Source organism: Mercenaria mercenaria, chromosome 9 (assembly GCF_021730395.1).
Source record: "Mercenaria mercenaria strain notata chromosome 9, MADL_Memer_1, whole genome shotgun sequence".
NCBI classification, from domain to species: Eukaryota; Metazoa; Mollusca; class Bivalvia; order Venerida; family Veneridae; genus Mercenaria; species Mercenaria mercenaria.
Genome location: NC_069369.1, coordinates 53,246,584 through 53,318,672, shown reverse-complemented (window position 1 = coordinate 53,318,672; position 72,089 = coordinate 53,246,584). Strand labels below are relative to the sequence as shown.

The 72,089-nt window shown below is 34.7% G+C and overlaps 5 protein-coding genes across 10 annotated transcripts in view; 3 read left to right on the top strand and 2 right to left on the bottom strand.

Annotated features, from left to right (window-relative positions):
• The window catches only part of LOC123547169 (perlucin-like), an 18,265-nt gene extending 8,505 nt beyond the window's left edge, over positions 1–9,760 (top strand). Inside the window, exons 3-6 of the mRNA XM_045334066.2 lie at positions 3,321–3,414; positions 5,740–5,868; positions 8,342–8,438; positions 9,576–9,760. Of these exons, the coding sequence (XP_045190001.2) occupies positions 3,321–3,414; positions 5,740–5,868; positions 8,342–8,438; positions 9,576–9,603 (348 nt within the window). The 3' untranslated portion in view covers positions 9,604–9,760. The remainder of the gene's footprint in view (positions 1–3,320; positions 3,415–5,739; positions 5,869–8,341; positions 8,439–9,575) is intronic.
• A 443-nt stretch (positions 9,761–10,203) lies between these two features.
• LOC123547168 (peptidoglycan recognition protein 1-like) lies at positions 10,204–12,816 on the bottom strand. Its single transcript, XM_045334065.2, has 3 exons — positions 12,657–12,816; positions 11,433–11,645; positions 10,204–11,192 (listed from the first exon to the last, which is right to left on the bottom strand). The coding sequence occupies exons 1-3, from the start codon at positions 12,685–12,687 to the stop codon at positions 10,822–10,824; spliced, it is 615 nt and encodes a 204-aa protein (XP_045190000.2). The 5' UTR covers positions 12,688–12,816; the 3' UTR covers positions 10,204–10,821.
• Positions 12,817–15,898: 3,082 nt separating this feature from the next.
• On the top strand, positions 15,899–30,075 carry LOC128546103 (peptidoglycan-recognition protein SC2-like). 2 transcript variants are annotated; one of them, XM_053551416.1, is made up of 3 exons: positions 15,899–16,055; positions 26,640–26,849; positions 27,949–30,075. In XM_053551416.1, exons 1-3 carry the CDS (start codon positions 16,022–16,024, stop codon positions 28,323–28,325), a joined length of 621 nt encoding a protein of 206 aa, XP_053407391.1. In that variant the 5' UTR covers positions 15,899–16,021; the 3' UTR covers positions 28,326–30,075. The 2 variants fall into 2 exon arrangements, with proteins under 2 accessions (XP_053407391.1, XP_053407390.1); XM_053551415.1 differs by lacking the exon at positions 15,899–16,055 and adding an exon at positions 16,200–16,332.
• A 756-nt stretch (positions 30,076–30,831) lies between these two features.
• Positions 30,832–33,120, bottom strand: LOC123547173 (peptidoglycan-recognition protein SC2-like). The gene is made up of 3 exons (XM_053551419.1): positions 32,963–33,120; positions 31,940–32,152; positions 30,832–31,679 (listed from the first exon to the last, which is right to left on the bottom strand). The coding sequence occupies exons 1-3, from the start codon at positions 32,991–32,993 to the stop codon at positions 31,318–31,320; spliced, it is 606 nt and encodes a 201-aa protein (XP_053407394.1). The 5' UTR covers positions 32,994–33,120; the 3' UTR covers positions 30,832–31,317.
• Positions 33,121–35,146: 2,026 nt separating this feature from the next.
• On the top strand, positions 35,147–47,772 carry LOC123547170 (peptidoglycan-recognition protein SC2-like). 5 transcript variants are annotated; one of them, XM_045334069.2, is made up of 4 exons: positions 35,237–35,255; positions 41,708–41,752; positions 44,002–44,211; positions 45,127–47,772. In XM_045334069.2, the coding sequence occupies exons 2-4, from the start codon at positions 41,719–41,721 to the stop codon at positions 45,495–45,497; spliced, it is 615 nt and encodes a 204-aa protein (XP_045190004.1). In that variant the 5' UTR covers positions 35,237–35,255; positions 41,708–41,718; the 3' UTR covers positions 45,498–47,772. The 5 variants fall into 5 exon arrangements, with proteins under 5 accessions (XP_045190007.1, XP_045190004.1, XP_045190002.1 ...); XM_045334072.2 differs by lacking the exon at positions 41,708–41,752 and having other exon boundaries at positions 35,147–35,255; XM_045334067.2 differs by lacking the exon at positions 35,237–35,255 and having other exon boundaries at positions 41,362–41,752.
• The last annotated feature ends 24,317 nt before the right edge of the window (positions 47,773–72,089 follow it).

Genomic DNA, 72,089 nt, shown 5'->3' with positions numbered 1-72,089 from the left:
TGGATAGACTATAGTCAGGATCAGATTAACTGCTGTGCACATATTGCCTCTTTTTTTTTTTTTTTTTTTGGTGTTTAGGCCTAGTCCGCCGCAACGAACAGTCTTCAATTCCGTTTTCACAGAAGGAAGAACATGAGGTAATGAATGCGTGTGACATTTAGTATGTGTCTAAAAGAAATATAAATGCACAGAGGAAGATGAAATAAAATAAAGAAATGAAAAACATATAAGAAATACCAAAAAATAATAAAAACAAAGTGGAAAACAAATTACATCCTCATCGCTAGTGGTGTGCGCGTCGCGAGGGGTGGGGGTGGGGGCATGCAGAAGATTACCTGGTGTGTTGCAAGTATGTTAAAGCACTCATTTGTCTATCTACTGCAACAAACAACCAGGATACGCCAATGAAAATTTAACCCAACGAATAATAATGAATTCACAGTATTTGCTTCTTTCACTACTTAACATGTATAACATGCCTATGTGTACCCTTTCAAACATTTGTATAGTATTTGAGTTTCAAACAGATGTAAAAATATGTGACTATCAATTTATTAAAAATGAATATAAAAAGTATTGGTTACATTACATTTGGGAACACCCTGTAGTTATATTTTTTTTGTTTAAAAGTACTGTTCCACCCCTTGCATCAATACAATAGTCACAGAAAATGTATGTAAATAATATCTACATATGCTGGCCAAATATGGTTTTAATGCAGGGGTGGGAACAATGTTGTATAAAGCAAAACACTTTTCATATCAATATAACTGGGTATGTAATTCTATTTAGAACAAAAATCACTGTTCTATGAAACAAATATTGAAAATTTGACTTTAAGAAATAATCTCAAATATGTATTTTGATGGCATATGTAATTAAATACTTATTTCTTAGTAGTTTATTTTTCACTCTTGGAGTAGGCAAATTCATACAGAAAGTGTCCGATGTCCTTTTAAAAGTGCATCCAGTTAAGCCATATTAGCTTTAAGTCACAAATCATATTTATTGTGCACACACATTACACGCTCGTATTCCAATAAGTTAACTTTTGTTTATTTTGTTTAAGCATTAATGGAAAAGTGTTATGTCAACACTACAGTGTCAGTTGTTATTGTCTGTCCTCCCATGTCATGTGCCCAAGTTCTCGTAGTTCTTACACTTTTAGTTAATGCTGTGCCTGAGTTACCCTTAGTTTGGTTTTATTCAGACTATATAGTAATGTTTTATGTATCTTATAAGCATTACTTTAAACATATTCCATGTTTTGAGGGTCAAAATCTACTTCTTTACCAAATTTGTGTAATTGGTTTTGATGAACATTTCTTTGTTTTGTCACTTGTATTATTGTATGATGATTCATATAAGAAAGTAACTCATATATTCATTGCAAAATGTTCAGAGTAAAAATTGGGTCCATTGTGTTATATATTCTTGTATAATGTCTTTGAATAAAGTGATTGCTTCATGTGTAGCTGAAATTATTTTGAGAGTGAAGAATGGGTTTTTAGAGTGGACACAAAAAACATAAATAAGTTAAATAAGTTACATATCGGCATTGGATATTTCAAAAATAGTTTTGTTAGCTATGACGTTACTAAGAGATCAAAAGCACAAAACAACAAAATATAGAACGAAGATCATCACCCATATCCTCTGACAGTTAAACGAAACATATCAATTCTAGTTGCTGCTCATTTATTTTAATGAAAAATATATTCTCTAACTATTTACATAACACATCCAGCATAAAACATTCTTACTGCATATACCATATCATATAAGTCGTTCCTTTCTATTCATATTTGTTCTGGATGTAACTTTTATTAGGAGTAACATTCAATATGTCTGTTGCCGTATATAGAATAAAGTAAAGAATACGACGGTTGCAAAAATGTATAACAGTAGTTTATATAATGCATGTGTTTAAGGTATCCGATCCACATATAGATAACATATGGTGACCCCATGCTTTTTTTGGTATCATTTGAAAGAGTTGTGTCTGCTGAACAAGAAGTAAATAAGATGACCATAAATAATATGGAAGAATCGTTACAGTTTTTTTGACTGCAAAATGATAATAACTGGATTTCTGTTGAAGTATCATTGAAGACTATAAAGTAAAAAATATCTATAACATTTTTTGTCATACGTCATACATATGTTTGTACAGATTGTATGTTTGCCTGAAGAAGTATTTTAATACGAAATGCGTTGCAAACTTGAGTTGTCTTCTTTCTTTAACCATATTATAACATTTGTTTGCCATGTAATTTATATTTTCTTTTTCAGTAGACAATACACTTTCAAATGATACCAAAATTATAGGAGCTTACTAGGCATCAATATTTGATATATTCTAATAGCATTATTATATACAACTTGCTTATTTGTGGATTGAATACCTTAATGTCAAGTTATGGGACGCACCTTCTCTACAAAGTTTCATGACATAAAGCTCTACTTTAATCTCTTGATGCTCTTTCTGTCGCAAATGCATTGAAAACATGCATATATGGTTCGTAGTATTTTCTTAATTATATAATAGTTATTAACACGATAATTTTTATGTTTAACATATCGGATTACAATAACTTACACTGTCCTATAACTTTGGAACTTTGGGAATAAACAGTGTTAGTTTGCACACAATTAACCTGTTTAAACTCCCAAGTGGTGTTTTCGCAACTGATAGTTTCAGGAAGGTACCCCACAGTGTTCCGGTATTAGTTTGTTTTGTCTTTATTGTCTTTTTGTCTTATTTTGCCTGTGCATTTTGTATATATTTTAATCCTGCTCATATCTATTCATACACTGCTGTAGGGGCTGTGGTTTCAAAATGGCTACGTTCTACGAGCATGGCGTTGCCTGTTGGGTATTCATTCTTGTTTGTGAATATGACCTTGAACGAACGCAAAAAGGTAAAGCTCTGGATAGTGCGTGGCGATGACGCTATTTTGCTGTCCTAAGTCAACCAGGTTGATGAGGCATTAACATAATATGTCTTTAACGGTCTTAGGAACTCTTCTTGGTATTTAACCTTTAGCCTGCTGGCGGCAAGTGATTTTGCCTTTGCGGCCAGTGCAGACCAAAATCAGCCTGTATTTCCAAGCAGGCTGATCATGGTCTGCACTTTTTGCTTTTCAGTCAGTAAATTTTCAATGTAAACCCATTCGAATAATAAATGGTATTGCCCAAATTGAATGACAGACTAGTCCATTTGCTAAAGATTAATATTTATGTCCAATAATGATGCCAAACGATTAATACAATTGGACGTAAAAGTGTTGTAATGTACACATAAAATAATCCATTTACAGGTCTACTGTGAAGCATATGGAGCGGAACTGGCAACAGTTGCTGATCAAGTTGAACAAACGTTTCTAGCTGGATACTTACAAAGGCTAACACAAGGTAGTGGTAATTTTCTGATAGGATTCCAATGAAAACATTTTAAGAAATTCAATCACAGTTATGTCTTAAATTTAAAACGCAATACGAAATATCTATATCAGTTAAACCAAAGAAATATTAAAGGAATCCGTAACATGAAGCTTGTATAATACATACGAAAACTACAATAAAACAATCGTGTATTGGCGGATTCAAAATGTGTTTCACATGCTGATTTATCCAGAGAATAAAATGTTTCCTATAATCATTTTCATATTTCTTGCTGAATATAATTTCAATCCCATGATTGATATTTTGACAGTTATTTCTTTAAACAATAAGTGTAAAGCAGATTTCACCAGGTCAAACAAAATAACATGTATGATGTGTGTCATATTAAAGCATTTTTTCTTCTATAAACATGACTTAAGTGCTGAACGTACTCTATGAGTTAGTACTCATTAAACATTTATTTTGGTTCTGATTTAACTTAAGTAATAATAGTCGTCTGAGTAATCTATAGATTAGTTATGCATTATAACCTTAACAGTCTATTGAAAAGGCATGTGAAGCATTCTACAGCGTTTGAGCACTACGTAAATAAAATCTGAAAAGTAGATCCCTCGGAAGCACCGCGAACAAGGCAAACAGTGAAAATTGCAGACTCGGTTTGATTGAGTCTGTTCATGAGCAGTAATGGAAAATGCAACACTGCCCACGCCCCCTAGCACCGGCTTAAGCAGTATTCAATCTTCAAATCTTAATGAGTTGAAATCAATGCTCCCGAAGGACAAGAAAATATAACAACACTGAGATGAAGTCGGGCGACTTTTTACGGCCGCCACACAGCACTTAACACCCGCTGTTGTGAAGTAAATAAAATCTGAAAAGTAGATCCCTCGGAAGAACCGAGAACAAGACAAACAGTGAAAATTGCAGACTCGGTTTGATTGAGTCTGTTCATGAGCAGTAATGGAAAATGCAACACTGCCCACGCCCCCCTAGCACCGGCTTAAGCAGTATTCAATCTTCAAATCTAAATGAGTTGAAATCAATGCTCCCGAAGGACCAGAAAATATAACAACACTGAGATGAAGTCGGAGCGACATTTTACGGCCGTCACACAGCACTTAACACCCGCTGTTGTGAAGTAAATAAAATCTGAAAAGTAGATCCCTCGGAAGTACCGAGAACAAGGCAAACAGTGAAAATTGCAGACTCGGTTTGATTGAGTCTGTTCATGAACAGTAATGGAAAATGCAACACTGCCCACGCCCCCTAGCACCGGCTTAAGCAGTATTCAATCTTCAAATCTAAATGAGTTGAAATCAATGCTCCCGAAGGACTAGAAAATATAACAACACTGAGATGAAGTCGGGGCGACTTTTTACGGCCGCCACACAGCACTTAAAACCCGCTGTTGTGAAGTAAATAAAATCTGAAAAGTAGATCCCTCGGAAACACCGAGAACAAAGCAAACAGTGAAAATTGCAGACTCGGTTTGATTGAGTCTGTTCATGAGCAGTAATGGAAAATGCAACACTGCCCACGCCCCCTAGCACCGGCTTAAGCAGTATTCAATCTTCAAATCTAAATGAGTTGAAATCAATGCTCCCGAAGGACCAGAAAGTATAACAACACTGAGATGAAGTCGGGGCGACTTTTTACGGCCGCCACACAGCACTTAACACCCGCAGTTGTGAAGTAAATAAAATCTGAAAAGTAGATCCCTCGGAAGCACCGAGAACAAGGCAAACAATGAAAATTGCAGACTCGGTTTGATTGAGTCTGTTCATGAGCAGTAATGGAAAATGCAACACTGCCCACGCCCCCTAGCACCGGCATAAGCAGTATTCCATCTTCGAATCTAAATGAGTTGAAATCAATGCTCCCGAAGGACCAGAAAATATAACAACACTGAGATGAAGTTGGAGCGACTTTTTACGGCCGCCACACAGCACTTAACACCCGCTGTTGTGAAGTAAATAAAATCTGAAAAGTAGATCCCTCGGAATATTGTGATTCAGTTCGACTAGGGAATGTCTACTTTCATTCCATTTATTGGGATACATCCACTTTATACATAAATGCATTAGTTCATTTGCTCAGTTACAACAATATTTTGCTTTTTATTTTGCGGTGGGTCACTTCTAAGTAATTTTGTCAGTATCCCCAGGCAATTTTCAGGATAAGTTATTACTACTGAAGTGTTCAGTGTTGAATGAATTTTAATATTTTGAAAATTTTGTACATCACGTGTATTTTTGCTTTTACAATCAATTGCTGTATAGGTGAAGGGTCATATGATTATTTGTCATGTTTTAACAATCGATTAATTTGTTGAAGGTTTCTTTAATTCCGGTATATTTTGGCTCGGTGCATCTGATATGGCCGCTGAAGGAAGCTGGGTCTGGAACAAGACAGGGAGTTCAGTGTCCTATACAAACTGGAAGGATGGCGAGCCGAACAACGCGAGTATATCTCTATACTACGAAAGACCCGTGGTGACATCTCAACTTCATTATTTCACGATTTCTGCTTCCTGATTTCACGATTTCTGCTTCCTGATTTCACGATTTCCACTTCATGAATTCACGAATTCACGATTTCCACTTCATGAATTCACAATTTCACGAATTCACGATTTCCACTTCATGAATTCACGATTTCACGAATTCACGATTTCACGAAAAAACTTCACGATTTCTTGATTTCACGATTTCTGCTTCCTGAATTCACGATTTCCACTTCATGAATTCACGATTTCACGATTTCCACTTCATGAATTCACGATTTCCACTTCACGAATTCTCGATTTCACAATTTCCACTCCATGAATTCACAATTTCCACTTCACGAATTCACGATTTCACAATAATGAAATCGTGAATTCATGAAGATGAAATCGTGAATTCGTGAAGTGGAAATCGTGAAATCGTGAATTCAGGAAGTGGAAATTGTGAAATCGAGAATTCGTGAAGTGGAAGTCGTGAATTCATGAAGTGGAAATCGTGAAATTGTGAATTCGTGAAGTGGAAATCGTGAATTCAGGAAGCAGAAATCGTGAAATCGTGAATTCATGAAGTGGAAATCGTGAAATCAAGAAATCGTGAAGTTTTTTCGTGAAATCGTGAATTCATGAAGTGGAAATCGTGAAATCGTGAATTCAAGAAGTGGAAATCGTGAATTCAGGAAGCAGAAATCGTGAAATAGTGAATTCATGAAGTGGAAATCGTGAAATCAAGAAATCGTGAAATCATGAAATCAAGAAATCGTGAAGTGTTTTCGTGAAATCGTGAATTCGTTAATTCATGAAGTGGAAATCGTGAAATCGTGAATTCATGAAGTGGAAATCGTGAAATCAGGAAGCAGAAATCGTGAATTCATGAAGTGGAAATCGTGAAATCATGAAGCAGAAATCGTGGAATAATGAAGTTGAAATGTCACCACGGGTCTTTCGTACTATACTACACATTATTCTCTACAAAAAAGGTATTTTACACTGTTCGCAGTAAAGTATTTAGTACACTTTGGGGACAAACTAAAATTATGTTAAATTTGAAACAAACAAATACACGTATTTCTACTTTCTTTATAAATACAACTGCATTTTTTATATTTTCAACGGTATTTATTCCGTTCTTGTTGTATATAGTTTTTAGTTTGTTTTAAGGTTCAAAATACTTTGTAAGTTTATATAATTTTGTGGCTCTATGTTATAAGGTACGAGTCTGGGGACGAGTGCATAAAACAGAATAAGCCAACGCCTCCCATACGTTCGTTGTAATACGTTGCAGAAATACAATTGGTGCGTGCTGCAATAGCATACAATGGAACGTGTGCTAAAGTTTAAGACTTAATTGTAGCGTATCGTTTTGATTTGTTTTTACTTCTAGATATGTTGACATTGTACATTTGCTTGAGATTTCCATATAAAGGGGCCAACAATTTCAAATATTTCGTTCTAAACAAAATCCATTTTCTGATATTTAAATATTCAGGTTTACACGTATGTATACAATACACTGTGTAATAAAATATATACTGTGTACAAGAAACATCAAAAACATGCATTTGTTACTTGTCTGTATCGAAAAAAAGGAGAAAGAGTCCTGCTCCTTATTGCTATATTTCTTGTGAAGTTACTGACAGATTGTAAGTTGTGGAAACACGTAAGAATTAGCTGTGTTTTACTAATTTTTCCCATTCAAAATTGAAAAGCGTTTATAACGGTTACCGGAGGTAAACTGGTTTAATTATAAGGCACATTCAGTACGAATTCCTCCGTGCTGTATTGGGCAAGACCGCAGGTAAATGAGCCGTGCCATGAGAAAACCAACATAATGGCTTTGCGACCAGCATGGATCCAGACCAGCCTGCGCATCCGCGCAGTCTGGTCAGGATCCATGCTGTTCGCTAACAGTTTCTCCAATTCCAATAGGCTTTAAAAGCGAACAGCATGGAGCCTGACCAGACTGCGCGGATGCGCAGGCTGGTCTGGATCCATGCTGGTCGCAAACCCACTATGTTGATTTTCTCATGACACGGCTCAAATGGTTATTGCTGCGGCGATCTGGGTTAGATTCCCGACTGTAGCATCTCTTTTTTCTGGATTTGTCATAATTAAGATAGTTTAAACACAAAAACTCATGTTCTAATGTTGAAAATACGGCCAAACTTCATTTTTTAAGAAAGATTATTTTTAGCCAAAAGCTGGAAGTCTGTGCCTTTAACTGACGTATGTAATATTCTTCGCCATAGAATATGCCTCCTTTATGAGCTAGACCTCAGGTATTCTGAGAAAAACGTAACAATGGCTCCTGGCTAATAAATTGTTCAATTATACTTGTATCGATGTGGAAAAAAACACTGTATACAGAATAAGAAAAACATATTCGTTTTCTTGGATATGTTGACAGCTCTAAAAAAACAATTTACTATTGTCTAGATGGAGGAGAGGATTGCCTGACAATAACTTTCAGTGACAGTTTTAGATGGAATGATAACAACTGCAATAACAAATTCAATTTCGTATGTGAAAAAAGGTAAACTATATTTAGCCTAAAATTACTAACTTTGTAAGATTTCATGCCAATATAATGAACTCTTTAAGTTATAAAATGAGTCATTTTATTCCTTACTGTAAGTCACAGTTTTTATTACACGTTGATAAAGTAGACTTTAATTTTTTAACTTTTTTTAGCCTTATATGTAACAAAATATTTAGTTGGTTGAATTTAGGGGGCGAACATTAAATTTAGCCCTAATTAATGCTTTTTGTTTTCATTTTCTGCTACAGTTTATTAACAGGAGTAAACTTTATCTACATAATGTAGCTTATGCATTTTGATGGAGTATTTGTCTTTGAAATCGTTCTGTTGTCTGTAATTGTGTGTTTATCACACAATGTACGTCATAAAATTGCTACTCGGTTCACTTTCAATCAAAGCGTTTGTTTGCAAAATCAACCATACAGTAATCTGACGAAAGTTTGAATTGGATTTTTATGCTGCATTCGATCAATGCCAGAATGCTTCTGGCAGCACGTGGATATCTATTTTTGTTTATTCCCAAATTATTATCGGATGACTGTGAAAAGTTGTCATATATATAGAAAATGTTTTAAGTCTTATAAAATAAAATTAATTCAGATCCACTATTTAAACTAAATTTAATTTAGGTGATAGTGTAACTTGTACCGTAACGCACATCATATATAAAAACAAGGAAAAAATTGAATAATTACCTTGACATTCCAATGAAACAACTTATCACCATGCCTTTCACCATATAGTTAGTTCAATGCCTCTTTCAACTGTGTCAAACAGGTGCATAGATAAATGCAGATATGGTTATTATTTGTGTCACTGGCTTATCTCTGCTATTATATCTACATTTTCCATAAATAACAGTGCATTTATACCTAAAAAAGCTTGAGAATTTTGTTTGTATTTTTAACGTTAAAGCAATGACAAATGAGTCAAGATAAAAAAAATTTTTTTTTTCGACAAATCAATTTCATAAAGCTGCCAGAGAGATTCTCGTACAGCCATACCATGTGCATTAAAATTTTATAACAACAATGCATTGCTATTGAACCACAGATGCACGAGATATCAAAATTTCCATGGTGGAGTTATTTCTCCTAAGAAGAAATACGTTATTAATTTTACTTTTTCCAGGGGACAAGATCTTGGGATTATAGGTTAAAACAACTGCAGCGCACCAACGTTCCTAATGTCACTTCCTGATAAGAAATGTATTAAACAAACAGATAAATTTGTCTTGTTTTCTATATTTAGCCATTTGCGAGGTTACTTTCTATCTTGAATGTACGAAGATAAAAATAAGAACAAGTAAGAACTAATGAATTGTTTTTGTTTTATTTGTGTTGAGTATAACGTAGCGCCGACACAGGCAGGTGCCCCTCTGTGCTTTATTTCATCACAGGTGGGCACCTGAGTAGAACCACCGACCTTCCGTAGGCCAGCTGTATGGCTTCCTCACATGAAGATTCAAAGCTCCGAGTGAGGCTAGCGACCTTAACCACTCGGTCACATAGGCCCCATTATAGGATTGTATTTTGGCGCCGTTTTCAAAATACGTTATGTGAACGAGTGTTTCATCTTTGACAAAGTTGGATGAAAAGGATAAATGTATTATTCAGTCATGGGTATAAGGACTACAAAACATGTTCTCATGAGTCCTCGTTTCAACAACTACATGAATAAAAGTTTTTGGAAAGGGCTTTAAACAACAGCTTTTTGTTCACGAGCTTTCTGTACCCAATGGATAAAAATAACCAGTAACAATTTTTGGAAGTTTACCATAAAATCTCTTCAAACCCCCAAATAACTAACATTCATCTACGGGAGATTTTTGTACAGTAGTCGAGGGAGACTATAAGTACATTATAAAGCGGATAAATTACGACAAAGAGCTGTTTTAAGGGTGCCAACATTTATTTGCCTTATTAACGCTAAATATGAAATGTATTTTAATGAATTATTGTAGGTTTTTACTACGTCTATTTACATTTTGGAAAAGAAGGAAAAATGTCATGAGATGAAATGTTCCAGTTTTAGCACATATTTTTGGGAGGAATGGTTCTTTTTACAGAAATAAAAATGTCATTTGTTCCAGTGGGATTTTTAATGTTGGGCCCATATTATTTACTCCTTAAAGTCTGAACATGAGGATTTTAGATGCTATAACTTCGTATATACACAGCTCGAATTTGATGAACGAAGAGGCACACCCCCAAAATTATTAGATTCTATGTTATTCTCAAAATTATAAAGCAAAGAAACAATTTAGCCTATTACAGCCTATGACAAATTTCAGATTTTAAAAGTAGATAAATACGAGCCCTGATGTGAGGAGGAGAGCTGATTTCGTTTTCAGACAAGCACTCTCTTCGGGGTATTTTTAAAACTCTTTTGTTTGCCGATATGGCTTCGGAGTAGGTTTAACTGGTGTGTTGTGATCAAAGTGGTCCCAAGTTTGGATCAGTTCATACAAGCTGTTTCCTGGACATTCCGTTGGACGAACATCTCGATGACCGTACATTTTGTAATCTGGTGTAATTTTGCCAAGCTTTACGCCACATTCTATCATAGCTTTGACTGCATGCAAGGCATCGTCGTTTGGAAGCTTGTTAGAGTAATCGCCCATGATTGAGAAGGCAATTGCCACATCATTCCATCCATATGTATGTGCTCCAATTCTGTCCCAGGCTCTGCCTTCGTATGCCTTACCATCCTCGCCAATAAGAAAATTGTATCCAATATCGTCCCAACCTGGGATATAAAGTACGAAGCAAGTATTTATTTATCATGTTTGAGAGATTTTGAAAGCGTACACGAGATATCAGTTAGACATAAATTGTGATATGGAAGTGTAGTAAGGTCAAGTAAATGAACTTATTTCTCTTTTGCACATGCAATGCATCGGTATATATAGAGCAACGGTTATGTAACAAGAATTTATGCATTCGCTTCTTTCAAAATTTAAATGCATTTGATTGTTAAAGTACCTACCCCTTGTGTCCTTGTGGAAGTTCTGTATGATCCTCATTTCATTAGCACAAGCATCTTGTGTAAAACATTCGCTCATTGCTGTATGGTGAATGAATACCACTGTTACTGGCGTACCCATGTAATTAATCTCTTTAGACGGTCTCGCGGCCCATTCTTGTCGTGTCACTATGGTAACGTTATCACAGCCAGGAAGGGGCAATGCATCTACCAGATCTGGAAAAAAAGTCATGTTCCGTAATATTTGCATATCATTAAATTTTGCCGAGCCCGTATATAAAAAGTGTAAGGGGGAGAGGATTGTTGCAGATTTCTTTACCTCTCGTGAATAGACTTAATCAGAACTAGTCTGACTAAATATGATTTCTGCGTTCTCCATATCCCAAGGATCGTCTCACAGAATCGATTATACATTTTTAAAACTATTCCATTTCCAAGTGATTGCTGAAAGAATGGAAAACACAGAACAATATATTAGTTACTAACACCATTCCCCCCCCCCCCCCCACCAACACACACACACACAAACCGCACACACACGCACACACACACTCACTAAACCCCAAGCCCGCCTTTAATCTGAGTCTCAAAGTTATGAAAAATAATTTGAACTATTTAAATTATTAAAGGCAATATTTCTACAGTTCGTTGATGAAAGTTTATGTCATACCGTTTTCTTCTTATCTATAGAGAAGATTGATGAATTCTCTTAATATGTTGTAAAGAGTTGCTATATATAGTGACATTCTGACCCGGACTTTTTGTGTTTGGGTTGTTTACACTGAATTTCAATCAATCTTTGGAATCTCTGTGTTCGGTTTGAAGTTTGAATATAGCCATAAAGTCAGTTGCAATTTTATAATCGAAAAGAATTGGCAAGTCATAACAGATTATTTTTCGTTGCATTATTTCAAATATTCATTCAGGTAACGTCCTCCCAAACATCAAGTTTGTTCATATATTTCTCATCAAAATTTAAAATGGCGCTTCAATCTAAAACTGCTCAAACGCCAGAAATTTTGAAATCTTACTTTTAACGTTTTTGTACACGGGCTGATTACGCAATTGAAAAATGCTGTCAAGTTTGGCATCATATTTCTTTGTATCAATAACATGCACGTAACATGAAAATGAAAATAAGTTAACTTACGGACTACTATTGTGAAAGTTTTTAGAACATATCCTAACAAAAATAAAACCGGATATATTAGAAGAAAAATCTCTTACATAGAGATAGCAGAAGATATAGATACTTCATTTTCCACACCAAATATATGTCCAGTTATTACAAACACAAACGTTTGATATGAATTAAATTATTTTTGCTTTTTGTCAGTTACCTTTTACTTGATAAAATAGTATGTTATCTAGCTACACAGTGGTGAAGAAAAAATGCACAACATAATAAATCAAGTACAACGACTTAATACTGCAATATTTACAAAGACATAAATAATTCAGTGGCGTGTTACTGGTTCTAGCTTTTAACTGTGTTCTACGAATTTTGGTCGTTTAACTTTCGTTACTTTTATCTTTTCTTCGAAGAAATGCGTATTTAAAACGATGGGTAAAATTATAACATCACATATCTTCGAATGACTCAAACATACTGAAAAACAGCTAGGACTTCGGTTTGTTTTTAAATAATAACTAAAGCGTGAACATCTTTTGAATTTTGACCGTTCAAGATCATGCTTAGTAACCCATTGATAGCTGCTATAACTACTGTCAAACCTGCTTAAGAAACCACCTGCATTAAGCAAAAACCTGTGTAATAAGACCATTAATTTTAAATAGTATATTTCATATAGATTGAATCTGTATTAAAGACCACCTGTCTTATGAGACCACTTTTTTGCTTGCCCTTAAGTGGTCTCTTAAAACAGGTTCCACTGTATTGCATATCAAGAATGTAGGAATATCTATAAGACTATAATACCGCAAGTAGTATTGTGAAAGTATAAAATGTCATCACCTTACTTCTTGTTTCTCAATCGGGTGTAGCTGGAGCTAACATTGCAACCTGGCCTGCGTCGATTAACAAATAATCTTTAAAAATCACGTAAAAAGGAACATGTTTAGCCCGTAGGTAAACATTCAATTAATACCAGTGCTGACTTCTCAATTTTCGACAGGATTTTGGTATTTGGAACGCAGATTAAACTGTTAAACCCTTCTAAATTTCTATGATGAAATTGTCCATCTTTCAATTTGGACAGTACCATTAACTGTTAAAAGGTGTGCTTACCAAAATGATACTGACTGAATGGCGAACAGTGTAGATCTTGATCAGACTGAACGGATGTGCAGTCTGATCATGATCTACACTGGTCGCAAAGGTAGACCAGCATGATAAGGGTTAAAGCCACTATAAAGGTCTGGAATAAGATTAAAATTTTCCCCAATACACGACAAATGTTGTCAAATACGCCGTAGTATATCGATAGTTTTAATAACCATTGCGCGTAAGTGTTATGAATTAAATCGTTTTAAATGTGGATAATACTAATGTCACATTATTCAGTCTGATGTTTATTTCAAAACTGACTTTCCCAACAAAGGACATTTGCCAGTTAGTAAGGATTTTCTAATACAAAACTTAGAGGTGAATGATGTGCCTTTATGTGTATACATAATGGTTAATCCTATCACATGCGGTCAACTTATAGTTTATGTATCGTATATATGTGAACACCCTTTGTCACAAATCGTTAAAATGTAAACAAGCACTTTTTAATCTACTGGTTGACAAAAACAAGAGTGAAAACTTTGTTGCGTCATTCGATTGTAGTTTTTATGTTTTTAAAGTAGCAAAACATTTACTGCTAAACAAACACTCTCAACCTCAAAACCAGCAGTATATGTTGGTGTCAGCGTGCTACGCCGCCCCAAGGGTGTGGAAAACGGTGCTGTTCACCCATAGTGTATGCGGAAAAAAACTGAAATATATAAGAAAGACACTCTAATTTGGTAGGAGCGTGTTGGATTTTCTACTTTCACTTACATATATGATATAGTATATAAATGTCAAAAGATTTTGCGCATATTTCGTACTCTGTGTTAAATCTATGGTACACTTAAGTGTAAGTAACCGAATTGTGTTCAAGTACTTGTATATGTTTAAACGCGGAAGTTTACTTTATGTTGACGTCCCGTTAATAAATGAATGTAGACTGGAGTATCTGTTTGTATAAGGCTATACTATATAAAGATATAATTTATAATAGTCATATATCTATATCACCTTCAATTTAATACTCGTTAATCGTTTTTGCATATATTTAATATCAGTTTGAAGACTAATTCTAAGAATATTTAATATCGTTTTGAATACATTTTTAAAATATGCAAAATCAAAAAAATATTTGCTCATACTTCCATATGAACTTTATAATAATCGTGGGCCTGTAATGAGAGTCGGCAATTTCCGTCCCACTTCGTAATCTCGTCTGTTAAGTCCATAAGTGAAGCTGATACTAGCAATGGTTTCCCCATAAACTACATAAGCAATATATAACTGAACGGTTTGATTATATTTTTATACAAATAATAACTGAATTGAAAATTGTAATTCTTTATTGTCACCATCTAAATATCAAGTAAAGATGTATACTATTATGTACAATTGTTTGCCAGTACATTCGACATTTACTTATACATGTATATAACGTATTTAATGTATTATTAAAAGTTTACCTTAATGATATGAATGAAATAAGTACATTGATTATCAAGAAAGTTAAAGGGTGGGGACCTCTCTCTCTCTCTCTCGCTCCCCCTCTCTTTCTCTCTCTCTCTCTCTCTCTCTCTTGTTAAATATAAACAAAAAATATTAAATTATAGTTGGGAAAGCAGACTCGCATTTCTCTGAGGTCACATTATTTTATGATCAGGCAATCGACCACCTTTAGGTTTATTTATTCTAAAGATGTATATCACGTTGGTACATTCTGTACTTTTTTTATGTTTTAGGAAATGTATATGTATATAATCAAATAACTTCGCAATTTTATTATCAAATGGCCATTTAGATTTAATTTCTGTTAAATGTGCTGTTATGATGACATTTCATGAACCATAAATATATACTAGAAAACACCCACTTGATTGAATGACTGAAATGTACAAACATTTAAGGGGGACATAAATATTAATCATTACATTGCAGTGTTCTCCAACGAATAAATGTTGCAATCTTCCGCTTTTAAAATGGCGGGAATTTTGTTTACATTGTCTCTAAATTATATGGTAAAGATGGAAGTCGTCGGTCGGCATTAATTCTCCCGCATTGAATGTACAATATTACCTAACCCTAACCTTTAGTCAGTATAATACATGTATTCTAAACTCATAACGTGCGTATATCCAATAGGGGCGATTTAATGTTGCCTGATACCACTGATTAGATACGCCCTATTATGCCGATAAATCGAACATGTTATTAAAAGTACAAAATTAAACACCCTAAAGTATATGCATGTTCGCCGCTAGATGTGTGTCGTTATAAAGAAACTGAATAGTATATATAAACATTCTACTTTACATTGGTTAAACCATCAAATATTTTTCAGTTTTAGTTAAAATTTAAATAAATGGGTGATACAAATACAGAGAACTGTTTAAATGGTAAGTACATTATTGTGTATTTGTTTGTTAAGCTGATAATTATTAAACACAAATACTTTTTCAGTTTTTATTTCCTGTCAGTTTTTATACATGTTCATCATAAGCTAAAAAGAAAATGGATTTTTCTGTTTACATGACTCAAAATAATATTGCAGTGGGTCAGCAAATATGTGTGTTTGTGTTGTTGTTTTTTCTTTATTAAAGCTACAAATCGTTATGATGAAACATGGATTCTATTTTACGAGTCTCACGAAAAGGAAAAGGAAATTAAGTCTTCGTAAGTGAAAATGGAGACAGACCTCAATTTGCTCGGCAGTCAAGGTCTGTGAAACGCACGTTTATGCGCTTTATTTTTGAAGAGGGAAGTATGATATCTCAAGTTCATGTCCTTGAGCAAACCACTATCACAACCTTATTTTACGCCGAAACTGTCCGTCCTTCCAGCAGTAGTGCGAACTACACGGAGGCCCATCGAAAGACCGGGTGTGCTGCACGACAATATCCTGGCTCATGTTTCCACAGTCCTGAACTTTTACCTGAAATCTCACGGGCTTAAATCCTTGCAGCAACACCGCTCTGTAGCCCTAACCCTTCTCCATGTGAATTCTCGCTGAATACAGCACCTAAGGGGACCTATCAATGATATTTATTTTTATTATACCTCACATAAATATCCAATGCAAATTTCCCATTAGTTTAACTTGAATAATATATCATATTCCCCAGTAATTTTATATCTCATGCGCAAAATCGTTATTTTCAGTTTCTGCGCATGTGATATGATACATAATTTCATATCACCTGCGCAAAAGCGCTATTTTGTTTTTCTGCGCATGTGATATTATTTTTTCATATCTCCCGTTGAGTAATTGATACTTTTGCACTGAGTAAAAGACTGAGACGTTAACTTTTCAGAAGATGTGCTTTTATAATTTAGGATTAAATTTCTTTCATTTGTGAACCCGGCCGATTTTTCTTTTATTAATGATTTGTTCTACGTGCCAAAAATTTCGAAAACAACTTTTTATCAAATATTGAATCGAAACTATTTCCATGAGATTGGAAATGATCTAACTAAGAAAATAAGTGCTCACACATATATGTTTCGTTTAGAAATAATAAAGTTATCGCCGTTTTTCGAATGTTACTGTTAGCGATTTCAGCAGCGTCACAATGTTGAAATGATAATGCGCATAATTTAACATAGGATTCAGCGATATGCAAACGTGTCGACTAAATCTACAAAAAAATGTCTTATTAGACAGAAGAGTTGCCATCCGAGTGCTAACAAGTAAGCACTCCTTAATTCAGTCTCCATGATTTGGTAATTCATTTTTAACGTTAGATAAATCATTTAAAACATTATGTTGATTTTACAGTAAATGTTTTGACCTTTAATGTCATTTCGGTATAATAAAATAAATACTGCATTCCTGAGAGGGTGATATGAAAAATGTTCACCCCTCGAAATATGAATATAGACCTCGGCTGGCGCCTCGGTCGATATTCATATATCTCGTGGTGAACATTTTTCATATCGCCCTCTCAGGAATGCAATATTTATATAATGTAGTTTAAAAAGAATACTGTTTAACCTAAATGTTTAAAATTTCACAAGGAGATTATGATAATATTGTCTACTGGTTAGGCACCGGTTTCCGGACATGGCTATTTTCAGGGGGAAATAGTGCTCTCTTTAGACATTGTGAATGCAATAACATGATTCGGAACATTCAGTGGCTGATTTTTATATGTCGTATAATGACTTTATGAATTCATTATACTTATTTAGATAAGCACATTTTATCATCTTGTTTTTCGGTCAGCAATATGTCATCGGTCAGTAAAAAGTCATACACAAAGAACTTCGGAATGCTACTTTAAATAACTTCAGCGTTTGTTTACATCTGGAAAATGACAGGTTAAGATATCTCGTCCAGGTTAATTACCCTCTGGCCACGTTATTCGCTGCGTCATGATTGTTGTTTTGTTTCTAACTAATTGTAATGACAGATGACTAAATGAAATAATGACATGTTTTTATTATTATGGTCAAAATGCGTGCCCTTTTGGAGAAAAACAATTTAGTCATCCCTACGAAGTTTTCCTTAAATACCGCTAAATTCTAGATAGAACTTCAGTATCAATCTGCCCGTGCTAATGTTAGTAACGTATGCCGATACTCCATACGATTTAAGATAGTTTAGAGCCGGGGCAATTAGCAATGAATTATTATTGTTAGAGTTAGACATTAATGAAATAATAGAGATTATGTTAGGAAATTGTGAAGAAAGACATTGTTGTATATATTTACTCAGAACATAGTACTATATTAAACAGTAGTTATCATAGAGAACTGAGTTGTTGTGTTGTAGTTTAGAATAGTGAACTCTAGACCCTGTTACACCACACGGGGCTTATTTGGTGCCTTAAAAGAACCAGGATTCGAACGAACCTTCGGAACGTCGCGGCCACAACGCAAAAGAAGTACTACCAACCACGGTTCGGTTACCCGGGGGAGACTGTGACGATCATATCCTCTGCACTGGTGAGTGAAAATTTCTTTGCTTGTTTTTTTGTTGGCTTAATTATGGCAGATCAAGATATCGCAGCAATTTTCGAAAATCTGGGGCGTGAATTGTCTAATGTTTCGGCTGTCGTAGGTACTCAAAGTATATCTCAGGTTATTCCACAATTTGATGGGGATCCGAAACAATTTAAATTTTGGCTGAAAAATATTGAAAAATACGGTGTTCTTACGGGTTTAACTGGAGATAAATTAAAACTTGTCGCTTATCAGTCAAGCAGAGCGGCAGTAAGTGATTTTATACAAAGATATTTAACGGAAAATGTTGATAGGGACTGGAATCATTTAAAAACAGAATTGTCTTCAAGGTTCGCTGAAATACAAGATCCTCAGCATGCATTTTGTTTACTAAGAACAATCAAACAGGCTCCAGGTGAAAATGTTCAAATTTATGCCGAAAGACTTCTTACTTTGGCAGAAGAAGCTTTCGTAGGTCACAATGGTGATTTAAATTTAATTGAAAGACAAATGATTGGATTTTTTGTGGATGGGTTGGCACACGATTTTTTAAAAATGAAAGTTATGAGAGATAATCCACAAACTCTTCAGGCCGCCGTACGGTCCGCCATGAATGAACAAAATTTGAGAACTAGATTTAATCTACGGATAGGACGGAGTGTGGATTCGTCCTCACATAATTCCGTTCAAGAAAATGAACCTATGGAAGTAGATCATTTAAGGCCACGCAGACCTTGCGCTTACTGTAAGAAACCAGGTCACCACATAAAACAGTGCCGACACAGGCTTCAATCTATTCACTCTGTTGAGTATGGACCTCCAAACGTTGATCCTCGCATTCCACCTAGATTTAAAGATCAAGGTCAAGATAAAATCGAACAAGGTTATAATTCTCATAGGTATCAAAACTCATCTAACTCTGACTGGAAATCTAAGATTACTTGCTGGAACTGTGGTAAGTTAGGGCACCTTGCCAGGGAATGTAGAACTAATCCAAACCGTTACGCTAATTATCAAAATCCAAATTATCAACGTACATATAGCAACCAGGGAAACTAACAACCTCCTATCACAACGAAGTCGGTGATAGGAGAAATCGTATGTCTACTTTTAATATAGCAATTTGTGGCAACCCAAACTCATGTATAATAAAAATTAGAGAAAAACGTTTAAGATGCCTTGTAGATACCGGAGCTGAGGTATCGCTTATATCATATAGAACATATGCGTCCCTGCGACGTAAACCAAAACTTTTAAATAATAAGGCTAATCTTCAGTCTGTAAATGGACAATCTTTGGCCGTTAAGGGTAGTGTAAATTTAACATTTAAAATAGGTTCAGTTAAAAAGTCCCATTATTTTATGTGGTAAGCAACATAAACAGAAACGGTATCTTGGGCCGAGATTTCTTATCGCAAAATGGTGTTAGATTATATTTTGATTTAAATTGTTTAAAAATAGATGATGAATATATTGCTTTAGAGGAAGACATACACGTAGCTTCCGTGGTTAGACTTCGCCAAACTACGGTCCTGAGACCTAATACTGTAAATATTATAAAGGGAAAGTCAGATATACTAATGGACTGAAACATAACAGAGTTTATGACCTAATGGGGATGAACAACTCCTTTTTGAATAACGAGCCAGGCTTGCAAATTGTTGATTCTGTAATTAGATTACATGGCCACAGGCAATTACCAGTCATGGTTATAAATAAAACACATAAAACTATAAAGTTAAGAGAAGGTTTTCCGATTGCTAGGTTAGGTGATTTAAGCCTAAGGGACATATCGTCCGTAAAATTAGATACTAGCAATCCATCCAGTGAAGAGGACATCTTTTCAGAAATTAATGTGCCCGAAGAACATTACGACTTAATATATAATCTGCTTAAAAACAATAGAGATGTTTTCGCGAAAGATGACTCAGAACTAACATTGACTGATACCGTTACAATGAAAATTGACACCGGGTCACACCCACCAATTAGACTCAGACCTTATCGCATTCCTATAAATCACCGCCAAGCAGCGGATGACGCAATAAAAAAAATGTTAGATGCAAACATTATACGTCCGTCCATAGTCCATGGCGATTTCCTGTTGTTATTGTTTCCAAGAAGGACAGCAGCAAGCGATTATGTCTGGACTTTCGTGCATTGAATTTAATATGCCGTCAAACGTCTTATCCGCTTCCTCGTATAGATGATATCTTACCATTATTAGGAAAAAGTTGCTGGTTTTCCAGTCTGGATTTAGCTAGCGCCTTTCACCAAATACCTATTCAGGAACAAGACAAAGAAAAGACCGCCTTTGCCACGCCATTTCATGGACTCATGGAATTTAATTCCATGGCATTCGGGCTTTCCAACGCACCAGGTTATTTCCAATCATTAATGAGAGAAGTCTTAAAAGGCTGTGAATCTTTTGCTATCGCATACGTTGATGACCTCATTCTATTCAGTAAATCTTTTCAGGAACATATTGATCATATTAAGACTGTTTTCCAAAGGTTAAGACAACATAAGCTTAAACTTAAGTTAAAAAAATGTCAATTCCTACAACAAGAAACAACCTATCTCGGATTTACAATTGATAAAAATGGTATCCGTCCGGATCCGAAAAAAGTAGAAGCAATCCGAAAATTGCCACGCCCACAATGTGTGCGCGACGTACGAAGCTTATTAGGAATGGTAAATTTTTTTCGTCACATGATACATAATGGTAAACAATCATACACGGAAATTGTCGAGCCACTTATCGATCTAACAAGAAAGAACGTCAAATTTAATTGGTCAGTAGCTTGTCAGGATAGTTTTGATCAATTAAAAGATAGCTTGTCCATTATTCCACAGTTATCTTTCCCAGATCCAAGTCGACCTTATAGGTTATATTGTGACGCTAGCGATACTGTGATTTCTGCAATACTTACACAAAAATACGATGATGAAGATTCAGGTCATTATGTTAACGAAAAACCAATTTATTTCATTTCACATAGACTCAGCACGGATCTGTGGAAATATTATCAATTCTTACGCAGCTCGACTATGATTGCTGAGGACAAGATTATCATTAATATTCATGTTCCCTTAATCGATTTCAATAGTCGTTTTGATGTATATCGTATTCATAATTTCGAACTTCCCTACAGTAACATTAATCGATCATCGATACCTCAGTCATCTCAGGTACATCTTGTCGCTAAGTACGATTTAGAATTTTCAGCTCTACTTTTTAATCGTGAACGCACAAAATTTGCTGTCATTCTGCCCAGTGAATTAGAATCTTGCAAAAGTAGCTTTACGCAATTTTGTCAAGTCAGATCCCCATTTTATCAAGCAAGCATGTCTGAATTATGTGTTACGGCTTTATTTCTACGAAACCCAGCTAAAGTTACGCAAACTGTAACATTATTATTAAACCTAACACCAAGTTACCTTACGCCGAAAATATAGATAATGGTCTATGGGCAGTCACCACTTTAATTGATTTAAGATTCGTCATCGTGTGCCAATCTGACACTAAATCTAACCATGAATTAGTTGTTAAAGCCCTCTCAGTTTAGTTCAACTTGAGATGAACTGTCAGGCCTTTAATGAACATTTGAACTTAAGTCCATGGTACTCTCAAATTTCTAAGAAAACACATCACCTTGATTATAACCCTCTACTTCCTCCTAATATTTCTACAAATCACCTATGGAAACAATTTCACTACAAACTTGAGAATTTTACAAATGTCAAGCTGCCCCACGAATTAAAACTATTAAGCAAATTCCGCTTGACATTCTCATTAACAAATTAGAGAATCTAAGACACTCTAAACTAATTGATGATTCGATTTTCCCCACCTGGATTATAGTACTTATAGCTGCTGGTTGCTCAATTACTCTAGGAATTGGGATTTTTATTTATTGTAAATGTAAATTACGAAATTCTAAGCACCGATCTGCCATAAAGTCACGAAATACGGTTCAGAAGTTATTCGCTACAAATTTGTCTCTGGAAACGACGCAATAATTACTCCTGCTGTCAAATCCGGACCATTTCAAGCTACTGCACCGATCAAGGAAGATAACAGTGTTGCCGAAGGCAGTATACTATCTGCCTTGTATCCGAAACTTTAAGTCTTTAAGTGCACATCAATGTCGAAAGTGTCTATTGTTCTGAGTAATGACTGTATATATTTTTTTGACTGTTCGTAATTTGGGTGACGGATACATCTACTATATAAGCAACTTAAAATGGATTGAGCGGTCCACTCGTTCACAGAGACTTGAGATTCTGTTTACTTACAAATTTCACTTGTATTTAATACGTAAGATCTAAGTATAACTATGGAATGTATCAGAAAATTCACTATTGCCAGGATCTTTATATCCTTCACTTTGGAGTACTTAGTCTGTAAGATTTGGCACCTGATCCAAGACCAGGCGAAAGCAAACTGTGATGAATGCTGGGGGACAGATGACGACTGTTCCCACAATTTTAGAGCCACAGACGTCATCCAACGTTTTGACAATGTGTATACGGCCGTGGTAAAAACACTGGCCGACGACCAGTTAGCAGGCACATCTTCATTCGAAAGGCGGAGCGTCGAGTACTGGACCTTTCCAGAACCAGACACCAGTACGTCTGCCAACATTGCATACGTACTGAATTGAACGACTCAGCGCTTCAGTCTACAATGGAGGACTGTGCAAACTATGAGGCGGTGTCCGGGCGGTACTTCAAAAGGTTCCGAAGTCGGCAACGTCACATCTTTTACCAATCTGGCCGTACCAGCTACCGTGCGGAGAGACGTCTGCAGCCGACCTTAATGACGTCGACTGATTGTGTCGTTCATTAGTATTTTATACTTATATTTTCATTATATTATTCAATTACAAAAAAAAAAACTTTTAGAAAAACAAAATACGGAATTTATATAATCGCATATACTCGCTTTTTAATTGTGTTTTTGTTATATCTATAATATCCTTAAAAAAAAAAAAAATTATATACATATTAAGTAATGATTTTATTTAAATAAGTAATGATTTTTTTTAGTTATTGTACTATATCTATCCTTAAGAAAAGTAGGTCATTAAACACTTATCACTATGTATACCAATTTTATGTTTTGCAATTATTTTTTCCCTCACAGAAATACTGTTGCAGCCAAGATCAACAACAATTTTTCTAGTAATTTTTTTTATCCAACCAGTTCTTAACGATTTTACACTAAGAATGTCAAAACCCCTCTGGGCAAGGGAGGAAAAAATGGACTTTTAATTACGGAATTTATTGTGAAATCGTGTTCCGCTAGCAATTTAGTGTTTTATTAAGATTTAGAGTAATTAAATGGGGTTTTGACTTCAAAACGCAAGAAAAAACAATCTAGGACTGAAACAAAAACGAAAACGAATTGAAAATTCTAGGACTAAATCAAATCGTGAAAATTGTAAAAATTAAATCTACGTATTCCATGTGATTTCCTATTCATTGATTATGTATATTATATCATGTGTTGAAACTATATATTCTTGATTTTGTATTCTGTTGTATTCTATCCTTCTCAAATCATTAATCTTCAGAAGTACGGCTAAAAACATTTAAAATAAATTCTACGTATTACTTATAAAAATCAGCCGGTTTTATGCATTGCCTTGTGTTAAATTGTTAATTGCCTCGCTTGAATTTTAATTTTTGCTTATTTTTTTATTTTTCTTATAAATAATTAAAAAAACAAAAAACTCACGAGTAAGAGACGAGTGTCGTATAATGACTTTATGAATTCATTATACTTATTTAGATAAGCACATTTTATCATCTTGTTTTTCGGTCAGCAATATGTCATCGGTCAGTAAAAAGTCATACACAAAGAACTTCGGAATGCTACTTTAAATAACTTCAGCGTTTGTTTACATCTGGAAAATGACAGGTTAAGATATCTCGTCCAGGTTAATTACCCTCTGGCCACGTTATTCGCTGCGTCATGATTGTTGTTTTGTTTCTAACTAATTGTAATGACAGATGACTAAATGAAATAATGACATGTTTTTATTATTATGGTCAAAATGCGTGCCCTTTTGGAGAAAAACAATTTAGTCATCCCTACGAAGTTTTCCTTAAATACCGCTAAATTCTAGATAGAACTTCAGTATCAATCTGCCCGTGCTAATGTTAGTAACGTATGCCGATACTCCATACGATTTAAGATAGTTTAGAGCCGGGGCAATTAGCAATGAATTATTATTGTTAGAGTTAGACATTAATGAAATAATAGAGATTATGTTAGGAAATTGTGAAGAAAGACATTGTTGTATATATTTACTCAGAACATAGTACTATATTAAACAGTAGTTATCATAGAGAACTGAGTTGTTGTTGTTGTAGTTAGAATAGTGAACTCTAGACCCTGTTACACCACATATATCTATGAGGAAATACAGTTGTTAGTATTGTTTTATAGTCTTAGTGTTAGCAATAAAAATTAGGTATTGCAGCACAAACTATACACATCACTCCATATAGATATAAATCGCCGGTCCATAGTTTGTGTTGTTGATCGGTCTATAGTTCGACACTAAATGTTGCTGGGCTATCTCAAAATTAGAAGAAGGAAAAATGTGAACATTCATTTCTGATATCATGTATTAAAACACTTACTGTAGAGCTTGCCGGTCAATATTCAAAACTGTTAACCCTCTGTCATTCGAACCTTGGACAATAGTTTTGACTAGTGACCGACAAGCCATTCTAATTGCTGTTGCAATTAAAACTGGATATAATAAAACTTCGAATTTTGTCCGGAAACTAGTTTCAAACCAGTACAATGAGTGACAAAGTACAACATTTCATGTAAATAGAAAATTGATGTTTTAATATTGACTGTATCTATACTGTTCATCAGATACACTGAAACAGTGATATATATCAGATACATTAATAAAACAGTAAATACCTTATTATGATATACATGTAATATGGTTAAATATAATATGTCACGACTTTCTTTTCGCTGTTTGTTATAAACTCATTTGAAAAAAAATAGGGTAATTGGAAACAAAGATTTTTTGCGCCTTCAAGAAATTAATATATAATAGGTTGTTAAATGTATATCGTCTTTCGTAACATTGAATACAGAATTCTTGGATCAGCGGCAAAAAGTAAGGTAAATGGGAACGAACAGTTTTATGCTTTAATAAAACGGTGTATTGTCTTCCATAACAAAATCAACAAAGTTGCATTCTTTAAATCGAATTTACTTGCAGAATAATATTGCATAATTCCTTAGTTTAAGTAAAAGTAAAACAAATGTATTTTTGTTTGTTTAACGTGGGTTTTCGACGAAAGTCTCCTCCTAAAATGGAAGGAACAACATATTTCCAACCGAGCCCACGGAAGGTGTCATATTTAAATCACCAGCTACTAGTCTAGGCCGATACTGCTGGAAACAGTACCATTTAAGTAAATCACCCAGCACTGAACACAAGTCGCGGGAATCGAACCAGGAGCGCCGGCGCTGTAGTCCTACCTGCTACCACTGCGCCACTGATTCCCCCTTTTTTTGATGATGGTTTCCAATGAAAGCTACAAATATATTGAAGCTCACTATAACAGTAGAATTATACGTGGCTTTTAATGGTCTAATCTCAATAAACACGTCCACAATAAACTACTTATTGCTTATTTTGTATAAACAATGATATTATACTTGCAAAGAGAAATTGATATTCATATCTATGAATGTGTTGGAATTTTAAAGTTTACGATGTGTACTTGGAGTTAATTTAAAGTATGCCTATTCCTGAAAATAGACACCTTATCTACATTTATAGCTTACCTTGCACATATTTTGTTTTTATATCATTTTATTCAAAATTTAATATATCTATTTATCTGTCAGACATGAAAAAAATAAATAAATTATCCAAAACCCAGAGCATTTTAACATTTTTCATGCCGTGAGGATATTTAAACCTTCAAATCATCAATAATATTGTGTTGACTTCCTGCGAATTATTAGTCCATCTAATTTTCACATTTTTTCAGGAGTGGAAAATTCGCAACCACTGACCAATTTTGACGTTACTATAGTTACACGAAATGAATGGGGCGCAAGGCCATCAAAGGAAATAAACTATATGGGAACACCGGTCAGTGTGGTATTTATACATCATACATCAATGAATGAATGTCACACACAGGACCAGTGCATGGAAGAAATGAAAAAAATACAGAATTTTCATATGGATGACAGAGGTAATGAAAACCGTTACTATATTATCCTGGTGCATATTTATGCCAGACAATGGCGCCAAATTAAAAGTGCACAATAAGTGTGAATGAATGATATTCACCGTCTTTTAGGTAGGTATTTGGATAAATTTATTGGGATGTGTCTTACTAATGTGAGTGATTTTAGATAGGGTTCCGATCCAAGTTTGAAATAATACCTGGAGGGACATCTTCGATCTCTATCCACTATATAATCAACTTGCCCTAAGGATGTGACTTGAAACTACACTTACAACTTGCTAGTATAGTGCTTCAACAGTGATGTTAAGTCACTCTTACATCATGAGGCAACTGTTTACACATTTCCCTGTGTCTTCGGGACATGATTGAGGTGGAGAGTGAGGTTAGATCTGCACAATTAACCGGTTGAAACTCCTTGATAGTGGCTATGCCAGTGGCCATTCCTAGGCTATCATAATGATTGTGTTCCTTTCATTTGGGGCCTCCGTGGCCGAGTGGTTATGGTCGCTGACTTTAAATCACTTAACCCTCACCGATGTGGGTTCGAGCCTCACTCGGGGCGTTGAATTCTTCATGTCAGAAAGCCATCCAGATTGGTTACGGAAGGTCGGTGGTTCTACCCAAGTGCCTGCCCGTGATGAAGTAGTGCACGGAGGGGCACCTGGGGTCTTCCTCCGCTATCAAAGCTGAAAAGCCGCCATATGACCTATAATTGTGTCGTTGCGATAATGTCGCAAAAACAAACAAAAAATCTGTGTCCGTTTGTTAATTTGTCTATGCATTTATGTTTATTCTGGACACGACTGATTCTGCCTTTACGAACAGCGTAGATCATGATCAGCCTGCACATCCGTGCAGTCTGTCCAAGATCTGCACTGTTTGCCATTCAGTCAGTATCTTTTTTCAACAGTTAATGGTATTGTCCAAATGAAAGATGGACAAGTTCATTATAGAAATTTAGCAGGGTAAGTGTTAATGATGTACACATCCATGCATACCCTGCTTCCGGGATGTGGTTTGTGGAAAACTTGATTTCTTTTGATTGGAAGAGTATGGGATACCCTCATTTACACCCTTAGGTAATTATACATCCTTTTTTCAGGATGGGACGACATTGCTTACAACTACCTCATTGGCGAAGACGGCAGGGTGTACGAGGGACGTGCCTGGGACAGAATTGGTGCTCACACTCTGAAGTGGAATGACGTGGCAGTTGCCTTCTCTTTTATGGGAAACTACTGTTCTAAACTCCCTAATGACAAAGCGTTACACGCACTGAAAGCTATGTTAGCATTAGGAGTAAAGAATGGGAAAATAACACCAGACTATAAGCTATACGGACACAGAAATGTAGGTGAAACAGAATGCCCTGGTGATAAATTACACGAGCTTATAAGTTCATGGAGTCATTTTGACAACAGCAACAGTACTCCCGTGAAACCGGAACCTAAACCTTATATATCAGAAGACAAACAATAGATATATACTAAATAAATAATATATAGCATGTTCCAATTAACAAAGAAAAGGTCACAAGTCCCGCGGAATAAATTCACCACAGCGTAGTCCGCGACAAGTATTATGTGTGGCTTCTATTTCATATTACTAAGTATTTCGAATGCAATAGATTTAACATTTATATGCAAAACAGTAGATCAAATATTACCGCACAATTGTGTTTATCTTTTCAGTCAGAGCAAAGTGATATCACCATTACCGTGTAGTATCAAAAGTAAATATATAAACAGAAATAAAAGCAACACAGAGGGTACTTTGCTGGCAAACATTGATCATACTTTACAAGATTTTACAAAGTCTTACTCGAAGGAAAGAAGGCTCCTGAAGCAATATTCCTTCACCATTTTATACTTCTCTCATTTGCTACAAGAAGTGTCCAAAAACTCATTTATACACTGCATACTTTCACGGAGTATAGCACTCAGTTTTCCTAAAATGTATCCAGCTATAAGTAATGAATAAATGTAATTCGGAAATAAACTTCAAGTAGAGCGCCAAAAGCAGTGGAGAGCAGAACTGCTTCTTGTGAAGGCTACAAAAATGCTTGGTACGTTGCCAGGTTCTCATTACTAACAAAGTCAAATACAAAAAAATCTTCGCATAGATTTATTCACAAATACAAATATGATAGTATCGTTAACAGTTTTCATTGCTATAAATATAAATAAACACCTTTAAAATCACTGCTTTACCAGTGATTTTACAGTAAAAATGTGTTACTTAAATCAGGCACTTTATACACACACTTAACATACAACATGGAATAATGTCACCTATGAATGGATTTACACCGGTCTGCATTAAAATGTGTATAAAATACTTCAGATGCTTAAAAGTAGCAATTCTAATCACTTGGAAGACTAACGAAAGGCCCAAAAAAATGTAAGTAGCTAACCTAAGCAGGCCCTTGACCTTGCTACTGGGTTTGGCGAATATCCATTAAGCAGTTCAATAAAAGCTATTTGAAGCTTTTTCTACTTCCTCCTGTGAAGGCCCTAAAATGCCTATGTTAGAAGTTTGGAGAGGTTCAACTAAAGGTGCTAAAGACAAATTTGGTTTTCATCAAGTTTATGAAAAAAATATTTGAAGGATTTTCAGCTCTTACAGCCCCTACATAAAAAGGGTCAAGTAAAAATATTTAAAATAATAAAGACATGACTTTACAAGGATGCTATAGACAACATTTGGTGAAGATCTATCAAGTGGTTCATGAGAAGAAGTTGTTTAAAGGTTTTCCTATGTTTAGCTTTGGCAGCCCAAATTGCATTTCCATGTGATCGCTATTCTTTGTGTCACTTTGATCGCTATTCTTCGTGTATTTTTACATTTTCCATAAATAATAATGACTTTTACACCTAAAAAGCTAGGGAATTTGATTTGTATTTTAAACGTTAAAGCAGTGACAAATAAGCCAAGATAAAAACGTTCCTTTGCGACAAAGCGGCCTGGGAGATTCTCGTACAGCCATACCATGTGCAGTAACAATTAATGAACAATAATGCATGGCTATTGAACCACACTGCCGACAACAGACGCTGTGATACGGGTACGAGGTATCAAAATTTCCATGGTGGAGTTATTTCTCCTAAGAAGAAATACGTTATCAATTTTACTTCTTTCCAGGGGTCAAGACCTTGGGATCATAGGATCATAAAACAACTACAGCGCACCAACGTTCTACATAACACTTCCTGATAAGAAATGTATTAAACAAACAGATAAATTTGTCTTGTTTTCTATATTTAGTCATTTGCAAGATTACTTTATATCTTGAATGTATTAAGATAAAAATAAGAACAAATAAGAATTAAAGAATTTTATTTGTTTTGTTTTTGTTGGGCTTAACGTCGCATATGACGACTTTCCATCTTTGATGGTGGAAGAAGACCCCATGTGCCCCTCCGTGCTTCATTTCATTGCGGGCGGGCACTTGGGTAAAACTACCGATCTTCCGTAAGCCAGATGTACGGCTTCCTAAAATGAATAGTCAATGCTCCGAGTGAGGCTCGAACCCACATCGGTGAGGGGCAGATGATCCAAAGTCACTGACCTTAACCACTCGGTCACAGAGGCCCCATTATAAGACTGTACTTTGGCGATAAATTTCAAACGCGTTAAGTGAACGAGTGTTCCATCTTTGACAAAATCGGATGAAAACAAAGATAAATGTAACGGCGGATATTCAGTCTTGTGGTATAAAGACTACAGTCCTCATTAGTCTTTTATCACCAATCACATGAATAGAAGTTTTTGGACCGGGCTTAAAACCCCTGAACTTTGTTCACGGGCTATCCGTGCTTGATGAATAAAAGAAATTAGTGACAATTTCTGAAAGTTTCCCATAAAATCTTTTCAAACCCCCAAATAACTAACATTTATCTTAAAAAGGGAATTTTGTAATAGTAGTCGAGGCCGGCTGTTAGTACACTATTTTACAACGAAAAGGCAAATTACGACAAAGAGCTGCTTTAGGAGTGCCAATATTTATTTGCCTTATTAACGCATGCAGGGTATTTTAATGAATTATTGTAGTTTTTTACTATTTAAAAATGGCAAATTGAAAAGAAGGAAAAATGCCAGGAGATAAAATGTTCCAATTTTAGGAGATATTTTTAGGAGGAAGGGTTCTTTTAATAGAAATAAAAATGTCATTTGTTCCAGTAACATTTTTAATACAATAAATGTTTGACCCGTATTATTTACTCTTTAAAATCTGAAAATGAGACATCGTATATATACCACTGAAATTTTGAAGAACGAGAAGGCACACCCCCAAAATTATTACATTTAACGCTATTCTAAAAACGAGAAAGTTAAACAGACAATTTAGCCTTTTAAAGCCTATGGCAAATTTCAGATTTTAAAAGTGGATAAATACAGGCCCTTATGTAAGTTGAGCTGCGTCCTTTTTCAGACAAATACAGTATATTTTATAAGTCTTTTCTTTGCTGGTTCATGTGGGTCTATATGGCTTTGGAGTAGGTTTAACTGGTGTGTTGTGATCAAAGTGGTCCCAAGTTTTGATCAGTTGATACAAGCTATTTCCTGGACATTCAGTTTGACCAACATCTCGATGACCGTACATTTTGTAATCTGGTGTAATTTTGCCAAGCTTTACGCCACATTCTATCATAACTTTGACTGCATGCAAGGCATCGCCGTTTGGAAGCTTGTTAGAATAATCGCCCATGATTGAGAAGGCGATTGCCACATCATTCCACCCACGTGTATGCGCTCCAATTCTGTCCCAGGCTCTGCCTTCGTATGCCTTACCATCCTCGCCGATAAGGAAGTTGTATCCGATATCGTCCCAGCCTGGGATATAAAGTACACAGCAAGTATTTATTTATCATGTTTGAGAGATTTTGCAGGCGTACTATATTCATAAACATTTTAAATCAGAAAGCGTACACGAGATATCAACCTGCCATAAATATTCATATTAAAGTATATTAAGGTCAAGTAAATGAACACTTTTTACTTTTGCACATGCAATGAATCGGTATATATAGAACAACGGTTATGTTACAAGAATCTTTCAACATTTAAGTGCATTCGGTAGTTAAAATACCTACCCCTTGTGTCCATGTGGAGGTTCTGTATGATCCTCATTTCATTAGCACAAGCATCTTGTGTAAAACATTCGCTCATTGCTGTGTGATGAATGAATACCACTGTTACTGGCGTACCCATGTAATTAATCTCTTTAGATGGTCTCGCGCCCCATTCTTGTCGTGTCACTATGGTAACGTTATCGCAGCCAGGAAGGGGCAATGCATCTACCATATCTAGAAAAAAATCTAGAGTAGATAACTATGTTCTGCAATATTTTCATTTCATTAAATTCAGTCCATATACAAAAAGTGTAAAGGAGAGAGGAATGTTGCATATATGATTTCTTTACCTCTCATGACTTAATCGGAACTATCCCGTTTTAATCCGAGTCTCAAAGTCATGAAAACTAAGTTAAACTTGAAATTTTTAAATTATTATTTCTATAGTACGTTGATGAAAGTTTATGTCACATCATTTTCTTCTTATCTATACAGATGATTTATGAATTATCTTATTAATATGTTTTAAACAGTTGCCATATATAGTAACATTCTGACCCGAACTTCTTTTGTGTTTGGTATGTTTACACTGAATTTCAATCAATCTTTGGAATTAGCTGTGTTCAATTTGAAGTTTGAAAATAAAATTAAAAAAAAGTCGGCTGAATTCTTTTAAATCGAAAAGAATTGGCAAATCATAACAGATTATTTTTCGTTGCATTATTTTAAATACTCATTCAGGTCACATCCTCCCAAACATCAAGTTTGTTTATATATTTCTCATCAAAATTAAAAATGGCTCCTCCATCTTAAAAAGCTTGTTAAGACTGCCCAAACGCCACAAATTTTGAAATCTTATTTTTAACGCTTTAGTTCACGGGCTGATTACGCAATTGAAATATGCTGTCAAGTTCGGCATCATATTTCTTTGTATCATTTGCATAACATGAAAATAAGTTAATCTACGGAACTACTATTATGAAAGATTTTAGTACATATCCTAACAAAAATAAAACCGGATATATTAGAAGAAAAATCTCTTACATAGAGATAGCAGAAGATATAGATACTTCATTTTCCACACCAAATATATGTCCAGTAATTACAAACACTAACGTCTGATTTTGGACAATTATTTTTCCTTTTTGTCAGCTACGTTGTACTTGATAAAATAGTATGTTATCTAGATACACAGTGGTGAAGAAAAAATGCACAACATAATAAATCAAGTACAGCGACTTAATACCGCAATATTTACAAAGACATATTTCGATGGCGTCTTTTAACTGTGTTTTACGAATTTTGCTCGTTTAACTTTCGTGACTTTATTTTTTCTTCAGTGAAATGCGTATTTAAAACTAAATGTAAAATTACAAAGCCACAGGTCTACGAATGACTCAAACATCCTGAAAAACAGCCAGGACTTCGGGTTTTTTAACAGATCAACTAGAGCGTGTCTTTGTTTACGAATACTTTTTAAATTTTGACCGTTCAGACTCATGCTTAGTAACACATTGACAGGACTGCTGCTATATCAAGAATATGAGAATACCTATAAGACTATGGTACCGCAAGTAGTGTTGTGAAAGCGTAAAATGTCATCAAATTACTTCTTGTTTCTCAAACGGGTATAGTACATGGTAATATATGATTCGTTTGTTAGATTAATCTTGTGAGAGAAAAATATATAGCAAAGATATCATTATGGCAGTGGTGCCAACACTCTAGAGCTGACATGTCAACCTGGCCTGCGTCGATTAAAAAAAACACGTTAAACTAGATGCACACGGGCAACATGTCGAGCCCGCCCTTTGTCTCATAACTGTGACCTTGTCCTTTGAGATAGAGTCAGTCTCATTGTGTTAAACACTCATGCAAAATATAAACAAGATTCCTCAATGCATGTCCGGATAAGATCTGACATGACCTTTGACCTCCAACTGTGACCTTGACCTTTGAGATAGGAAGCTGGGGTTTGCGCATGACACTCCGTCTCACTGAGGTTAACATTCATGCCAAATATAAACAAGATTCCTCAGTGCATGTCAAAGTTATGGGCCGGACAAGATCTGACATGACCTTTGACCTCCAACTGTGACCTTGACCTTTGACATAGGAACCTGGGGTTTGCGTTCACTGAGTTAACATTCATGCAAAACATAAACAAGATTGCTTCATGCATGTCAAAGTTATGGTCCGGACAAACAAACCGGACGGTCGCACACACGCACATTCACCGAACAACCATCTTCGCATCCGCAAGCGGGCTCGAGAAAAACCACGTAAAAAAAGGAACATGTTTAGCCCGTAGGTAAACATTCAATTACCGGTGCTGGGTTGCCATTTTCGACACAGTTTTGTTATTTGAAACGCAGATTAAAACGTTTAAAGCCACTATGAATGTCCGGAATAAGATTTATATTTCCCCCAATACACGCCAAATTTTGTCGAATACGTATGTCGATACGTATGTCGATAGTTTTAATAATCATTGCGCGAAAGTGTTATAAATTAGATCGTTTTAATTGTGGATAATACTAATGTCAAATTATTCAGTCTGAAATTTATTTCAAAACTGACCTTCTCTACAAAGATCATTTACCTGTTGGTGAGGATTTTCTATTTGGGTGCATGGTGTGCCTTTATGTGTATCAATAAAACGGCTAATCCTACCTATAGTTAGATATGTATCATATATGTGAACACCATTTGTCACAGATCATTAAAATGTAAACAAACACTGTTGAATTTATTGGTCGACTAAAACAAAAGTGAAAACTTTGTTGCGTCATTAATATATATTAATATACAAATATTCTTATAACAGTTTGAGCGTAAAGAACTGGGGATCGACCATGTGTCTTTGGTCTAAATTGACATCTGTATTTAATAAAATAAGTACCTGATTTTCTAAAAATTACCTTTACACATTTCGATTGTATTTTTTATGTTTTTAAACTAGCAAAACATTCACTGATAAACAAACATTCTCAACCACAAAACCAGCAGTATATATTGGTGTCAGCGTGCTATGTCGCCCCCAGGGTGTGGAAGACGATGCGGTTCACCCATAGTGCATATGGAAATATAATGAAATATATTATAAAGACACCCAAATTTGGTTGGATTTTCTACATTCACTTACATATATGATAGAGTATATAAATGTCAAAAGATTTTTCGCATATTGCGTACTCTATATTAAATTTATGGTACACTTTTAAGAGTGTAAGTAAACGAATTGTATCCCAGTACTTGTATATGTTTAAACGCGGAAGTTTACCTTATGTTGACGTCCCGTTAATAAATTAATGTAGACTGGATTATATCTTGATAAGTATGCTAATTTGGATGTATGTTCGTATAAGGCTATGCTATATAAGGATATAATTATAGTCATATATCTATATTACCTTCAGTTTAATACTTGTTAGTTGTTGTTGCATAAATTTATAGTTCTATATCTAATGTCAGTTTTAGGACTAATTCTGACAATTTTCAATATCAATTTTTATACATTTTTTGCATAATCGAAAAGAGTATTTGCTCACTTAAGTTTTTAATTGTAAACACTCAACTCTGATTTCGTAGGAACCGACCTTTTCTCAAATCGTGGATCTGTACATTAAATGAGAGTCGACAATTTCCGTCTCACTTTGTATTCACTTCTCTGCAACCATAGATAAAGCTCATACTAGAATGGTTTCCAAACAACCGGAGATTGCCGAAACTACATAAACACTGTATAACTGAACGGAAATTAACGATTGCCATTAGATCTACGTTAATAATTTACGGCATTTTCACAACAAACACAACAGTTGAATAACGGTAATAGTGAGATTTTGCAGTCAATTTTGCAGCGATTAGATAATGTTGACACGAAATTAGGCCAACTGACAACAATTCAGATTAGTATTGATTCTATAACGGCACGGTTAAATAGCCTGGATCAAAAGATCAATGACATTGAATCTAGCCAGAGATTTATCGGTGACCAATATGACACTGTATCAGCATGTACGAATGAAAACAAATTAAGCATTGAAAAAATAAACAGAGATTTATCTGAAGTGAAAATGCAGAACTATGAATTATCTCGTTCAAATGATTCGTTACAGGAAAGTGTCCTCGACCTAAAATGCAGGTCAATGAGAGATAATCTTCTCTTTTTCGGTATTCCAGAAGGTCGGGTTTCTTTTACTACAACAATAAACCCTTCTTCACATACGAGTTCGACGGAAGATGAGCATGCTACTGCAAGGAATACAGAATCTGGTCCCACAGCGGAAAGTTCAGAGTCTGGTCCCACTACACTCCCCCCTCCAGCTCCGCCCTCTTATTCAGGTGTATTATTAGATGATTGTAGAGCCAAAATTATAGACTTTTGTGAGCATGTGCTGAGTATTTCAGATTCGAAAAACTAACTTTCGATTGTAAGAGCTCATCGAATTGGTCAAGCAGTGCCGGGTAAGGTTCGCCCAATTGTGGTCAAGTTCGAATCGGATTCTAAAACTCTCATAAAACATAGCTTGAAATCGATTAATCTAAAACACACACCTTACAATGTCTCAGACCAGTATCCGCAAGAGGTCGTTGAAAAGCGAAAGGCACTTATACCGCATTTGATTAAGGCGCGAGCAGAAGGAAAGCGAGCAGTACTAGTGAGGGATAAATTGTTTGTAGATAATCATGCGTTCAGACCAGCCACCGGAACGGAGGGCACCCAAGGAGTTCCTACAAGTGTCAGTAACAGTTAGGGGGCAGGAGAAAAGTATGAACTGAGTGTAATCTCCTGGAATGTTGAAGGCCTTAAGAACTGTTTATGTGATGAAGATTTTGTTAACTTTGTAGTTAATTTTGACATTTTGTTTTTCTGTGAGACATGGCAGAGAAATACGGATACTTTTTCATTAGATGGGTACGAATCTATAGAAATTCCTAGAAAAGAAAGCACGTCACCTAACTGTAAACGGGGTCATGGTGGAATTTGTTTGTTTTACAAAAGTTACCTTAAACCTGGTATTAGTACTACTGAAATAGATGAAAATGGTATTATATGGATCAAATTATGTAAAGATTTTTTCAATATGGAAAAAGATATCTATGTGTGCTTTTTGTATATCCCTCCTAGCAACTCAGTATATTATGCTATGCATGAGGTTGGATACTTTGAAAAAATTGAACAAGGTTTATGTAAATATACAGAACTAGGCGAAGTCTCAGTAATCGGGGATTTAAACGCAAGATGTGGTGAGCGTTCTGATATTATACAATCATGTGAGGACTTTAATAGATATATACATGTACTAGATCAAAATGATTGCATAGATATGGCTTTTGATTTACCGCATAGATTTACCATGGATAACTGTATAAACTCGTCTGGTCTAAAATTAATAGATTTATGTTTGAGTAGTAGTTTGAAAATTGTTAATGGCCGAACAGGGGATGATGCTGGTATTGGAAGTTTTACAAATATGACCGTCAGAGGTAATAGTTTGATTGATTATGCATTGTGTAGTTATGATCTATTTAAGTCTGTTGCAGATTCTGTTGTACATGACTTTCAAACATGTTCCACACATGCTCCAATTCAGGTTAATTTTTCTATCAACTGTCTTTTAGGTAAAGAGAACGATAGTAATATTAGTACAAACGAGAAACTTGTTTGGAAGGCTGAAAAGGTACCATTATTTAAAGACATTATTAGCAATACGGTTTCAGAGTTTGATGATATAGTAAACAGTGTAATTGACTCCGAGACAGAGTTTGATATTGGCATAAACAAAATTGCTGATAGTCTTTATAATAAAGCATATAGTGTTTTTGGTCAAAAAACACATGGTCAATGTAAGAAGTCTGATCGTAGATTTAAAAGCCCATGGTACACGACTGAATGTGAAAACGCCAGAGTTGTGTTTAAAGCGACAAGTAAAAGGTATAGACACTGTAAGAATGCAGAAAATTATGAGATTTTAAAAATTGCCCGGAAAGGGTATAAATTGGTAAAAAGAAAAGCAAAAGCAAAATTTAAAGTGAAACAGAAAGGTGACTTGCATAATTTAGCGAGGAGTAATCCGCAAAAATTCTGGAGTGAAATAAGAAGATTTAAAAACAAAAAAACTGCACAAAGTACATTGACTAAAGAAGAATTTCATAATTATTTCAAAAACTTGTTTGCAGAGGAAAATGTATTCGTGAATAATGATGTAGAAAGTGAGCTTTTACATGATGATTATATAACTGCTAATAATGTTGAAGAGCTAGATAAAGAGTTCGATACAAAAGAGGTTGAAAAAGCTATTTCTTCGTTAAAATGTGGAAAAAGCGGTGGTATTGATAAGCTTATTCCAGAAATATTTACAGAATGTAATACGATTTTATCACCTATTTTATGTAAGTTGTTTAACCATATGTTTATAAATGGTATCTACCCAAAAAGTTGGACTAAAGGTATAATAGTTCCTGTTCCAAAAAAAGGTGATTTGAGCGATGTTAATAATTATAGAGGCATAACATTAACTAGTATATTTTCAAAGATATTTTCAACATTATTAGATACACGCTTAAGAAAATGGGCAGAAGAAAACGAGCTATTGACAGAATTTCAGTTTGGTTTTCGCAAAGGAAAAAGCACGATAGACTGTGTTTTTGTTTTAAATTCAATTATAAATAAAGTTTTAAATGATGAAAATAAGAAACTCTACTGTGCTTTTGTAGATTTTCGTAAAGCCTTTGATGTTGTATATAGAAATGGTATTTGGCTTAAATTGATTAGATATGGAACATCTTTTAGAATTGTAAAAATGTTACGATCTATGTACGAAACTGTTAGATCATGTGTAAGAATTAAAGGAAGTCTATCAGATTTCTTTGAAAGTAATTCAGGGGTAAAACAAGGAGAGCCATTGTCTCCCCTTCTCTTCATTTTCTTTATAAATGACATGTATGCGTTTTTGATGAATGATGCAATAGATGCTTTTAGCTTAGATAATATACAATTATTTTTACTGCTTTTTGCAGATGACACTGTTTTATTTTCATATTCAAAGGAAGGTTTGCAAAATATGATAAATAACTTGAATCATTATTGTACAACATGGGGTATAAATGTCAATATAAACAAAACTGTGGTCATGGTATGTAAAAAGGGCAATAGACCAGAAAATGTTGATTTTTTCTACGGTCAACATAAGTTAAATATTGTTACCAAGTTCACATACTTGGGTGTCACTTTGTCAGCAAATGGTTCATTTTTTCAGTCGCAGAAATGTTTGTCTAAACAAGCTATGAAAGCGGTATTTTCATTAAATGCACTGTTCGGTAATTTGCACATGGATATATCAGAAAAAATTAAACTGTTTGATTCAATGATTATGCCTATTTTAAATTACGGTTCAGAAGTATGGGGTTTTCATAAAGCTCCTGACATTGAACGAGTTCATTTGAAGTTTATGAAATCTGTTTTAGGTGTTCGGCAACAAACTTCCAACTTAGCAGTCTATGGCGAACTTGGAAGAGTTCCCATGATTGTTTTGAGAAAAATAAGCATACTTAAGTTTTGGTACAGAATTTTGAAAAACCCATATTCATTGATGTACAGGTTGTTCGATATAAAGGATGCTCATGGAAATCATATAAACAAGTGGTCAGTTCAAGTAAAAGATATTCTTGAGAGTTTAGGTTTTGCATTTTTATGGAATAGTCAGGATATTACAAATATACAGTTAAATGCAGTTATTCAAAGAGTTTATGATCAATACTTACAACAGTGGTTTAGCGAAATTAGGAATTTTCCAAAATTAGAAACGTATTGTATGTTTAAATGTGATTTTAGTGTAGAAAGGTATCTTAGTCTGATATTGAATGAGAAACATATAATAGCTTTTACTAGGTTAAGATGTTCAGCACATAAATTATTTATTGAAGAAGGAAGATATAGAAATATTGAAAGAAATAATAGAATATGCAGTAATTGTAATATGAATCAAATAGAAACAGAATATCACTTTCTTTTAGTGTGTCCTAAGTATAGAGAACTCAGATACGAATGTTTACCTAATTATTATTGTGCATGGCCTAATATTAATAAATTCAAAAGTCTTATGAATACAACGCGTGTTCAGCTAGTGAACAAAACAGCTAAGTTTATCTACTTAGCGACTATCAAACGTGAATCATTAATTAATTAGTATAGATACTATTTATAAAATGTTGTAAATAACGTTGTAAATGATTACAGTAGGCAGTATACTAGTGTGTTTGTTTGTCTGTTAAAATATGTGTTTCTTAGTCTCAGTGTGAATGGAATTAACTATTACTATATGACAATTTTATATATGTCTCTCACACATTTGTACTAATATACTTTTCTCATGTTTTGTATATATAACCGCCATCGATTGTAGTATGGCGATAGACATTGTAAAATGTTTGAGCCAATAAAAATCTTGAATCTTGAATCTTGAATAATATTATTAACAAGAAAATTGCAAATTTTATTGTCACCATCCAAATATCAAGTAAATATGTATATTATTATGTACTATTGTTTGCCATTACAATTACTTATACATGTATATAACGCATCTAATTAACGTATTATTACATGTATATAACGTATTTAACGTATAAGTACATGTATATAACGTATTTCACGTATTATTAAAAGTTTACCTTCATCATCGGAATAAAATAAGTACATTGATTTATAAAGAAAGTTAAAGGGTCGGGGCACCTTTCTGTTTGCAGCATTACGATTCCACTACCCATCCCCCACCCCCATCTCCACCCCTGTTGGATAATAAACAAATAAAAGGTAATTGTACATCAGGGTTGGGGAAGCCGGCTCGCACGTAATTTTATGATCCTGCAATCAACCATCATTAGGTTCACAATCTTGGATTCATTTATTGTAAAGTGGTATACTCTTACCTTATTTTATGTTTTAGGAAATGTATATCATTATATAATTCCGTTATTTTATTATTAAATGACCATTTCAGTTTCTGTTAAATGTGTTGTAATCATTTCATGAACCAAAAACATAGAAAACATCTACCCCACGAATTATCAAAATGTCCAAAAATTGAAGGGGAACATAAATATCAGTATTGCAATGTATTAGCTCCATTCTCCATGAAATATATAAATGTTGCAATCTTCCGACCATTTTCTTTATATCATCTCTATACATAATTATATGTTATGTATACATATCTTTATTTACGTCTCATTTTAGCATACAATTCATACATTTACAATATAATGAAACATAAAAAAATCACATGCAAAACCATTCTATAAAAAGAATTATAGAAGACTGAAGCAACTACTTTACATATCACAGTATTCTATTAAATTACTATTACTATATATTAAGACATATTTGAAAAAAAAAAAGGTGTGTAAAAATATGTGTAAATATAAATGTCGTCGGTCGGCATTAATTCTCCCACATTGAGTGTACGCACGCATTGAATGTACACTATTAAACCGATGTTAATCATAACCCTAACCTTTGGTCAGTATAGTGTACGTACAATCAATAGGCCAATAGGGGCGGAAGTCGTCATGCTTTGTTTAAATTGCCTAAAACAAACATCTAAATATCAGTGATTAAATACGCCCTATCATGCCGATAAATCGAACATGTTATTAAACTTACACACCCTTAAGTATAAAATGTTTCGCCGCTAGATGTTTGTCGTGTAAAAAAAGAAACAGAATAGTATATAAACATTCTACTTTACATGGGTTAAACCTTTTACATATTTTCTGTTTTAGTTAATATTTAAATGGGTGATACAAATACAGAGAACGGTTTAAATGGTAAGTACATTATTATGTATTTGTTTGTTAAGCTGATAATTATTAAACAAAAATACTTTTTCAGTATTTTTTCCTGTATTTATCATAAAAAGCTTTTCTGTTTACATGACTCAAAATAATACGGTAGTGGGCTAAGGCAAATCTGTGTGTTTGTGTTTTTTTTCTTTACCAAAGTTACAAATTCATTACAATAATATTCATTTATGTAGTTTAAAAAGAATACTATAGCTGTTTAACCCAAACGTTTTAAATTTCACAAGGAAATTATAATAATATTGTCTACTTGTTTCCGGACATGGCCATTTTCAAGGGGAAAAGTGCTCTATTTAGACATTGTGAATGCAACAGTGGCTGATTTTTATATCTATTAGGAAATACACTTGAGAAATTGAAAAAAAAATAGAAGAGTAACATTTATTAGTTACCTGTTTAATTTGGTAGCAGTGGTACTTTTTGTTAGTAAATAGTATGGAACAGTTGTTATATAGTCATTTGCGTTGGCAATAAAAATTAGGTATTGCACTATACACATCACTCCATATAAATATAAATCGCCGGTCCATAGTTTGTGTTGTTGACCGGTCTATAGTTCAACACTAAATGTTGCTGGGCTAAAGTCAAAATTTGAAGAAAAAAAAATGTGAACATTCATTTCTGATTTTATGTAATAAAAACACTTACTGAAGAGATTGCTGGCCAATATCCAGAATTATCAATCTTCTGTCATTTGAATCTCGGACAATAGTTTTTGACTATTGACCGACAACCCATTCTATGTGCATACTGTTTTCTCGTTGGCAGATTTTTCCAGATTTAGACGAGTAGAAAAACAGACAAAAAAAAAACAGTTTTTCAATAGAAATAGTATGGGTATATAACATTTGTGAAATGAAAGCCTTAGCAATTAAAACTGGATATAATAAAACATCGAAATGTGTCCAGAAACTAGTTTAAAACCAGTAAAATGAGTGACAAAGTACAATATCTAATGTAAAGAAAATTTTGATGTTTTAATATTGACTGAATCATCTAAATTGTTCATCAAATACACTGATACAATGACAATATCAGATACAGTGACACAATGACACAGTGACAATATCAGATACACAGATAAAACAGAAAATACATTATTATGATATTATATGTTTAAATATAATATTTCATGACTTTCGTTTCGCCATTTGTTATAAACTCATTTTAGAAATATCTAAATTAGACTTAGATTAAAATGTCTTGGATCACTTGAAAAAAAAAATAGGGTAATTGGAAATAAACAATTTTTACGCCTTCATATAAAGAAATTGGATTGTTAAATATATAGAGTCTTTCATAACATAGCTTGAATACAAAGTTCTTGGATCAGCGGCAACAAAGTAAGGTATTTGGAAACAAATAATTTTATGCATTAATAAAACGCTGTATCGTCTCAATTTAACGTTGTATTCTTTAAATCGAATTTACTTGCAGAAAGATATTGCTGATTTTAAGTAAAAGTAAAAAAAAAAAAGGTAAAAAATGTTTGTGTAATGTGGGTAGTCGACGAAAATGCTCCCCTGGAATGGACGGAACAACATATTTCCAGCCGAGCCCAGGGCATATGTCATTCTTACCTCCCCCAGCAATCAGTCTAGGCCGATACTGCTGGAAACTGTACCAGTTTAATTAAGTTAATCACCCATCACTGAACACTAGTCGGGATATCCAACCCGGACCGCTGGCGTTGTAATCCAACCTGCTAACCACTGCGCCATTGATTCACTGTTTGATGATGGTTTCCAATGAAAAAAAAAGTAACAGGTGTATTGAAATTCTACTATAACAGTAGTAACTTCACGTGGCTTTTATTATAATCTCAATAAATACGTCCACAGAGAACAACTTAATTTTATTTCTTATTTTGTATAAACAATAAAATAATACTTGCAAAGAGAAAATAATATTCATATATCTGATTGTGTTGGAATTGTAAAGTTTACGATGTGTACTTGGAGTTAGTTTAAAGTACATGTCTATTCCTGAAAATATTAACATGTAACATTTACATCTTACGTTGAACATCTTTTGTTTTTATATTATTTTATTCAAAATTCAATATATCTGTTTATCTGTCAGACATAGATAATTAATTAATGAATTATTCAAAACCCAGAGCTTTTTAACATGTCTCATTCCAAGAGAATATTTAAACCGTCAAATCATCAGTAAATATTGTTTTGACTCATGCAAGTAATTTTCACATTTTTCAGGAATGGAAAATTTGCAACCATTGACCAGTTTTGACGTTACTATAGTTACACGAGATGAATGGGGCGCAAGGCCATCAAAGGAAATAAACTATATGGGAACACCGGTCAGTGTGGTATTCATACACCACACATCAATGAATGACTGTCACACGCAGGACCAGTGCATGGAACAAATTAGAAAAATACAGAATTTTCATATGGATGACCGAGGTAATGAAAACCGTTACTGTATTATCCTGGTGCATATTTATACCAGACAATAGCGCTAAATAAAAAGAAACGATTGATATTCACCGTCATTAAGGCCAGTAGGTATTTAAATAATCTATTGGAATATGTCTGACTAATGCGAATGTTTCTCCGTAGGTTGCGAATCCGAGTTTGAAATAATATCTGGAGGGACATCTTCGATCTCTCGTGACTCTGAACTTGCTAGTATAGTGCTTTGCAAAAAAAAATGCATCTATCGTACACCTAACAGTGATGTTTAGACAGTCTTACATCATGAGGCAACTGTTTACACCTTGCCCTGTGTCTTCGGGACATGGTTGAGGTGAAGAGTGACGTTAGGTGCGCACCGTTAACCGGTTGAAACTCCTCGGTGGTGGCTATGCCATTGACCTTTCCGAGACTATGCATCATTGTGTTCCTTTTATTTGTTCGTTTCGTCCTCTATGTCCGTTTGGGGGCCTCCGTTTTCGAGTGGCTACGGTCGCTGACTTTGAATCACTTACCCCAGGTCACCGATGTCGGCTCGAGACTCACTCGGGACGTTGAATTCTTCATGTGAGAAAGTTATCCAGCTTGGGAACTGAAGGTCGATGGTTCTATCAAAGTGCCCGCCAGTGATGAAATAGTGCACGGAGACGCACCTGGGGTTTCCTCCACCATCAAAGCTGGAAAGTCGCCAGAAGACCTATACTTGTGTCGGTGCCACGTTTTTTTCCCTATCCATTTGTATTTATGTTAATGATGTACACAGCGTTACGTCCGGGATGCGGTTTGTGGAAAACTTGACTTTTTAAAAATATTTATAATTGTTCTTTTTTTATTTTCCTTTCAATTCATTAATTTATTCTTTGGTTGAAAGAGTATGTGGTCTTCAGTAATACAACTTTTTTTCAGGATGGGACGACATTGGTTACAACTACCTCATTGGCGAAGATGGCAGGGTGTACGAGGGACGTGCCTGGGACAGAATTGGTGCTCACACTCTAAAGTGGAATGACGTGGCAATTGCCTTCTCTTTTATGGGAAACTACTGTTCCAAACTCCCTAATGACAAAGCGTTACACGCACTGAAAGCTATGTTAGCATTAGGAGTTAAGAAGGGGAAAATAACACCAGACTATAAGCTATACGGACACAGAAATGTACGCGAAACAGAATGTCCTGGTGATAAATTACACGAGCTTATAAGGACATGGAGTCATTTCGACAACAGCACGCCCGTGAAACCGGAACCTAAACCTTATATATCAGAAAGAAAACAATAGATATGAAAGATAATATATAGCGTGTTTTAATTAACAATGAAGAGGTTACAAGTCCCGCGGAATAAATTAACAACAGCGTAGATTGTGGCAATTATTATATGTGGCTTCTATTTCATATAAATTAGACTGCAATAAGTCTAACATCTATATGCAAAAATGGATCAAATATCACCGCACAATTGTGTTTATCTATACACAGAGGAAACTTTGCTGGCAAACATTAATCATACTTTACAATTATTTACCAAGTCTTACTCAAAAAGGAATGAAGGTTCCTGAAGTCATATTCCATCACCATTATATACTTCTCTCATTTGCTACAAAAAGTGTCCACAAACTCATTTATACATTGCATACTTTCACCGAGTACAGTACGCCCATGTGAGTAGCAAATAGCACTCAAATTTCCTAATACATCTCCAGCTATAATTTATGTATAAATGAGCTGCATCATGAGAAACCCAACATAGTGCATTTTGCGACCAGCATGGATCCAGACCAGCCTACGCATTTCTCTAATTGCAATAGGCTTTGAAAGCGAACAGCATGGATCCTGACCAGACTGCGCGGATGCGCAGGCTGGTCTGGATCCATGCTGGTTGCAAATGCACTGTGTTGGTTTTCTCATGGTGCGGCTCAAATGTGATTCGAGTAAGCTTCAAGAAGCGCAAAAAGCAGTAGAGGCTTCTTGTGCAGGTTACAAGAAAGGATTGGTACTTTGCCTGGCTCCTATTACAAACAAAATCAAACACTTAAAAGTCTTTGCATAGATTTATTTACAAATACAAATATAATAGTATCGTTAACAGTTTCCATTGCTATAAATATAAATAAAAAAACTTTAAAATCACAGCTTTACCACTGATTTTACAGTAAAAAAAAATGATATTTACATCAAGCACTTTATGCTTACACTTAACATACAACATGGAATAATGTGACCTATGAATGGATTTACACCGGTCTGCATTAAAAATGTGTGTAAAATACTTCTGAATCAGATGCTTAAAAGTAACAACTCTGCGATCACATGGAAAAATAACAAGAGGCCCAAAAACGAGGCTAAGTCGCTAACCTAAACAGGCCTTTGACCTTCAGTCCTTGCTTCTGACCGAGTTTAGCTAATATCCGTTCAGCAGTTCATTAAAAGCTATTTAAAGCTTTTTTCTATTTTCTCCTGTAATGGTCCTAAAATGCATAATGTTTAGAGGTTTGGAAAGTTTGGTTCATCAAGTTGAAAAAAAGAAACTTTGAGCCGTGCCATGGGAAAACCGACATAGTGGCTTTGCGACCAGCATGGATCCAGACCAGCCTGCGCATCCGCGCAGTCTGGTCAAGATCCATGCTGTTCGCTAACGGTTTCTCTAATTGCAGTAGGCTTTAAAAGCGAACAGCATGGATCCTGACCAGACTGCGCAGATGCGCAGGCTGGTCTGGATCCATGCTGGTCGCAAACCCACTATGTTGGTTTTCTCATGGCACGGCTCCAATTGTTTAAAGATTTTTAAGCTGTGGCAGCCCCTACATAAAATGGACCAGGTCAAAATATATGGAAAAATTGAGCCTGATGTTGGAGACCAAATTTGGTGAAGATCTATGAAGTGTTTCATGAGAAGACGTTGTTTCAAGGTTTTCCTATGTTTAGCTCCGGCAGCCCAAAGAAATAGTCAAGCTTAACCATTTGAAGAAATTTGTGAGAAGTCCATGCCATGCTGCCACTGATAAGTTTGGTAAAACTCTAACCAACAGTTTCAGCGAAGATGATTAACCCTTAGCCTGCTGGCGGTGATTGGTTTTGCCTTTGCGACCAGTGCAGACCAAGATCAGCCTGCACATCCGTGCAGGCTGATCATGGTCTGCACTGTTCGCTATTCAGTCAGTAAATTTTCAGTGAACACCCCTTCAAATAATGGTATTGCCCAAACTGAATGATGGAACAGTCCATTTTAGAAATTTAGCTGGCTAAGGGTTAAGTAAAACATTGAACAGGACAATAGACAACGGATGATAGCCTCAGGATCATCCACCTTCACTAATAACTTACCCTGAACAAAGTTCACATGAACTAAAATGCTGGAAAGTCGCCATATCACCAATACTTGTGTCAATGTGAGGTTAAACCAACAAAAAAGTTTGATGAAGACCCGTCATGAGAACTAGTCTTTTATAGGTTTTTCTAGTTTTAGGTGTGGTGGGCATTAAAAGGGGCCAAGCACTTGGCCTTTGTTCAAATGACACCCTCGCCGCCATCCCCACTCATCCCCCTGCCCGAAAACATACTAATATTACAAAGTATGACTGCTGATAGTCCAAACTTTCTCTGGTTATTGATGGGGAACTTTTTTCAGCCTCATGCGGCAGGGTCTTTTATCTCTGACCTAATGTCCCTAAAGACAAATCGGTGTCATCTACTGACTAAAGACAAATATCTTATGAAAGTCAGTGGTTGTAAGCCTAAGGATTTTAGCTATTAATCAGGAACCCTTTTAGCTGAAATATGTAAAACACACTATTTTACTGAAGAAATTAAAGGCCAGGTTATGTTATCTTCCTGGAAACAAATGAGCCATGCCATGACAAAACCAACATAGTGAGTTTGCGACTAGCATGGATCCAGACCAGCGCATGCTGTTCGTTAACAGTTTCTCTACTTGCAATAGACTTTGAAAGCGAACAGCATGGATCCTGACCAGACTGCGAGGATGCGCAGGCTGGTCTGGATCCATGCTGGTCGCAAAGCCATTATGTTGGTTTTCTCATGGCGCGGCTCAAATTATGTCTTTGTGAGATTACTTGATTGCAAATATCAGCATTTTAGATAACCTGATCACGATTGGCAACACTCAAAGCACCATTGAAACAATACAGCAATACTATTATGCATGTTACAGGCAGCTTAAAATGATCACTTACCCTATAAAAAAACAACAGAACAAAACAGAAATTACGCTTAATAATAAATATTTAAGACAGAAAAATCACACTACTAACAATTCTCTTTGTCTGAATACATACAAGAATAAATATGTTAAAAATACAATACAGAAATGAAAAGTAAGAGCATGTGCCTACTATCATTGCAGAATTTTCAATGTAAGTTTGCTTCCAGATCAAATACATGTATCTCTGGCACCAGCCGAAGTAAATGGTTACATAATATTATCTAAACTGAACTTAATGGCTATATATTATACCTTCTTGCACGCCAGACAGGATTTTCCCCATGTTTTTTGCCAGTGATTGAAAATCTCATCTTGCACCCCAGGGTCATCTTACAGGGTCATCTGCTGAATTTATGAATGAATGTGTAAATTCATAAGCTACTAAAATAAAATAGTGCTTAAATGAAAAGCATTTGTTTTATTTATTTCTTTTATTAACATCAACCTCAAGATCGCATGATAACAAAAAAAAGTAAATTTTCAGATGTCAGGAAATAATTGCTATATTTCTTAAGTACTGAAGGCTTTAAAACTTAATTACTGACAGAAAATATGTTTTGGAAATACATGATAATTACTTGTTTTTAATATTTTTTCCATTCAAAATTTAAAAGCGTTTGTAACAGGGTACCGGGGATAAACTGCCTTAATTATAAAGCTGTAGTGTATTGGTCAGACATGTTATCTATTCTTGATTCTGCACTTTTTATGGTAGGTTAGAAACCAAAACTCATGTTATAATGTTGAAAATATTACCAAACCAGTTTTAAAGAAAGATCATTTTTAGCTAAAATACATGTATGGAGTCAAGTCCCTTTATTGTCTAAGTTTCCGACTTAAAACTTTGATGAATATGACCACTAATGTTAGGTCCCCATGTCTTGATCACCAGACAAGTTCTGTACAAATTCTGTTTACATTTACTGTTTATTATGTACATTTAAGGCTCACAGGGAAGACTTATGTATGCTCAACCGTGTTGCCTCGTTAGACAGACTTTATTATTGTTATTATTTTAAACATAATCAGCTTTGAAATACGCACATGATAAGAAAGATCAGCAGGCAGTTCACTGCTTTCATGATGTTTGCAAATTATGTCTGTGTCTTGCAATATTGCAGTGCACTTCTTTTTAAAATATGATTTCAAAAAAAAGAGCTAAAATTTGTTCTATCTCAAAACTTTTTAGACAGCCATTGTACAAGAAATTTATGATCAGAATGAAAAAGATCAGGAAAAATTGCAAAAAAAAAAACTTGTATGTTTATATCATAATTTCCTTTTCCTAAAAAACTTTTTCGAAAGATTTTTTTAGCAGTATAAAGTTGCTCATTGGTAGAACCAAATATGACAATATTCCAACAAAGCAACAAAAGAAAGACAAAAAATTAAAAATTAGCTTATAGACAAAAGTTTTGTAACAAAAAATGCCCACGATCGAAAACAACAGAAAAATGAGTTTTTACTCCCCCCTACAAAACATCTTTGCTTTTAACATGACCCCCAAAAATTTTTAAAAATATTTTTATTTTTCCCTTTTTAAAAACTGTTTGTGCCAGTCAAAAAAAGCTCCTTCCCATTGGTCAATTTTAAAAGGATCCAAAAAAAAAACAACGAGAGATTCTTGAGGGCCCCCCAAAAATCAAGTTTCATGTCCAAAATGGCCAAAGCTAAATTAAAACTAGCTATCGTAAATTTTGTAAAATTGCCCACAGTTGTAAAAAAAATTACAACATTAATACTATGGTGGCTATATGCTCCCAAAAAATATATACATAAATTTATTAATACTGAAAATATCAATTAAAAAATATTGTCTATCTGAAGTTTTGACCACAAAATTTCGGTATTTACAGTATCTACTTTTTTTCCCAAACCCAAAGGTAATCCCAAAGTTAAGTTTCATCGCGTTTTATAATCAAATCTTAAGCCTCCCCTTTTGGCTTTGATATATATCGTTTTAACTACCTACAGTGAAAACCCCAAAAATGCAACCACCTACAGTAAATCTTTTGAAAAGTAGTCTTGTTATCAAGTTTGCCTTTGCAAATGATATGGAAAATTTTAATTCCAAAACCACTATCTCAAGATTCTGGTTTCATGAAGAAATAAAAAGAGTAATTCTAACTAATTTTTAAAATTTTTTTAAAGTGTTTTGCTGGAAAGCAAAAAACCCGAAAATTTAATATGAAACTAAGGTTTTTTTTGTCTTGAAACAGTTAAAAAAAAAAATTGCTTTAGTAAAATCAGTTTAGGAAACCTTTTTCCCGGCCCCAAATTTTTCTTTTGTATATTTTTTTGCAAAACCGGGTTTTTAAACAAACTCTGATATATCAAAAACTAGTTTTATTAAGGAATGTTTGGTTATTTTCTTAACTGTTCTTTTTCCCAAAATTTTTTGTTCCTTTTTTGGTGTTATTATTTTTTTTTTTACATTTAGACATTTAAAATTAAAAATTTGTCTATTTTAGATAACTTCTTGCTATAGGCTATTTAATGAAATGGACCCGTTTTGACAATGGAAATCTTGCGTCAAATTTCTTATGAAATTTAAAAACTTCCGTATAAATCGTGAAACTATGTGTTTCATGAGCTAGGGGAAATTTATCAAACACAATTGCTGAAATGCATACAAAATACATAAAGCATGGAATTACTGATTCAAAAATAATTGGGAAAACCCTTTTAAAAAATTGGCGGAGTAGTAAAAAGTTGCAGTGTTTTTTGAAATAATTCAGAAAATTACTTTTCTCTCGCCTTTTTCCAATATCTAACTTTTTTTTCACCAACTTTATCATTTTTCAGTGTAATACACATTCTATGCCAAATTGGTGGAAATAAATCGATGAAAATTCCCCAAACTGGGGGCAAGTAAAACATGTGTTTTAATTGTGCAAATACGTGCAAGTGTACACACAGAGTGAATATGTAATTTTTAATAAAAGGGCTTTTTGCTTAAACTTAGTGGGTAAAAATTTATATTTAAGTAAATAAAATAATTTAAACAGAGTTTTGTAAAAAAATAACAAAGCAAAAGAAAACACCCATTGGTTGTGAGATCAAAAATTCATTGTATCGAACCCGATTTTTTGCATAATGCCCCTCTCATGGAAAAACAATTTCAGGTCTAAAGTATGCTCCCGATTAATGAAAGAAAAATAAAATCATCAGCCAGAACTACAAAAAATGAAAAAACATGTTTTTTAATGTACAAAAAAAAAAAACTGGCAGTGCTTTGGGGTGCTGCTCATTGAAGTGCTGATGTACAAGAAATGAGTTACATTCAGAATTTTAGTAAAAAAAGGGCCAAAATTCTGAAAAAAGGGAGGTTAGAGTTATGGTTCTTGGTCTACATAGACATTTTATGTTAAAACAAGGTGTAAGGTTTAAAAGCTGTAGCTCTTGCGTTTTTTGAGATAAGGGGACCTAACAAACATTTTAACCAAGACACTAAATTTTGAAGTACAAAGGGCCTAATTTGAAAATGCAAGTTGATTTTCGGTTCTGGGGTACTTGCCCCCCAAATTTTTGAAAAAATTTAAGTGTGAAAGTTTTCAAAGCTTTTCTTTTTTTGATTTTAGAAAAGGTGGCCCTAATCAAAATTTTCCCCAACCCCAAAAGATGATTTTGTGAAATATTATGTTTTTTTTTAAAAAATCAAAAGGTTTTAAAATATAACCTTATTTGGAAAAATTTTTTTTAATGGGGAAAAAGAGCTTCATCGGGAGGCAAAAAAAAAAAAGGCCCTGTCTGCTGACAGGTGTCCATATTCGAAAATTTGTTAGTTTGGGTAAAAAAATTTACCAGAGATTTTAGACAAAAGAAAAAAATTTGATAAAAAAAGCAATGTCCCTATTTCAAAGTCTTTTAAAAAAAGTTCAGAAAAATATGGATGGTACGAAAAAATTAAAACTTATTTCTGAAAGGGCAAAAAACTGGTAAAATCCTTGCCCTAGTATGTTTTTTCCCAACATTTGAGACTATGAGGGTAACATGTGGTCAATTTCAAAGCCTTTTGTCAACAGTTTAGAAAATTTGGGCTTGTATGAAAAAATTAATGATTTCCAAAAAATTCACCCAAATCTTTGAATTAGTTACATCCCCTTGACTCAGATGGGGATCATGCAATGAACAGTTTTCAAGTTTCAACCACATGAAAATTTTTTTGACAAAAATGGATTTTCGAAAAACCAAAACCAATTTCCAACCCCAAAAAGGGCATTTTTCAGTCAAAATATTTGAGTTATGTACTCTTGCTTACAGATAGAAATGTTATAATAAAAAAGGATAAAGTTCAAAGCAAAAAAAGTTAAAACAGTTTCCCAAAAAATATGAATGGTACGAAAAACATAACCAACTTTAGTCAAAAGGGGCCCAAAATTTTAAAACCAAATCCTTGATGGAGAAATTAACTTTTCCCAAAAATTGGACAAGGTGATGGTCCCAAAGTGTTAAAAAATTTCAAGCTATATGTAAAAGGTTTTGTAAAAATCGGATAGTATAAAAACTTAAACCCAAGGTGTGACGCCAACACCAATGCCAATGGTGGTAGGATAGTTTTTATTCTTCAAATTTGAGCTAATGATGAACGTTTATCAAATTTACGGGTTATATGTTTATGGTAAAAACCCGAATGGTGTGCAATAATTTTTTGCACAGTCTTTGGGGGGCAGTTTTTTGAACCTGATTTAATAGACAGACGAGTTAATGTATGGGTTTTGTTTAAAACAATTCTTGTAAATGCTGATTGGATTAAGATCACACCCATAATCACTGTTTCCTTTTCCCATTTACTTCCATTCAGTTTTTGACCAAGTCTTATGTCTCCTTTAAAACACCCCCATGGCCAAGTAACCCTAAATTTTAAATAACAGTAGAAAAACTTTTTCAGACCCTTTAAGAAATTATGAAAAGCTTTTTTCGAATGAGTTTTTAAAACATTTTGCAGCCGGTAGCTGTTCCCAAAACCCCAAATTTGCCCTTTGCCCATTCATATTGAGCAGTGACATGCAGAAATATTACAAATCCCCATGTGTCAGGAAAAGGGCAGTGTTAATTTTTTGATATCGATTTTCAAAATTAAAAGCATTTTCCTGCAAATGTAAAAGTCTTTTATTTCGTGGGTGTTTTTTTTTCTCGTTTTTCCCCAATTTCGATTTTTTTTGTTTTTGTTTTTGTATCCAAATTGGCTTCTCCCCCAAATTTTAAGCGAAATTTAGTGGAAGATGAATTCTCGAAAAGGTTCATTGCTAAATTTTGCGAAAAAAAAACCCTCCCAAAAAATGGGTTTTTCGCATTTTATCCGAAAAAAACTTGGTATTTACTGTAGTTAAAAATTTGTATGTAACACTTTTGAATGTTCCCTGGCAAATATAAATAAATTTGGGGGTTTTCCCACTTTTTGATGCACTAAAAAAGCACAGCGTCAGTAAAAAACTGAGTAAATATTTATACATTTTTAATCAAAAAAATCACCGCCTTGGGGGTGGCGCTCTTGATTTTTTGTCTGTTTATTATTGTCTTTCCCATGTTTTTCTAAGCCAAAAGGTGCAAAATTCTTGAAAAAAAGCAAGTAGAGATACGGTATTGCTGGCGAGTAAGTTTTAAGGCAAATAAATGCCCCAATTTAAAAGCAATGCTTTGCCTTTGAAGAAAGTTGTCTAAACGCAAAACTTAAACAAGAAATTGATTTTTTTTCCTTAAGTCCAAAAGGGGGCCATAATTCTTGCAAAAGCGGTGGGTTTTTTTTTTTTGTGTACAATGAAGGTAATTTGTGCATAAAATTTATTTAATGCCCCTTTTTTTATACTTTCCTCCACCTTTTTTTTTGGTGTTTTGAAAAGAAACAAAATCTTAAAAGGTCTCAATGTTCGTTTTATTTGTGAAAAACCCCCAAAGTTTTTTAACAGATTTTTTACATAAAAAAAAGTTTTTTTCCCCGTGATTCATTTTTTAAAAATTTTTTCCTCTGTCAGGAAATGGGTTTCATTGACGGGGCCATATTCCTTGATGGGCCCAGCGCTTCATGGATTGTTTTCACAGCAAAAAATTACTACAAATACCACCGCTTATTTTCTTAAAAAAAAAGTATAAAATTTTTTTAAAATTTTTAAAATTTAAAAAACCCCCATGATTTTAAATGTATTTCTTCATGGTGGTACTGATGTTATTTAAGTTAGTGCAAGGTTGTTACATAAGCTGCCCCTAAAACTTTTTGTTTTGATTGCAATGGAAGCATTTTTTTTGTTTAAGAGGTCAAACATTTTTTGGGCAACAAGGGGTCTGAAGTGCATCAAGGCATCCCCACGTCTGTCCCCCTTTTTTAAAAATTTTAAAAAACCTTAAGCAATAGAAGCCCATTAACAAAAATTACCCCCAATATTTAGTTTTTTAAAAATGGTTACATAAAACGAATTTACTTAAAATGTACACGAAAGAGCTTAAAAAATTCTGTCGCTTTCTTTTTCGACTTTGTTTTAATTTTTGAGAAAAAGCCTGAGCTCGGCAAATTTTTGCTCCAAACTAAAGTTTGCTTCCCTGTGAAGAAAATCCTTCTTTTGACCAAATTTTTATTTGTTATATATTTAAATTGTGTTTTTGCGGATCTTTTTTTGACCCCCTTTGCGTTTTTTTGCCGATTAATTGGGCCAAAAACTGAAATTTACTCGGCCACACGTTAAAATACATTGTAAATTTAATGATGTTTTTTTTCTACTTTGAGCCTTTCAGAGAAACCAAAAAGGGGTTTTGGCCCAGCATGGACCCCGCACCCTGCGTGGCAGTCGGTCGGTCCATGCTGTTCGCTTTCAAACCCATTGCATTTAGAAAAAACCGTTAGCAAACAGCTGGATTGCCAGTTGCGGGATGCGAGGTGGTTGGTTCCGTGGTGAAACCCATATTTGGTTTTATGGAAAAGGCTCTTTTAAGGGAAAAGAAAAAAAAGACTTAGCACTCTGTATTTTTTAAATTTCATTTTACTAAAAAATTGAATATTATGCTGAATGCAAAAAAAGGTTTTAAATTATTTTCTGAAACGAAAAAAAATGTTTTTTGTATTGGCCTTCTGGATTATGTACAAAAATAACAAAAAACCTCAAAAGCGTTTCCAGCATTAACCCTCTAAAGGTAATTGTGCTAAAGCCTTTAAAGGGTAATTGTAGCAAAACCCTTAAATAAAGGTAACTTTAGCATAACCCTATAAAGGTAAACTTGTAGATAAAGCCTTAATGAAGTAATTGTAGCATAAATTTTTAATTGGTATCTTGTAAAAAAAAACCCTTTTAAATAAAGAAAACTTGTGATGCCCTTAATGGGTAACTTGTAGCATAAAACCAAATTGTGGTAAACTTGTAGCAAAACCTTTAATTGGGTATTTTAACAAAAAACCTTTAATGAAAAAAACTTGTGCATCCCCCTTAATAAAGGTAATTGTGCATAAACCCCTTAAATGATGGAAAATTGTAGCAAAAACCTTATGACGGTAGTTGTGAAAAAAACCCCTTAATGAAAGTAATTTTAGCAAAAAACCTTAGTAAAAGTAATTGCAGAAAAAAAACCTTTTATGGGGTAACTTCAGCATAAACCCTTTTAAAATTCGGGTATCTTGTAATAAACTTTAATGAGAAAACTTGTAGCATCCCTTAGTAAAGGAAATTTGTGCATAAAATTAAATGATGGTAACTTGTAGCTAAAACCTTAAAAAGGTAGTTGTAGCAAAAACCCCTTAATAAAAGAACTTTTGATAAACCCTTGTGAAGGTAATTGTAGAAAAAAAAAACTTTTATGAGGTAATTGTAGCATAAAACCTTTAAGAAGGAAAATTGTAGCTTAAACCCTTAAATTAAAAAAAATTGTGCATCCCCCTTAATGAAGGTACTTTAGTATAAACTCTTAATGAATGTAATTGTATCTTTAAATCAAGAAGGTAATTGTAGATAAAAACTTGAAAAGGAATTGTAGCATAAACCCTTAAAGGTTACTTGTGGCTAACCTTAATGGAGGTAATTTGTGATAAACCATAAAAGGTTTAATTGTAGCTTTTAAATTTAAGGAAGGTAAACTTTTTAATAGGTAACTTGTAGAAAAACCCTTTTAAATAAAGGTAATTGTGTAAAAACCCCTACATGAGGTAACTTGAGATAAACCCTAAATAAGGAACTTTACATAAAACCTTAATGGAGATATTTTTGTAAACCTTTAAAAAGGTTCTTGTGCTAAACCTTTATGAAGGACTTGTAGAAAAAAAACCCTTTTTGAAGGTATTTGTAAAAACCCTAAAAAGGTAACTTTTTGCATAAACCCCTTATGGAAGGTAATTGTTCAAGCGGAAAACCTGAAATTTTAATTTGGAGATGGTTGAAAGTTATCGTTTTTGTTTAAAGGTGTTGGTGTAACTAAAAGTACTGCGGCTACTTTTTTCCAGGAAACTTAAATTCGGGATTTGTAATCACACCATTATGCCCTTCAAAAAATTGTAACTTTTGTGTAAACCTTTAAAAATTCTGTTTGGAAAAAGTAAGTAGTACAGGCAAATGTTGTTTTGTATGACATTGGGTGCACAAAATAAACATTCTAAAGGTATAAGCATTTAAAAGGAATGTTTACAAGAGCTGTCTCTGGTGAATATGCCCCGTGGCATTTAAATGAGTGTTATGCGATGTTAGAGTTTGGGGCCCTTTTTGCCCTGGGCTGGGTTTGCGCGCGACCCTGTTTCTGAGTCCACTTTTATGCGTAGTTTTTTAAAAATCCATGCTGAATGCAAAGTTGGCCCGGCCGCCTCATGACTTCTGAAAATTTCCTTTAACGTCTAAGTGTGCCCTTGCCTTTGGTACGGACCGGGGTCTTGTCCGACACGTCGTCTTAGTGTACCATTCATGAAAAGTATTTGAAATCACCCACGTGACAAATTTGGCCGGGAAACCACCCATCAATGATTCTTTATTGTCTAGTGGCCCTTGCCCTTTGAGCTACAGATGGTTTGCGCGGACACGTCGTCTTCGGGGTAACTTCTGAAATTTTTTTGAAAACCATCCATCGTTGACAAGATATGGCCCCGGACTGCCATAAACACATCCTTAATGTCTAAGGTGCTTGCCCTTTTGAGTCGGCTGGTCTTGCACGCGACACGTGTCTTACTGTGGTAATTTTTATCCCAAGTTTTTTGAAAGTCCACCCATCGATGAAAAAAGATATGGAGGGAAAAGAAAATTGCGGACAGATGACAGCTGCAGCCCGAAGACCGACAGACGGACAGAGGGTTTCAAAAACTATATGCCTCCTTGGGGGGCATAAAAACGTATGACATCTGTGAAATTCTGTAAGGCAACTTTTGAAAAACGTAGAGCATCTGGGAATGTGCAGGCAACCGCTGAAAATGTAGAGAAAGCTGAAATTGCATGTACGGCAACGCTGAAAACTTTTGGAAAGCAGTGAAATAATGTATCATGTAAGGCAATTTTAAAAAATTAATTGTCAGCAGCAGTGAAACTGAGTGGGAAATCTTTTTTTGAATTGTGGAATATGATGTTAGTTACATTTGTCTTTAGGGCAACGTTAACCAATGAAGTAGTTTACGGAAAACTGTCTGCAATACATGTTTTTTAAAAGCTTTTTTTTCCCTCAATGTTATTTTACAACTTTTATTGATTTTTTTCAGTTTAGGTTTATAAGACTTAAAATTTCAAGGAAAACAAGAGCACCCCCTTCGGGTGCTGCGTCATTGTTTTTTTTTTGTTAATGAAATTTGTCCTACCATGATTTTCTAATCAAAAAAAGGGCCATCACTCTTGCAAAAGCAGGATGAGTTTGTTTCTTGTGTTCAGTGCCCCTTATGTTGGTAAAAAAAACTGTTGCAAGTTTTAAAGCAATAGCTTTGATAGTTTATGAAAAAAGTTGATTTAAAACATAATTTTCCCAAGAAATGATTTTTCAAAGCCCAAAAGGGGCAAAAATTTTGAAAAAAGCGGATGGAGTTATGTTGCTTCCCTGAAAAGGGTCGTTTTTTGGGGGAAAACAAGGTGAAATTTTTAAAAAGAAAATTGCTTTGTGTTAAGAGAAAAAGTTGACCTAAACATAAAACTTAACCAGAAATTGTATTTTCTAAGTTAAAAGGGGCCATAAATCTTGAAAAAGCGGATGGGTTATGTTTTTTGAGTCAGGGCCGTTTATGTGGTGAAAAAGTGTTGCAAGTTTTAAAGGTTGTTTGATAGTTTAGGAAAAGTGCCTAAAAAAAAATTAAACCCAAGAAAATGATTTTCAAAAGTCCAAAAGGGGCAAAATTTTTGCAAAAAGCGTGGGTTATTTTTCTTGTGTAAGGGTCTGCTTTGATGGTAAAAAGTTTTCCCAGTTTTCAAAGCAAAAGTTTGATGTTTGGAGAAAAGGCCCTTAACTAAAATTTAAAAAAAAAATCTATTTTTTATTTTTGTAGTTTAGGGAAAAGCTGCCCTAAAAAAAAAATTTTTTTTCCAGGAACCGCTAGTGTGACAATAACTCTCTTTTTTTTTAAAAAAAATCAGTGAGCTAAAAAACAAAAAATTTAATGTACCTTTTTTTCTTAAATAGTTCTTGAAAGAGAGATTTGAAAACTTAAAACCATTTTGAACTGAAACAGGAAATATTTCGTAACAGTCTCAAAGCAGTAAAAATGTAAACAAAATTTAAAAAGCCCCTTCGCAGTAAATTTATGGCCTTTCAAAAATTTCCAACCTGTCAACAGACAGCATAAACCCCGGGAATGTGCCACTCCTAAACTGAAATAAAAAAACATTTTTTTGTACATTAGCTGTCTCAATTTAAAAAAAAATAAAAGGAAGGGAGGCAACTCTTTGTGATGTTCGAGAAAAATTTTTTTCTGAGTTTTGTGTGCCTATTTGGAGCCCTTTTAAAAACAAGTATCTTAATTTTGGGGAGTAAATTTTTTTTTTATTTTTTAAAAATTTAAGCAAATTTGTCAGGCTTTTTCATTGTCCAAAAAAATGTATGAAATTTTTAAAGCATTTTTGTCCAATTGTTATGAAAAAACATGTTAGACTTGCAATACTTTTGGGCCAAAAGGTGCTGAAAAAAACTTTTAAACAACAGTTGTACTATCTGAATATGCAAAAAAAGCTACCATTATCACATTAAAAACTTTTGATACATTTTGCATTTATGCAATTTTTCAGAGTGGGTGGGGGACGGGGTCTGATTTTTTAAAGAGCAAATTTTCCCCCCCCCCAAAACAACCCCAATTTCCACCCCCTGAAAAAGGGGGGAATTTTAAGGAAGAGTGGATTCCTGTTAACTGGTTATATGTAATCCCAAAAATGAAATGGAAAATCTAAATCAATTTTTGAAAATTTCCAAGTAAAACCCCCAAAAAATTCTGTTCAATTTTTTTGATGTTGGGGGGTTGTTTTTGGTTGCTTTTCTAAAATTTTTAAGTTTCAAAAAAGATATTTTCCTCAAATTTTCCAAATGCAACATCCAAGTTTAACAACATGGCTAAGCCCCTTTTAAATTACCTCAAATTTTTTTGTCACAAGAAATATCTGTCTTTCACGGAATCCTTTACCTTTAGCTTGTCTTTGCCCCCCAGTCTCTTACTGAACAACTGATGGAACAGTAATCTTTTTTGTTTTTGTTGGGTTTTAAAGTCGCACCCAAACCCAATTTTTTTTCATATGGCAACTTTCCAAGTTTGAGGTGGAGACCCCCGTGCCCTCCGTGATTATTTCATCTGGGTGCACCTGGGTAGAACCCCCGCCTTCCCAAGCCGTGGTGGCTTTCTCACATGAAGAATTTAACCCCTCAATTTGGGGTCGAAAACCCCATCACCGGGCAAGTGATTCCCCAAATCCCCGAGGAGTCAAGTCGAACCCTTTCCACTTTCCCGGAGGCCCCCCAAGTAATCTTTGTAACGTTCATTAAGCTTAAAGTAGGAAAAAGTACCCCCAAGCTGGCTTACTTTTTGCTAAAGTTTTTAATCCTGGCCACGCCGTCAATATACTAAACCAGAACCCATATTCACTACAAGTTTGGTAAGGGTCACGAAAGTCAAATGGTTCTTTTTTTGCAAATTTTGGGTCTCCTGGATCCTTCCCAAAGTAAATTAAGTTTGTGTTATTCCCCAATATAATGTATTTTCCCTTTTTTTTAAAAAGGGCCGTATCAAACTTGTGTAGTTCTAGGCCAACCTCCTGAAAGAGAAAAATTTTGGGTTTTTCAAAAACCCAAAAACTAAATAATGACAAACAAATTCAATTTTTGAAGTCCTTCTACCTTTCTAGTTTTTCTTACAAAAATTTTTGGTTGAGCAAAACTTTCTAAAATTTTAAAAATGCGGGGTTTTCTTAAATTTTTAAAATCAGGAATGGAATCTGGCTCGAATATCATTTATGGGCACTGAAGACTAAAGAAGAGTTTGAAAGCATTCAGTACTGTACAACAGTTCCAGAGAAACCTGCTTCACCCAAAATTTCTACTTTAAAAAAGGGGGCATTTTTAAATTTCCCTGTCAACAAGGTTATGAAATCGCCATGTGGCTGGTACCCATGATGCCAAGTGGTTTGGGATTGAAAGATTAGGCCCCGAGTTTTAGAGTTTTAGAGAAAAACCCATTTACAATTTCAACAGTTGTGATGAAGAACCCGATGAATTTTTTAGGACGATGTAAAAGTGCAAATATTCTAATAAGCATGCCAAAAAATGAAGCTAGTCGTTTGATGAAATTTTTTAAATAGTTATTTCCACCAAGTTTTGGGATAGAAAGTTAATAAATATGCAATGAAAAATGATAAAATCGAGTGAAAAAATGTTTGTATGGTAAAAAAAGGAAAAAAAAAAGTTTTGGGAAAATTGTTCTTTCAAAGGAAAAAAAACAAAAAAAAAAATATTTTGAAGAGCAAAAAGGGGAAAAGGGCAATTTTTTTTTTCCTTTTAAACCGGGGATGTTGGGCAATAATGTTGTGGGATATTGTTTGCTTTTTTCTTATATTTTTCTTTTTCTTGGTTGAAGTCTTCTTAAATAAAGCATGCTAAAATTTTATTTCGAATAGATGGTTCCTTTGGGACCAATTTCCTGTTGACTCGACCACAAAAAAATTTAAAACTGTCCCCCACAAATATTAATCTTTAGCCTGCTGATTTTTAAAAACATGGTCCAAATTCAATTTGGCTTCCTTTACTATTTGAAGGGGGATTTATGAAAATTTTACTGATGAATAGAAAAAAAAGCAGACCTTTATCAGCCCCGCACGTTGTTGGTGATCTTGGTTGCATTTGTTTCAAACAGAATCACTTGCCCAGCAGCTAAAATTTTAATTTATTTTCAAAGTATCATTTTTGAGCCCCGTTTGAAGAGAAAAGTGATATAAATTACCTTTTTTTAAAGTCTCCTCAAATTTGTAAGCTCCACCTCCAGTTGCACATATAAAATTAGCCCCCAAAGTGGAAAAATTCTTTGTTTTGCAAATTCAATAAATGACATTTTTTCCCATGTTTTTGGGAAAACCCTTTAAATGTGGGAACCATTAATTCCACTAAAGTTTTTTGGAATTTCCAAAACACCGAATTCCCCTTTGTCCATAAGTCATTACGTGTTTAGATTTCTTCGAAAAGTTTTTTTAAAATTTCAAATTACCTTATCTGTGTCTTTTTTCTGGCTAAAAAAAACACAAGCTTGGGCAACTTCCCCCAAATGTCCATCCAAACCCGGGCTTGCTGAATGTCAAAATAAATTGACAATCACATTGTTCATTTTTTTCATCATTCACTGAAAAATTACCACAAATTTAGCCAGTAAATCAAAAGTTTGGACCCAGAAAGTCTTTTATTTAGTGCAGCTAAAAATAAAAATTTGAACTTTACAGTTAAAAAAAAAGGGCACAGATTAGACAGCGGAATTTTCAAAACATATTTTAAGCAATTTTTTTAATTCCAAAAAGAGCTTGTAGAAAACCCATATGCCCTTTCCTTTAGCATTGTAAAAGCACAAGGAAAAGATTCTTTGTTAATTTGGCAAAAAAATTCCCGTTCTGGTCCGTGACCCTTTCCCTTTGACTATGCTCAAAATCATAGGGGTCATTTCTGGGATGTCAACCTCCTAGTAAGTTTCTTGATCTAGGGACAAAAAAATTTTCAAGTTATTTTCCGGAAAACTTTTTAAAAAGGGTTTCGGCCTGTGCCTTGACTTGTCCTTTGACCCTCAAACCCAATAGGGGTTTGCGGGGCTGTGAGTGGGGCCCCCGGGGATTACTTTTTACTCTCCCTTTTTTGAGGCAAAAATTTGTGCCAAAAAAAAAACAAGATTGTCAAGTGTCAAGTTATGGCAGGAAAGTCATATTTATTTTGATCCAAACTGTGCCCTTTCCTTTTGATGGAAAACCCGAGGTTTTGGGCACGACACTCATCTCACTAAAGTTCATTTGCTATAAACAAAATTTCCCTTTTTGCATTCAAAGTTTTGACCCCGAAAAGATTGACATGACTTTTGACCCCCAAGTGTGACCTTGACCTTTGAGATAGGGCCTGGGGGGTTTGGCATGCCTATGTTCATTGAGGTTAAATTCTTGCCCAATATAACCCGGATGTCAAAAGCATGTCAAGTTAATGTCAGAAAACAAATCCCGGGTGGAACCCACACACTAAAACACCCAAAGAACAGCCTTTCAGGAGACTTGACTTTGTTCTGCAAAGGGGTTGCAAAAGAATTAACATAGCAATTTGTAAAATCAACAAGTGCCACCGTTTCAATAAATTCCATTTGCCCCTTTTTTTTTCGATAAGGTTTTTAAAAATGTGCGTTGTTCTGGGTTATAAGCCCGTTTGAGAATTGCCCCAAATTTGTATTTAAATTTTTTAAATCTAAAAAATTTACACTGTAAACAAAAATGTTACAATCTATTCTTTTTTCAAAATTTTTTTTGCCCTAATATATTCTAAACTTTGGTTTATCCCGGGGGGGGGGGCCCAATAGGAAGATGAGACTTTCAGTGCAAAAAAAAAGTTTTGTTTTTAACAAATAAAAGGTCTAACACAAAGGGCTTGACTTTAAATTGTTTAAATGTGAATTTTGTACCTCATGTGCTTAAAGCTTTTTATTTAATTGTTTTTTGTTCTGTTCCTTTAAAAAAATTTTAAATTGAAATTCTAATTGTATTTTTTCATTGCCAAATTTTTTATTAAAGACAGAAATTTTGTCCCTTTTTGTTTTAAAAAATGGGGGGGGGTTTTTTCTGCCTTTTGAAATAGCATGAGGAAATTTGTCTATCTCAAAACTGTAACTAGAAGGTATTTGTCCGAGCTAAATTAAAAAAGGGTTTGGGGGGGTTTGTTGCTTGATAACAAAAACAAAGAAAGGGGGTTTTCCAAGTTAATTTTTTTGTACATTAAAAACTTAGTTATTGGCCTGCAACTAACTTTAAAATTTATGTATATTTTTGGGCATTTTATTCTTGCTGTTTTTTGGTAAATCTAGCAATAAAGAAAAAAATTAAATTTCATTCGGGGGAAAAAAAAATAATTTCTTTATACTTTATAAAAACAAGGGGCCATGAAAAACCCTGAGCTCACCTGAACCCATTGACCTAAAGATCGTCAAAATTCATTCTGACCCGTTTCATTAAGTTGGTATAAATGTGGCTTAGAGTGTAACTAACTTTTTCCCTTTTATTTGACTAGTGACCAGTGTTTGACCCCCTGACCAGGTTCAAACTTAACCTAAAAATTTCAAGGTTAACATTTGATCAAGTTTTATGAAGATACAGTATAATGGGCCCCTAGAGGTTAACAAATGTCCCCTTTTATTTGGGTGCCCAGTTTTTGACCCCCCCTGGACCCAGTTGTAAACTTTACCTGAAAATCTCAATTTTTAAAATTCTGACCAAATCTCTTAAGTACGGTATAAAAGGGCTTTACGTGTTTAAATAGCTTTTCCTTTGTTTGACCTGGTGACCCAGCTTTTGGCCCCCTTGACCCGATTTAAACTTGAATAAAGATCATCAGATTAAAATTCAAACCAAGTTTATTAGTAGGCATAATGGGTCTAAGTGCTAACTACTTTTTTTTGATTTGGGTGGGGCTAGTTTTTGACCCCCCAGACCCCGATTCAACTTGACCTAAAGTCATCAAGATTACATTTGACTAAATTTTATGAAAAAAGTCATAAAGGGCCCCTAGGTGTTAACAAGTTTTCCTTTTTATTTGCCAATGACCAAATTTTGACCCCACCTGGCCCAGATTTTAAATTGCCTAAGATCTAAGTTAACATTTGAGTAATTTCATTAAGATAAGGTCTTTAAAAAGTGACCTTAAAGTGTTGCTAGCTTTTTCCCTTTGATTTGACCCGGTGACCCGTTTTTTACCCCACTTTAAACCCGTTTAATTGACCCAAAGATCATCAAAATAACTTCTGACCAAGTTTCATGAAGTCGTCTTAAAAGTGGTTCGGGGGTTAAAAAGCTTTTCCTTGATTTGACTGGTGATGTTTTTACCCAGTGACCCCAAAATCAAACTTGTCCAAAATTTTATTGGGGTAACATTCTGCCTGTTTAATTAAGTTGGACCAAAACTGTACCTTAGAGGTTTACAAGTTTTCTTTGGTTTGACCTGGTGACCTAGTTTTTTAACCCAGATGACCCAAATTCAAATTTGTCCAAATTTTTTTGAGGGGAAAATTTTGTTTTAGTTTTATTAGATTGGGCCAAAAAAGTGACCCCTAGGTGTTAACAATCTTTTTCCCTTTTATTTGACCTGGGACCCAGTTTTTGACCCAGAGACCCCATATCAATCGTCCAAGATTATATTGAGGGTAACATTCTGCAAGTTTCTTTTAAGATTGGACTAAAATTGTGCCTCTAGAGGTTAAAAGTCAAATTGTTGCGAGGAAAAACGACGACGGTCAGGGGGTCAAAAAAACCACCTGGCCTTTTTTGATGGTGAGCTAAAAAAAAGAAGGCTTGGAAACTAAAAAACAAAAAGTACAGTTTTTGTTTTTATTTTTAACAAACCTTTTACTGTAAAGAAATTCGCATGGGGGTGTGAGGGGTTTGAAAAATTTCTTTCCCAATGAAAAGACTCATTCAACGAGTCTGCTATTATTTTGTTGTTTTTGGTTTTTATCTTTCAAAAGGGTCTTCTTAAGATTTTTTTCATGTGGATCAAAGAAATGTGCACGATTGGGTTTTTTAAAATTTTTTTTATTAATTTAAAAAAAAAGCTTCTATAGGATGCCCCGCCCCCCTGGCACTTGAATGATGTTTGGCCGATTTTTTTGAGTTTAGGACCTTTGTTACGGGGCCTGGGTCTTGCGCGCGACCGGTCTTATGTGGTAACTTCAGCCCAATAATTTTTAAAAACCATCTGAATGACAAAGATAAGGACCCGGGCCCCACAATGCACTAAGGTGCTTTGGGCCTTTGAGCTACGGACCCGGGTCTTTCGCGCGACACGTCGTTTATGGGGCCATTCTTTCCAAATTATTTGAAAAACCATCCCCTCGTGAAAAAGATATGGACCGGACACGAATGCAAAATTTATGAAAAATTACCTTAAGTTTAGTGTGACCCTTTACCTTTGAGTCGACCTGGGTTTGTGCGGACACGTGTCTTACTGTGGTACCTTCATTCCCGTAATTTGAAAATCCATCCACATGACAAAAATTTGGGACGGACCGAAAATTCGGAAAGACCCACGACAGTTCATAAACTATAGCCTCCCTTTGGGAGCATAAAAAATAGATGTTACATTATGCAACAGATTCCATATGATTTCTTTTTTCAAAATTTAGGATTTCATATTTACTAAATTGATATTTATTAAAAAAATTAAAAAAAAAATTTTGGGACTGCGGTATCGAACCACCCAAAATAAAAAAACTGCAATGTAACATTATTGTACATCCGGATTAGGGCGGTACATTTTTTTTGTTTTAAAAAAAAATATTATTTCCATTATATTGTTGGGTCTGAATCATACTGATTTGTGCACAAAACTAAATAATGGACATTTCAAAAAAAAACATGTGACCCCAAAATGAAATTAAAAGTGCATGTTTTATTATCAAATAGTACAAACCCAGGTCACAGCAAAAGTGATATGACAAATTAATAAAATTTAGGCCCCGGCCAAAGACTACAACCGAGTTAGATATGCTGTAAGTAAGGCTTTAAAGTTTTACAGAGACAAAGAGTACACAAGTAATTTGAATGAAACAAAAAACTGCGGTACAGCAATGCTGGGGGCATAATTTTGTAAAAAATGCAAAATAGAGTTTTGTAACCTGTGCAATATAAGTCCCGTTTATCAAAGTGATTTGTGCTTTAAAGTTTCAACCCTTCCCCAAGTGGTTACTGAAAATCCCGCTTTTTTTCTTTTTCAAAAACTTAAAAGAATCCGGAGGTGGTTGGTAAGGGGCACGGGTGAGTCCATAAAAATGAGCTTTCCTTTCTTTGAATAATCAAACTAAAAAAAACAAATTTTTGACTTAACCCTTTTCCTGCTAAAATTTTTTAAATGGGATGTTTCATTCATTTTGGGAATATTATTCTTATTTAAAGGGGTGTTACAAAAATTTTTCTGCTGTTTAATAGCAAAAAGTGAGACCTGTCAGCCTGCATGGGAAAGGGCTGATCTTCTCTGCACTGGTCGCAAAAGCAAAATTTTGCCCCGCAGGTTAAAGGTTTGCAAAAAAGGTCTGAAAAAACTTGCCTAATTCCAAATACTTTCTTTTAAATTTTTGTCAAAAAACCCGCAAAAAAAGAATTTTTTGGGTTATATTTTTTAAAATCAGTCTTTTTAACTCTAAAAACCCTGGTGATTTGTAGATTAAAAACCGTAACCTTTTTAACCCCCTTAACCCACCCCGCTTTAATTTCTAAATGGACTGGTCTTTCATTTAACTTGGGGATGCACTTATTTTTTGAAAGGGGTTCATGAAATTTTTCGATGAATATAGCAAAAAAGTGTGATCTAGATCGTTGACAGACAGCGGCTGATTTGGTTTTCCATGGTCGAAAAGGGGGAAACACTTGCTCCCGAAAGGGTATATGTTAAAGGCGTTTTTCACAATTTTGTATGCCCTCTTTGAGATTGGGGAAAAAACAATTTCAAGATTTAATTTATGAAATTTTTGTAAAAATAATACAATCAGGTATTATAATTGTTACATTTTTATCATAATTCTTGAAGAATTACGCATAATATGTGTCTTGAACGGTATAAAACTCTCCTCATATTAGTTTTCCAGTCTCAGGTTTCAACAAGACTTATGTTAATAATAATGTGCTATTTTTCAAAATTTATACTTTTGTAGATTTAACGAATTTTTGGTAAAAAAAATTGTGAAAAAGCAAGAAAGGTTTTTCAATTTAATCAAAGATGATGGTTTTTTTGGCTACAAATTCTTGCAAGAATCGCAAATTTTAAAGACTATTACGTCTATTTTTTTTTTCTTCTGAGGCAGATGAAAGTACAGCACATAATACATGTAATATACATTATTTTCATCTTGCTTCATTCTGCAGCATTATAAATTACTACCTCACAAAATACAGTTTGATGTTTTGACATTTCTTCATAATGAGGTTTAATTAATGCAAATGATAAATGTAAAAGCGTAAATTTTCATGCAAAACATTACTGGTTTGATTCAGCATAACACAAAGAGCAATAAAAAAATTAGATTAGCCCACCCTTTGACCCATAACTGTGACCTTGACCTCTGAGACAGAGTCACTCTCATTGAATTAACCATTCATGCAAAATATAAACAAGATTCCTCAATGCATGTCAAAGTTATGGGCTGGATAAGAGCTGACATGACCTTTGACCTCCAACTGTGACCTTGACCTTTGAGAAAGGAACCTGTGGTTTGCGCATGACACTCCGTCTCACTGAGGTTAACACTCATGCCAAATGTAAACAAGAATCCTCAATGCATGTCAAAGTTATGGGTCGGACAAGATCTGACATGACCTTCGACCTCCGTGATCTTGACCTTTGAGATAGGAACCTGGGGCTTATGCAAGACACTTTGCTCACTGAGGTTAACATTCCTGCCAAATATACACAAGATTGCTCCATGCATGTTAAAGTTATGGTCCAGACAAACAATTCTTGCACATCGGACTGGCGTTTCCGGTGATTTTACCCATGCCGGCAAAACTCATCTGGCACCCCCCATGCCAGATGACACTCGTGCTGTTAATGACAACTAGTGGTTCATGCACTAATAATATATTGTTTATGTAACATACGAAAAAAATCAGGTACCTTGATAGTTTCTCTCCGTTCCTTATAGTATATTTCTCCATTCAAAATACGTTAGTTTACCATAACAAGAGGACCATGATGGTCCTGAATCGCTCACCTCTTCCCACATGACCCAGTTTTGAGTATGACATTGTTTTTTCTATTATTTGACATAGTGACCTAGTTTTTGAGCTCATTTGACCCAGTTTTGAACTTGACCTAGATATTATCAAGATAAAAATTCTGACCAATTTTCATGAAGATCCATTGAAAAATATGGTCTCTAGAGAGGTCACAAGGTTTTTCTATTATTTGACCTACTGACCTAGTTTTCGAAGGTACGTGACCCTGTTTTGAACTTTACCTAGATATCATCAAGGTAAACATTCTCACTAACTTTCATGAAGATCTCATGAAAAATATGGCCCCTAGAGAGGTCACAAGGTTTTTCTATTTTTATACCTACTGGCCTAGTTTTTGACCAAACGTGACCCAGTTTCGAAATTGACCTAGATATCATCAAGGTGAACATTCAGATCAATTTTCATGAAGATCCATTGAAAAATATGGCTTCTAGAGAGGTCAAAAGATTTTTCTAATTTTAGACCTACTGACCTAGTTTTTGACCGCAGTTGACCCAGTTTCAAACTCGACCTAGATATCATCAAGATGAACATTCAGACCAACTTTCATACAGATCCCATGAAAAGTATGGCCTCTAGAGAGGTCACAAGGTTTTTTTATTATTTGACCTACTGACCTAGTTTTATAAGGCACGTGAACCAGTTTCAAACTTGACCTAGATATCATCAAGGTGAACATTCTGACCAATTTTCATAAAGATCCATTCAAGGATATGACCTCTAGAGAGGTCACACGGTTTTTCTATTTCAAGACCTACTGACCTAGTTTTTGATTGCAGTTGACCCAGTTTCAAACTTGACCTATATATCATCAAGATAAACATTCAGACTAACTTTCATACAGATCCCAAGAAAAATATGGCCTCTAGAGAGGTCAAAACGTTTTTTCATTATTTGACCTACTGACCTACTTTTTGACCGCACATGACCCACTTTCGAACTTGACCTAGATATCATCAAGATGAACATTCTGACCAATTTTTATGGAGATCCCATGAAAAATATGGCCTTTAGAGAGATCACAAGGTTTTTCTATTATTTGACCTACTGACCTAGTTTTTGAGGGCACGTGACCCACTTTCGAACCTGACCTAGATATCATCAAGATGAACATTCAGACCAACTTTCATAAAGATCCCATGAAAAATATGGCCTCTAGAGAGATCACAAGGTTTTTCTATTATTTGACCTACTGACCTAGTTTTTGAAGGCACGTGACCCACTTTCAAATCTGACCTAGATATCATCAAGGTGAACATTCTGACCAATTTACATGAAGATCTCATAAAATATATGGACTCTAGAGAGGTCACAAGGTTTTTCTATTTTTAGACCTACTGACCTAGTTTTTGACCGCACATGACCCAGTTTCAAACTTGACCTAGATAGGGCTGTCATCGATAGAAACGATATCGATGTATCAACAATATTTTTTTGTCGATCGATTATCGATTCCAATTTTCAAAATTGATATTTTACAGAGAGAAAAAACTACCCAAATAAACACTCAGACCCTAAAAAACAACAAGTTCACAAAGTTGTAAATTTGGATAAATGCAAAAAAGGAGTGAAGGCAAAATAAAAATGAAAGATGTTATTAATTTTTATGTATTTCTTTTATTTCATAAATACAAATACAACACAAACAGAAATATGGAAAGTGGGCAATAAAACTTAAAATAGCATTTACAGGAAGGTATTAGTATGCATATGAACAAATGGTCGTTAATCTAACTTAATAATCATATATCGATGTATCGTTTGATATTTGTCTTCTGATATATCGGTATCGTCGTACGCCTAAGACCCAATCAATGACAGCCTTAGACCCAGATATCATCAAGATGAACATTCAGAAACCAACTTTCATACAGATCCCATGAAAATATGGCCTTTTGAGAGGTCACAAGGTTTTTCTATTATTTGAAACCCACTGACCTAGTTTTTGATGGCACCCTGACCCAGTTTCGAACTTGACCTAGATTCATCAGGTGAACGTTCTGACCATTTTCTGAAGATCTTATGAAATATATGGCCTCTAGAAGAGGTCACAGATTTTTCTATTTTTAGACCTACTGACCTAGTTATTGATGGCACGTGACCCAAATTTCGAACTTGACCTAGATATCATCAAGATGAACATTCTGACCAATTTTCATGAAGATCTCATGAAATATATGGCCTCTAGAGAGGTCAAGGTTTTTCTATTTTTAACCTACTGACCTAGTTTTTGATGGCACGTGACCAGTTTCGAACTTGACCTAGATATCATCAAGGTGAACATTCTGACCAACTTTCATAAAGATTTCCCCTGAAAAATGTGACCTCTAGAGTGGGTCACAAGCAAAAGTTTACGGATGATGCACGCACGCACGCACGCACGACGTATGATGCGTGATCACAAAAGCTCACCTTGTCACTTTGTGACAGGTGAGCTAAAAACATCACGTTACGCTACAAAAAGTGGAACTTTGTTATTGTACGTAACGCAAAAGATCATGATGTCACTACTGCTTACGGACGTTAATTTCCCGCGCTTTGTGTTTATACTATAAGAAAGAGTACTAACAAGAGCTGTCTCCGTAGGATGACACATGCCCCCGATGGCACTTTGAATGAATAGTTATGGCCAATGTTAGAGTTTAGGACCTTTGACCTACGGAGCTGGGTCTTGCGCGCGACACATCGTCTTACTGTGTCACACATTCATGCATAGTTATTTTAAAATCAATGCATGAATGACAAAGATAAGGACCGGACATGCCCATCAATGCACTATCATGAAAAATGATCTTTAACGTCTAAGTGTGACCTTGACCTTTGAGCTACGGACCTGGGTCTTGCGCACTGCACGTTGTCTTACTGTGGTACACATTCATGCCATGTTATTTGAAAATCCATCCATCGATGACAAAGATATGGACCGGACACGCCCCTCAATGCACTATCCTTTAACGTCTAAGTGTGACCTTGACCTTTGAGCTACGGACCTGGGTCTTGCGCACTGCACGTCGTCTTACTGTGGTACACATTCATGCCAGTTATTTGAAAATCCATCCATCGATGACAAAGATATGGACCGGACACGCCCATCAATGCACTATCCTTTAACGTCTAAGTGTGACCTTGACCTTTGAGCTACGGACCTGGGTCTTGCGCACTGCACGTCGTCTTACTGTGGTACACATTCATGCCAAGTTATTTGAAAATCCATCCATCGATGACAAAGATATGGACCGGACACGAAAATTGCGGACAGACCGACAGACCGACAGACCGAC

Bases quoted from the DNA above. Each gene is read 5' to 3' on its own strand.
- LOC123547168 (XM_045334065.2), bottom strand. From the start codon at position 12,687: ATGAAGTATCTATATCTTCTGCTATCTCTAT. The intron at 11,646-12,656 runs GTAAGAGATTTT...CTTTTTTTCCAG, and splicing joins ATATCTTCTGCTATCTCTAT to ATCTGGTAGATGCATTGCCC. The intron at 11,193-11,432 runs GTAGGTACTTTA...TTTATATCCCAG, and splicing joins CTTCCACAAGGACACAAGGG to GTTGGGACGATATTGGATAC.
- LOC123547173 (XM_053551419.1), bottom strand. From the start codon at position 32,993: ATGAAGTATCTATATCTTCTGCTATCTCTAT. The intron at 32,153-32,962 runs GTAAGAGATTTT...ATTTTTTTCTAG, and splicing joins ATATCTTCTGCTATCTCTAT to ATATGGTAGATGCATTGCCC. The intron at 31,680-31,939 runs GTAGGTATTTTA...TTTATATCCCAG, and splicing joins CCTCCACATGGACACAAGGG to GCTGGGACGATATCGGATAC.
- LOC128546103 (XM_053551415.1), top strand. From the start codon at position 16,224: ATGTGTGTTTGTGTTGTTGTTTTTTCTTTATTAAAGCTACAAATCGTT. The intron at 16,333-26,639 runs GTAAGTGAAAAT...ACATTTTTTCAG, and splicing joins GAAAAGGAAATTAAGTCTTC to GAGTGGAAAATTCGCAACCA. The intron at 26,850-27,948 runs GTAATGAAAACC...TCCTTTTTTCAG, and splicing joins TTTTCATATGGATGACAGAG to GATGGGACGACATTGCTTAC.
- LOC123547170 (XM_045334069.2), top strand. From the start codon at position 41,719: ATGGGTGATACAAATACAGAGAACGGTTTAAATG. The intron at 41,753-44,001 runs GTAAGTACATTA...CACATTTTTCAG, and splicing joins TACAGAGAACGGTTTAAATG to GAATGGAAAATTTGCAACCA. The intron at 44,212-45,126 runs GTAATGAAAACC...ACTTTTTTTCAG, and splicing joins TTTTCATATGGATGACCGAG to GATGGGACGACATTGGTTAC.